General features: G+C 39.7%; 1 protein-coding gene across 1 annotated transcript; it reads right to left on the minus strand.

Moving 5' to 3' along the window:
* Window positions 1–7,940: 7,940 nt before the first annotated feature.
* Window positions 7,941–45,460, minus strand: TTK (TTK protein kinase). Its single transcript, XM_063125793.1, has 21 exons — window positions 45,319–45,460; window positions 43,617–43,842; window positions 43,034–43,140; window positions 41,308–41,451; window positions 39,171–39,246; window positions 39,003–39,084; window positions 38,206–38,315; window positions 37,651–37,738; window positions 35,445–35,568; window positions 34,817–34,995; window positions 30,405–30,574; window positions 29,443–29,569; window positions 28,526–28,618; window positions 22,140–22,297; window positions 21,883–22,034; window positions 17,954–18,078; window positions 16,799–16,879; window positions 13,401–13,577; window positions 11,246–11,336; window positions 10,912–11,009; window positions 7,941–8,395 (listed from the first exon to the last, which is right to left on the minus strand). Exons 1-21 carry the CDS (start codon window positions 45,458–45,460, stop codon window positions 8,327–8,329), a joined length of 2,619 nt encoding a protein of 872 aa, XP_062981863.1. The 3' UTR covers window positions 7,941–8,326.
* Between the last annotated feature and the right edge of the window lie 8,147 nt (window positions 45,461–53,607).

The following is a 53,607-nucleotide window of genomic DNA, read 5'->3' on the forward strand; positions in this document are numbered from 1 at the left end:
TCTTTATGCACCAGTTCCAGATCCTGAGTGCAGAACGGTTCAGGGGGTGCGATCTTGTTCCACCCTGCCTGTTGATGTAAGCCACTACGGTGGTATTGTCCGTCGCGATCAAGACATTTTGGCCCTTGATCATCTGTGCAAATGTCTTTACTGCATTTTCTACTGCCAAGAGTTCGAGATGGTTGATGTGATGTTCTCTCTGTGATCGAGGCCAGCGACCTTGAGCGGTAAGGGAGTTGCAATGAGCTCCCCATCCTTCTAGGGATGCATCCGTTGTGATCGTTACCGAGGGCGCCTGTTGTTGGAATGGAACGCACTCCAGAAGCGTCGACATCGAGAACCACCATTTCAGAGATGCCCTCACTTGCTTAGGTATCGAAAGGTAAGTTCGTCGAGCATCGTGCCGGAGATCGTAAGTTCTCAAAAACCAGGCCTGCAATATCCTCATTCTGAGTCTTGCAAATCTGATGACTGCCGTAGTAGCCGCCATCAGGCCTAATAGTCTCTGAATTGTCCATGCCGAAACTTTTCGGCGGCTCTCGGTATCGATGGCTAACTGCTGTAAGGTGTTCGCCCTGGTCGACGGTAAGTAAGCTCTCCCATCTCGAGACGACAGAGTTACCCCTATGAAGTCCAACCTCTGTTGTGGGATCAAGATGGACTTTTCCTCGTTGACCCACAGACCCAACGAGTTCAACAGGTTGAGGGTGGTTAGAATATCTGACTGGAGCGTCTCGCTGTTGTCCGCCACCAGAAGCCAGTCGTCGAGGTATGGATAAATGAATATTCCTTTCTGTCTTAGGTGGGCGCACACCACCGCCATGACTTTCGTGAAAACCCTCGGTGCCGTGGCCAACCCGAACAGAAGAACGGTGAATTGGTACTGGGCTGTACCGATCGAAAACCGAAGGTAAGCTTGATGCGACTTCCTGATGGAGATATGGAAGTACGCATCCTTCAGATCCACCACTGCGAACCAAACCCCTTTGTGTAGGAGCTGCAAAATCGAAGTAACCGTTGTCATACGGAACTTCCTCGGGGTGATGAATTTGTTCAATTGTCTTAAGTCCATGATCAGTCGAAGACCTCCATCTTTCTTCGGGACCGTGAAGTATCGGGAGAAAAATCCCTGGTTGAGTTCCTCTGCGGGTACGGGAGAGATGGCTCCCTTCGATAGTAAGGTCTGTACCTCGAGCAGCAGAGGAGGGGATGGCGCCGTTACTTTCACCCCCGAAAAAGGAGGAAGGACATCGAGCTCGATGGCATACCCCGAGTTGATGATAGTGAGCACCCAGGAGTCTGTTGTTATTGACTCCCATTGATGGTAATGGGGTGCTAGGCGGTTCGCAAAGGGAGGTGGATCTGGTACTGAAGAGTCAAACCCGCTGCTTCTTAGAGAAGTCGGGCTGACGTTTTTCCTGCTGGAATCGGCTCTGGTAAGGCCGCTTCCTCTGAAGTTGTTGCTGCTGCCTCGGCTGCTGGTATTGAGGCCGTTGCTGATATTGATGTTGTATAGGTGGCCTTGTCCATCTTCTGGGTTTGTACTGTACAGGAGGAGCAGAGAAACCCATTTTTTTTAGCAGTCGTACGAGCCTTATAGATGGAATCGAAGGTCTCGTCGGTATTTGAATTAAACAAGCCTTCGCCATCGAAGGGCATGTTTTCAATTCTAGCCTTTGTCTCGGTTGGAAGGTTGGCTGATCGTAGCCAGGCATGCCTCCTCAAAGATATGGCCCCCATCATATTCTTTGAGTGGCAATCGACTTGGTGTCTTGCCGTCGATAATTGTTGCCTTGCAATTGCCGAAGCCTCCGATTGGAAGACCCTCGCTAAATCTCTTTTATCCTCTGGGAGGTAGTCACATAGTGACCCCACTTTCTCCCAGAGGAAGAGCTGGTATCTTGCCATCGTTGCTTCATAAGTTGAGGCTTTGATACCGAGGGACGCTGCAGAGTAGATCTTTCTTCCTGCTAAATCTAGCTTCCTGCCCTCTTTATCTACGGGAGCGGAATGGGCTCTCTGTGATTGACCCTGAGCTGACTCCACCACGATCGAATTTGGTTTTGGGTGCTTGATTAAGAATCCCGCATCCCGCTCCTGAATACGATAAAGGGTCTCCAATCTCTTTGAAGTCAATTGTGTCATAGCCGGTGTCTCCCATGATAGTTGCGCTGTCTGCTTGAGTCCTGGAGGGAATGGGATCGCAATTGTAGAATTGGTTTTTGTTTGAAAAACATCGTAGATGGGGTCGATCACCGGCTCGTCTGCTTGTTCAAGATCTAAGCCTAGTGCCCTGGCCATTCTGGTGATGAGGGATCTTCTCCATGCACAGCATCATTTGGCGATGGTACGGATGCTGCTACTGACTGTACCGAGTCGGAGTCAGATGAGTAGTTACCCTCCGGCGACGAGACAGTAACCAGTTGCATTTGATGTTGTGCTGGTTGAACTAGCTCCTGCTCTGTCGGTACCGTGACAGTTGCAGCAGCTGGTGTTGAAGAGCGGCTTTGGCGTCGAGACGGAGATTGGTATGCTGATGGAGGCCGTAGCGGCAATTGGCAGACCCTAGTAGTAGGTGGAGGTTGGGCAAAACATTCCTCCTGTGGATATTGATAACCCTGATCGGAATGGTAATATCTTTGGGGTCGGTAACGATCCCAATCGTAGAAGCTCTGTCTGCCTTGGGGCTCAGAATACTGGGAGACCCTGTCCCAATCACGCCTCGGTGTTCGTCTGGGCGACACCTGCAAGGGGATTATATCCTGGGACGCTTGCAGTCTTACAGGCTCCCGTGCCGAGGCTGCTGATGCCGAGTCTTGTAACTCACCCTCCGATAAACTGGGAGGGTGTGTCGGTACCGTGTTCCTCGGTATCGACTGGGGTCTCGGCGTCGAGACATGCCTCGATACCGAAACGGCGGCAGGAGGAGTTGTCTGCCTTCAAGGGGGCTCGGATGGTCGAGGAGAGCCATGAGAGGGTTTCTCCGTAGTTGTCTTCTTCTTTTTCTTTTTCTTCTCCATTTCAATGGAGGATTTTGGCGTTCTGGCCTTTTTAGAAATTTTCTTGGCTGCAGAACTTGCCAAAGACCGGCCAGGCGTCAGGGGTATCTGTGCCCTATCAATTGCTCTGGCTTGCACACTCGGCTCTGTGCTTCGGTCAGAAACGGTCTTCGATGCCGTTTTATCCATCGGTGGTTCTGTAGCCCTGAGGGCTTTTTCCCACAGTATTGAGCGAAGGCGATCTGCCCTGTTCTTTCTGGTCTGCTTTGTAAAGGACATGCAATGGTGGCACGCCTCTACAATATGGCCTTCTCCTAATCAAAGGACACAAAGGGAGTGTCCGTCCGTTGGAGGTAGTTTGGCCCCGCACTTGACGCACTTGCGGAACGGAGCCTTTACTGCCATGCGACAGTTGCGACCGTAGTCGCTGAGAGGAAAAACTATCTACAAAAGAAGATATAATAATTATATATATATATATATATATGAGAGAGAGAAAGGACGAAAAAGAAGAAAGCTGAGGAAAGAGGTAAGCTAGAAAATCTTTTAAGAGTAATAATAGAAGAAAACGCTAGAGGTTCAGTTTTTCGGTCTAGGCACAATGGCGGACGACGAAGAACTGAGGTAAGGGCGGGAACCCCATGGACATGCACGGTAGCGTGGGGGGAGGGGTTCCCGCCAAAAACGTTCCACTCAGCTAGAGAAGGTTCCGGTCTGGTCTCTGCGCAGGCGCAAAGCCCATATGTGTGATGCATAGAGACCACGAAGAAGAGCCAGGAATTCCCTGAAACTTAAATTAAAATCATGGCAGAGTTCACAGCATTTTCAAGTACTATCCAAGATTCAGTCACGATGCCATGAGACTGCCGCAATTGGTTTTCTTAAAAAATTAAAATGCTGATTGCAGCATTCAGTATTTTTCAACAATGCTTTCTGAATTTTGTGTCAGTAGGAGAGTTCTTGGTGGTATGGGGATACCAAGTCATCTTGTCTGCCTCCTGAGGAATCTATATAACGAACAAGTAGCAACGGTAAGAACAGACCACGGAACAACGGACTGGTTTAAGATTGGAAAAGGAGTACGGCAGGGTTGTATACTCTCACCTTACCTATTCAACTTGTATGCAGAACACATCATGCGACGTGCTGGGCTTGACGAATCCAAGGCTGGAGTTAAAATCGCAGGAAGAAACATTAACAATCTCAGATATACAGATGACACCACTTTGATGGCTGAAAGCGAGGAGGAGCTGAGGAGCCTTATGATGAAGGTGAAAGAAGAAAGTGCAAAAGCTGGGTTGCAGTTAAACCTCAAAAAAACCAAGATTATGGCAACCAGCTTGATTGATAACTGGCAAATAGAGGGAGAAAACGTGGGGGCAGTGACAGACTTTGTATTTCTGGGCGCAAAGATTACTGCAGATGCTGACTGCAGCCAGGAAATAAGAAGACGGTTACTTCTTGGGAGGAGAGCAATGACAAATCTTGATAAAATATAGTTAAGAGCAGAGACACCACACTGACAACAAAAGTCCGCATAGTTAAAGCAATGGTATTCCCCGTAGTAACCTATGGCTGCGAGAGCTGGACCATAAGGAAAGCTGAGCGAAGGAAGATAGATGCTTTTGAACTGTGGTGTTGGAGGAAAATTCTGAGAGTGCCTTGGACTGCAAGAAGATCAAACCAGTCCATACTCCAGGAAATAAAGCCAGACTGCTCACTTGAGGGAATGGTATTAAAGGCAAAACTGAAGTACTTTGGTCACATAATGAGAAGACAGGATACCCTGGAGAATATGCTGATGCTAGGGAAAGTGGAAGGCAAAAGGAAGAGGGGCCGACCAAGGGCAAGATGGATGGATGATATTCTGGAGGTGACAGACTTGACCTTGGGGGAGCTAGGGGTGGCAACGGCCGACAGAAAGCTGGTCCATGAAGTCACGAAGAGTTGGAAGCGACTGAACGAATAAACAACAAGGAGAGAAGAAAGCATTCAGGGCTGACTAAAAGAGGAACTCATCTGTGGTTGAGCTATCATATTGGACTAGGGATGCTGGAGAAATCTGAGAGAGACTAAATGAGTTCAGACTGCTAAGAATTCGACCTTTGGAATCTGCTGCAGATCGTCCTGCCCAGGCCATACAGAATCCATGGACTTTCGGGTTTAACTTTCCCTAAATTTACACAAATTTATTAACAGGAAAATACGTACATTTCTCCTGAGGCATATGCTATGCTGGAAAATATATGCAGGGAAAGTTGAATGGAATGGGGGACAATATGCTAAAGGTTATGTACTAACATAAATTATGTACATTTTTGCAAACTTTCTTATGGAATTATTTACATATTTTTCCACATAATGGGGGGCAAATTGAGTCTGTCTATGAACAAATGACACCCCACAATCTACAAAACATATATGGGTCAGATTTCACAAAATCCCGACATCCCTAGTATATAGAAATGAAATAAACCATACTGAAATGGGTGGAAGGACTTTCTGGTGTTGAGCAGCAAACAAATGTTTTATTATTATTTTAAAGAGGAATTTTGACACTCAATTAGGTATGGTTATTATTGTGAGGAGGAACCTGATTTCTACCTTTAGTTAAACCATCTTTTCCTCTGCTAGAATTTGCTCAGTCTCCATATATTAAATCATTAAGGATGCAGTCCTGTGCACATCTGGACAAAAAACGTCCTACAGTTCCCAGCACTTCCCAGTCAGCACAGGAACGCACCTTAAATTATTCATTTATTACATCTCAGTGGCTGTGGTAAGAAGAAAAGCTAGGATAGCCATTTGTTATACTACCAAATAGCCAAAGCTCTCTGGACAGTTCAAAAAAAGGAAAGGTGAAAGGTTTTATGCTGTGTTGCAGTGACCTAAAATACAAATCATAACATAAAACCTTTAACATACAAGGAAGGGCTACTGCTGAATAGGCCCGAAGAAAGGAAAGGAACAAGGGTCAGATAAGGCAGTGAACAGAAGAAAAAGAAGAAATAAATATAAAGAAAATGGAGTTCACCTGAAATCAACTATAGTGTAACTTCATGGCCACATTTCCCTATTTTGGTAGGCAAGAGAGTTGTAGGTAATGAAGTATCTGGGAGAACATCCAACATTTTATATGGGAGAAAGCCCCTACCCCATATCCCTCCCATAAAAATTATATGGGGGAAATGGGAATTTCTCTGCCTTAGTGGGGAAGGGTAACCCTTGGTGATCTCAGCCACCATTACAGCAGTCCCCAACTCTCTGTTCTGTAACTAACATAACGATGGATATCAGGAAAAACTTCCTGTTAGAGCAGTACGACAATTGAATCAGTTACCTAGGGATGTTGTGGGCACTCCCACACTAGAGGCATTCAAGAGGCAGCTGGACAACCATCTGTCAGGGATGCTTTAGGGTGGATTCCTGCATTGAGCAGGGGGTTGGACTCGATGGCCTTGTAGGCCCCTTCCAACTCTGCTGTTCTATGATTCTATGATTCTATGAAAGGAATGAAGCAGTCTGAGACAACCATAGACACATTGCTGACATGGCTGCTTTGTGAGCTACTTTACAGAGGACAATTCTATATTTGAAGAGCTGCCAGTCCAAGTCCAATTTAAAGATAAAGAACCGTAAGAAAGGAGAGCAGAGGCCGCAAAGTTGCCCAACAGTTAATGCTTGACAACAAATTGAGCAGCAGGCACACAAGTAACCTGGCCACAGTCTTCTCCACTAGGATGAGATGTACTGGATTTCTGTTGAAATTATAGTAATTATCTCTAAATGTGCATCTATACATATAAATATGTATAGATATCTATGGCTCCACATATATCCATCCTCCGATTGGAATCCACCAGGGGAAGAGCCTTCAGCATGGTGGCGCCCCTCCTGTGGAATTCCCTGCCTCTGGAGGTCAGGCAGGCTCCAACCTTGTACTCCTTTCGGCGCCTCCTGAAAACATCTTTATTCCAAAAAGCCTTTCCTTAATATGCAGCCTTGAATTTTGTTTTTGCTTCTTTTAAATTTTGGTTTAACTGTTTTATTCTGTTTTTATTTTCATTTTATCTTTAAATTTTTCAATGGGGAGCGGTATATAAATATTCTAAATAAATAAATAAGAACATGCAAATGTTATGGAAATCCATGTCCTCTTTTTTTGGTTGCATATTTCCTCTTCATTGGCAATGCTTAAATGGCTATCCTAGCTTTTCTTCTTACCACCATCACTGGGATGGGTTATAGCACAACATAACTGAAGAAAGGGGAGGCAGAATTTGGTGCCTAAAGCAAGAGTGAAGGGATATGGTCAGGACTACAGGGGAAAGAGAGGGAAGAACCCAAGGGAAATGGTGAAGCTTCCAGAGTTTGAGAAGTTGAGAGCTGGCAATCCACCTACTAAGCAGCAGCTCCTGTTTACAGGCCTAGTTTCATACACATTCCCACTGTTTGATGGGCATTGTGGTAAACAAATGATTAAACCAGTGCTTAAAATAACAAAACTTGGTGGCTCACCATCTAAACACAGCTATACCAGCCCCCAAGAACTGCACGGAGAAATAAGTGCAGCTACATTAAAGCAAGTCACATGGCATTTAAAAATAAAATGTTTCTGTTCCACAAATGGCAATGGAAACAGCTGATAATTTATGAGCTAAATTATTCAGCTACAATGCAGGCTCAATGCGCACAGAACATTCTCTTTGCTTGAGTGATGTCATCATTATGAGCAAACATCTACCAACTTACCAGTAACGAGAAACAATTAATAGAATTGAAATAGTGAAATACAAGATTTCAAGTACAGTATTATTATTTTGGTTAATTTTCCAAATCAGAAAGTGTGAGGTGTATTTTTTGTTTTTGTTTCTAGGATAGTCTGTCTATTTATTTTAAAAAACACACAATAAGTACATCAACACAGTCATTTTATTTTATTTTTATTTACAAGATTCATTTGTTGTTTGTCAGCACACCTGCTGTCACTTATAAATCAAAATGTTTCCATGAGAGTATGTACTGAACAACACAAGTGGGAGTAAAAGCAGCTAAAATGCAGTGCTATCTTACACAGTGCTCCCCCACCAGCAAAAACTGAAAAACAATATGCCAACTAGACCTGATGGAAAAGGAAATAATGAATTCAACCTTCAGGATAAACACTGACAAATATTAGACGCTCCCAATGGTGAAAAGAATTCAGCTGAAACCACAGATATTAAAACATTTTAAGTGGCAAGACAAATCGATTTAAACAGGACCATCCCTTGCCTTTTGTAATACATTTTTAAACTAAACTTTATGTATCACGTTGTGTTCCATGTTTACCAATCAGAGTTTGCAAAAGCAGACACATCTAAACCTTCGCCTTTGTTGCACTGTTCATATAAAGTCTGAAATTTTAAAAAGAGCAAAACAAATTATCAGAAATTATCTTTTCTTTCAAAACTCACAATCTGACATGGAGCTTTTGACTTAAATCCTTTTGACTTCATCCCAGCTGAAACAAAGCCCAAGTAAATATATTTACCTGCATTTTCTCACATTAACCTTCTCTCTCTTTCCTTCACTCACCACATTGACCCCAATTTGTTTCTCTTTGCCTTTCATTCCTTTTGCTCTCTAAGCCACTGTTGAAATTTAGGGTTGAAACCAATGTTGTGTGAGTGGAAATCTGCTCGCACAATGGCACTTTGCCATCCTTGCTTTCCCCTTGTGGTTCCTATGCTTCCCCAAATCTGCTCCAGAGGGTCCCCAATCCTCCGGACCTAACCTGGGAAAGCCACACCAGTGATTTCACTTCCACTGGTAGAACTTCACCATTGGATCCAACCCTCAGATTCCAAGTGTATTGGGACAGGATCTGCTTATTTTTTCTTTTCTTTTTTTGATTATGAAACTTCTAAAAATGTCACGTACAGGTGGCAATCTATAAATAATAATATCATAAATGAAAGCACCATATACATAAAATGTCAGCTCCATTTGCCTCTTGCTCACATTGGACACTCAGTGAACACTCTTTTCCAAGTTGGGATTAAATGTACACACTGGAAGTCCAGTGTCACAGGGTGTATGTGGAGTATAGACCCAGCAGCAGAATTCTGTGCAGAATCCCATTCCTTACTTTTCTCCTCCAGATACCCCTTGATTTTTCCACTAGAGGGGGAAAAAAGTAAATTTAGCACTGATGTATCTTGGTATAAAGAGTTTTAGATTTGCAGTGTCTGATGTTAGCAAGGCAGTTCCAAAATTAGTGTAATAATATTCTAACTGGGGGCGGGGGGAAGAGACAAGCATTGGGAAAGCTGTTTTTGAGATTTGACTGAAGGACAATTTGCCCAAACTTGCTGAAATTCAACAAACCAATCTCATTAATTCACGTTTCTCTGGAAAAAAATCAAGTACTATAATTAGGAGGACTTGAAATTTATGGACAACATCCAGTATCATGCAAGCAGACGCCCATTCGCACAATGGGATTTCAGCTTCCTCTCCAGTGCCCTGCACTTCCCCAAATCTGCTTCCCCAAATCTGCAGTAGCAGATTTGGATACACAAGGGAATGGGAAATCCATTCCCCCAAATGAGTCGATGCCACATTCATGGACAGACACTGTTGGAATTTCACCCTATATTTCTACTTTTGAATTACACATTATAAAGCAATTTATCTTCATTATTTCACATAAGCCTGTGTGTGTAACTTTACTCCTTGTGCATTTTAAGTCAAAATTTCATCTTTTAATTTAACCTTGTATGTGGCTTTTAAATAATCACAGCAATTTTCATTACTTCACCTAAAACAGTATAGCTGGAAGATGGAAATGTTGGGGGAAATATGTCATGTCAAGAAGCAAAACACAGACCAGAATTCCCTGTACTATCCAACAGAAAAGTGAGCATACATTTACAATGCAATTTTACCTCCCTTTAAGTCAAGGTTAAATCTGATTTGACTGAAGGGTGAGAATTTTTTTTGAAGGCAGGCCCAAAGGAAATCTGATTAGATATTTCCACATTTAAGAGCTTAGTAATTTAAGATAGCTTTCTTCAAGCCACCACTGCCCAGGCTTGTTTACACAGGCAAGATTTAAGGATATTTTAACTGCATATCTATGCTTACAATTCGCTACAAGGTTAGTGTTCCTACTGTGTATTTTGACAACTTCCTAGGGTAAAATGAAGGCATGTCTCCCCAATTATCCCACAGGTGTTTTCCCTTGGCTTTTAATTTACCATTTTATAGATTGTAAGCCTATGCGGCAGGGTCTTGCTATTTACTGTTTTACTCTGTACAGCACCATGTACACTGATGGTGCTATATAAATAAATAAATAATAATAATAATAATAATAATTTTAATTCCTTAACTAGCTGTGCCCTTGGATTTTTATTGTGGGATGACTTATTGTTTAAACAAGACTCCTTGAGGGAAAAGTGACATATAAAATCAAATATAGTAATTCCTAGGAATAGATGACAGGCTGGGGTTTGGCAGCTATTTTCATATTGTAAGTTGGAAAATGTGCATGACAGAGAAATAGAGGTTTTCCCCTCTGGCTAAAACCATGAAGTAGTTTCTACTTGTGTCCTGTCTTAGTGAAAGTGCTGCGAAGTAGCTAATATATACAACGTTAATGACGAGAGCTAGCAAAACTAGTTTTTCTGCCTTTCAAGGCCCCCAGCTTCATCAGCAATACATTTCTTGATCCATTATTTCTTACATCGTCCAGTACCATCCAACTCTTAATACCATTCCTCACTACACATTTGCTACACCCAGAGCCCACATATTCTCTGGGTTGACTGCAAGCAGGAACTGCTTCACTTCCATATTCTCTTAGTGCTAAGTGTTACAAATATCAAATTACTAAAGCAATACCACTATGTAAAATACATTTACTTACTCTAGCAGCTCTAGAAATCGAGTTGGGAGAATTCAAGCCAATCAGTTGACCAAGGATACGTTTCATATCCTCTGTTGTTCCTTTTGCAGCCAAATGCCCTAGAAGAATTTAAAATTTGGTTAAGGCTTTATACATATGGCCAATGCTTTCAGTTAAAGTGTGTGAAAATTTGGATACCATGGCACTGGGCGACAAACCTTAAACTAAAAGATATACTTTAGTCTATGAAAGTATTAGCCAAAGGAATGAACACAGAGGATCACTTTTACATAAAAGAACTCTGGTGAAATTAAATAAAATGCAACAGTAAGATTTATTATAAGGCTAAAATTACCTGTTTGTGATTTGGTTTGGATATGCACATAAGGATGAATCAACAATTCAGAGATAGATATTCTTTGTTTACGATTCCTTATCAAACAGCGCTGAAAGAAATTGGCATTAATTTGAAAATTAATCTTCAAAAATACACACTGTTTTCTGAAGATTATATTTACAGGTAACTTAGTTTTTCACATTTTACATAGGATTGTATCTACTGTTGTACTCCATTTGTGACTTGTAGCACAGGACTTAAGCCTGCAGTTTTAAAATAGAATAGATTCTGTGAACATTCCATGTGACAGAGTAGAGTGGGCGCACACTAAATGAATGTTGCTGCTATTTCAAAGAGGTTGGTCACATTTGAATAATCATACCTCAGTTTAGTAAACTGAAATACGCATGAGCCTTTTGTCCATGCATGCAGGCCCTCCACATAAATTGCAATTAAACTAGGAACTCTCTAATTAATCCTAATCTCCTGTTTTGTCCAAACCGAGAAGCTTTGTTACCAGCTTTGGAAAAAGCTGAACTTCTTAAACTGCTGTTTAAGGTCCTGGCTTGTTCCAAAGAAGGTAACCACAGTTTCCCAGTTCAACCAAGGCAGGGAAATATAGTTAAATGTAGACTTTTAGGATTAATGACAGCTCACACAAAAAGGCACTGCAGGCACAGGTAAAAGGCTCACCCAAACCAGGCCAATGTGTTCATAAAATAAATAGTTACTTCAAGTTCCCTACTTCTTGTATGTTTTCCTATACAGCATCTAACGTATCTACTGCTCTCAAAGTGATAAGAAGCTAGACAGAAAACTAGTTTTGAGTATTTATGAGCTACATTCATTTGGTTTATGATGATATGAAAACATTCTTAGCAATAAAAAAAATCTTAACTACAGCTGTACAGAACCATGGTTTAATACACACAGTCCATTACTAACATGCTTATAACATATTTCACATCATTCCCTCATTTACAACATTTACAATGTTCCAGCTATGAGTGTTGCTTATGTAGCCAAAATGGTGTGACGTGGCTACAAGTCAGAAATACTAGAAGGATCAGTCAAACCCTAAGGTTTGCACAAATAACATAAAACTGGTCTAAAACCCCTACACATTTCATTAAAATGCGTAATATTTAATATATCTTTAAAGAAAAGGTGAGAGAACATATTTTGGGGAGGTGTGATGAACTCGTTTCCTGGTTTTCATCAACATTTCATGCAGTTAACCCTGACACACCAGTCCACAGCCCGCTCCTATGGCTATTGGGTTTATTGGTTTTTAAAGACACATTCAATGTAATCAAATATTTGACATGAATAATTTTACTGTAAGATCTAGTTCTCACTAAGATGTAATCCATGTGTTTAGACTGTTACTTCGGACTGCAAATGAGGGCTCACATGACTGTGCTTTTATTTATGAAGTTTCCCTATACAAACTTGATTTTGAAGATCAAAAGTTCTAGGCACTCTTCTCCCATACTGGCTAGTTATCTATATACAGGCAGATTATTCAGCCCTTTGAGCTCCCACTGGTAGTTTTAATTTGCAGCCAAGATGCAGGTTTAGCCTTACAAATCAGCTACTAAGAAGAGGTTGTTGTGTTTGTGTTTTGGGGATTTCAAATTGGAGCTAGCAGATGACAACCAGAAGGAAAATAAAGCTTTTCACAGAAGCATTTCTATGATGATGCTTGCTATTCAACTCTTTAAGCAAAATCAAAACAAACCACATACATTTTGTGATTTTTAATTTTTAACAACTGAATAGTTTGGGAAAAACCAATTCAAGCAAAAGTATATGAGCTTGGTTCCCAAGAACCATGTGTCAAATGAAGCTTACAGAACATTTATTTTTAAAATAGCAACTCCCAAAAACCTCTCTGTAGGAGAGATGTCCCCCTTCCAGATTTTGGGCCAATTCCTCTCTTCCCCCAGCAGCCCTTTGGCACCCATCCCATGCTGTTAAGGCAGCTTTTCAGGAGGTTGCAAGAGAGAGAAGAAGAACAGGAAGCACCCCTTCCACTCATGACCTCAACGCTATGGCGGACTTTTTCCTTACTAAAAACATTAACGTCAGAAATGGCTTCCTAAATACAAGTCATTTAACACTTAATGTGGCAAGGGAAAAGGTATTATTAAAAAGTGATACAAAAGGATACCTTTAGGACATCCTGGAGATCTTTTTCCGCAATATCAGGAAACGCTATTTCATAATTAGGGTCAATTATGGCATGAAGTTTTGTGAACTGATTTGTTATGTGCTGAAATGGAGTTCTTCCATAAGTCATACAATATAAAATGCAGCCCAAAGACCAGACATCACTTTTGGGGCTGATCTAAAAGCAAAAGCCAGGAGGAAGAAAAAAAAAATCCCCCTATGAGTGAGAAGTTCTTGCCATGAATGACACAACCAATCTGGTGCAACAGAGTATCAATTAAGCAATAAAGACATTACAAAACGTGATCAGTAACACACTTTGTGAAGATGCGTATTGCCAAAGGCAATGCATTAAACTGTCAGGTTAATCCATTTTTTCAAAGTTATATCACACAAAGAAATAAACAACAACTTTAATAACGTAAGAGCCATGCTAATCCAGGATTCTGTTCACACAGCGACCAATCTGCTGCCCATGGGAAATCCACAAGCAGGTCATGAGTACAAAAGCACCTTCCAGCTAACAGGTGTACATAAGTTTATTACTTCAGATAATGGAGGTAGCATATAGCTATCAGGACTAGCAGCCATTGATAGCCTTCTTCTCCAGGAATTTCTCCAGCCCTCTTTTAAATGGTGTCCATCACCACATCTTGTGGTAATGAACTAAATGAATAAGTTCCAAAGTTTAACTAACTACATTTTATAGAATCGTTGTTTCAAATGAGTAATTGGTATATAAAATTGTTCAAGAAACCGATGTACTGATAAAGCATCCAATGGGGTACAATGTTAAAGATTCCTTAATAGGAGCATTCCATTGTCACGTATGGGACATTTATACTCAAGTTCAGGACAAAGAATCTTTTGCATATACTACTAATGTTTAAAGTGAAACGATTTATTTTGCAGCATATGAATACAATGGTCATTACTAGCAGAACAGGGTTAGTAACTTTAAATTCAGCAAGAAACAATTATCTTAGATACTATTAATATTGTGTCACGTATGGGACACAAGAATTTCCATCTTCGTGCACATGGTTATCTGCAATTAAATATTTCTGTGAACTTGAAACTAATTCAACTTTTTTCTGATAATTCCTGAGATATCAGCTCACATTTATATCCATGTCAGACTCAATTTTTACATTTTAGCTCAGTCAAAAAAATGTTTTTTGATGTCACGTATGGGACATTCTCTGTCACGTATGGGACACTGTCTGCACTACAATGTAAAAAACTCACTTAGGACTACTAAATATGAGTTATTAATTGATTTAAGACACTAGCATCAACAAATAATGCAGTTAGAGCATTTAAGCATTGATATTTGAAAAGTTCCTTTACATTAGAATAATTCTGAAAATTTATACGTGGTGCAGCGACGAGAGTTCAAAGCCACAGATGGTGGGTCCTTAAAGGAGTATGTAATACAATCAGGAGTGTGGGACACTTATAATGATGTTTGTTGGCAGGAACCATTACACTCACTTTAACTCCATCCATGCCACAGACTTCCATAACACTGCCTGGGTAGGCCACCTTATTATAACTAAAGAAGCACCAAGCACTCTCCAGGGCATGGTGTTTGAAGGAAATTAGACCGTTTGGTTTAGCCTGCACAATATGATATGATGCTATCCCAGGCACAGTGATAGTTCCTTCCCAAGGCTTGTCTTTCTCTACTTGGGAATGTATTTCACTCTGGGAAATGTACAGAGTGCATGTTGAGGGAGCAAGTTCATTTGCTAACTGTGCAAACTCCACTGCATTCTGTACAACACTGACATTGCCTTGGCTCATGGCCTTTTCACATTGCCTCCCACACCATCAACTATTCCTTTGCCATGTGAGGTGGCAAAATATTTCCAACTGAATTTTCTTTGGTATTTTTTTTGCTAGAAGCTTCAGCACGTGCACCATGTATTTGTTCTTGAACTCGGATGCAGGTCCATCGCTCCAATTGATGTCCTGAGTAACACCAGTTTCTTCACTCATTATCTCATAGAGTTTCTTCAGTATTACATACACAGTGTGTTTGTCCTTCTGTGTTATATCTGAGTACAAGAGGAAGGTTCTACAAGATCCATTTAAGAAGACAGCTGCAGTGAAAAGCGTTACACTTGCTCGAGACCAAAGGGCACTCTGAATCTCGTTCCGATACTCACAGCTATAAGACATAGCAAAATCAATTTGCAGCACTCTTACATTTTCCAGTTTTTGATCACTTAAGAAAGCATTTGCTTGTATTCTTTTTATGTGAACATGACCCAGAAAGTTTTCATAACTTGAAACAATATCTTCGTGTAATTCACCAGCACAACCATCTTTCATGCTTAACACTAGTCTTCCATCAGCATCCTTTCCCCACTGCTTCCATGTGACGTGCTTTGCTGGCTCTTCAGAAAATGGAATATTTTTTCCACTGGAACATTTTTCACATGTATTTAGTTTTTTTCTTGCATGTTCTCTGCAACCTCTTTCGAACTCTTTCATACTTCTTCCTCTGCAACTTCTCTCTGCTACTCATAGACATATTTTTCTTTCTTCTCAGTTTTTTTAACCTTTCATTTTCCTTTTTTTGAAATTCTGGATCCTCCATCTTCTTCTTTAGTCTCATTTTCTTCATTCTTTCAGCACTACTGCTCTTTTTATTTTCAGTTGACACATTCATTGTGCATTATCTGCATAATAAGTGTCACGTATGGGACAATAAATAAAGGGACATGTAAACTGTTTAAAATACAAAATTAACATTAAGAAAGTATTTCATTGTGGACAACATTATCTTTGTTTTAAATCTGCTTTACTACATTTTAAATGCTACAAATAACATATAACCTAAAAAGTGCACTTTTTCATGTCACGTATGGAACAGCAAAACTATATGCATAATTAGCTATATATCTGCTAATAAACACACAGTTTCTAATGTTTTAACATGTAGGCCGCTACTTTAGGACCTTACCTTTGCTATCAGAATGAAAACAACACTTAATTCACTGTACAATACAATGCTAACACTTAATCAAATGTAACCTCATTTAGCATGTGACTGATCTTGACAATGGTAGCCATTTTGAAAACCAAGTTGTGCAATAATAATAGCAAAAAAATTATCTTTCATCATCAAAATACCCTCTTTCCACTATATATAACTAATACAATACAAAATATTAACTAATTTTTCATTCTGAAATTTCATGTTTTGTCCCTGTTTCAGTGGAATGCTCCAATAACAGAAATCAAACAATTTTTTTGAAAAAGCTCATACTCCTATATATTTGTGACTGCTTTATTTTCATCACAAACAATAACTCTGTGCCAGATTTGCACAAATTCAAAAAGCAAGATATAAAGCATTTCCCCTTTTCAATTATAGGGAAATTATATTACCTTTGACCTTGACTTGCCATTTTCTCCGCAAGAAGACATGTCTTTGATTGCCTCTGGTGGCATATAATTAACTGTACCAACCTAGAAGCATTAAAAATAGGAATATATTTAAATGACAATTATATTTAAAAATACTGTCTCTGACTTGCTCAATTTTTCTTTGAAAGCTCGCTCTAAAAATGCCTTGAGAAACAATGCTCTTAAAAACCACAATTTTAAAATAAGTGGGTTTCAGCAAAGCAAACAAGAAATAGAATTCTGGTATATATCATTAGAAACATTAGTACAAAACTAAAAGTTTGTCTAGAGATTAGTGCTGAGATAAAAGTTTATCCATAATAAGAAACCTGGTAAAATGGGAAGCCTGGTTGTTTTTAACCTCAGTTAATGTCTGTGCCAATACATCTGTTAACTGCTGTTACAATCAAAGGGAGAAATCCACACTACGGAGTGAATGTGCAATCACACAGTCCACTTCTGATAGCTTAACCTGAACTTGTAACCTTAGTTAAGAGAGAGGACTACTGTACACATCACAAGCCCAATTTGAACTGGATTCTGTTTTTACTATTTTGTAATCTGAAAAATGCAAAGGATTTCTTCAACTCTGTAGAACTCCATGCCAGTCCACCCTTTAAAATGGAGTTAGGAAACCTGAAGATTTCCAGTTGTTGGATTTCAGTTTCCTTCAGCCTCAGGCAGCCTGGCCAATTTCCAGGGATGATGATTGGGAGTTGTAGACAACATCTGGAGGGCTACAGGTTTCCACCACTGCTTTAAGCTGTATGGGCTGTATCTATCTGGTTCACTTCCGATGAGATTCAGTCTCTGCCCCACACCTTCATCCCTCCCCTTGCACACTTCAGAAGCAGAAGCCTAATATAACTGGAGCTCCAACACTGAAAGAATCAAATCTCACCAGAGACAGTTGTGAAGTCTGTAACCTGCGCCCTGAGCAATATGAGCCTTGACTAGGTTGACTTATCATTAAGTCAGACAAAACATGCAAACACATGCAAAATTCTTTACAATTCGCCTGGTGACCACATGCTCTCCTCTCCTACATTACAAAAACACTGATACTAAGAACTCACTCAATGCAACTGTAACTTTTGTTTTTATCAATATAGCACAGGGATACCCCAACAGTCTCACCTGTGAATCTTTAACAATGCTAGTTGCATCCGACTGCATTTGATTTGCAATACCAAAATCTATTAGTTTTAACATTCCGTCTACTAGTAGAAAGTTTGCTGGTTTCAAATCACTATGAACAATACCTGCAAAATAAGATTGTTTTTCAATTAGCCCAAATTAAAATGCAATTTCAGAGTGTAATGGCTAATAAGGCATGTACTTACTCTATTCTCATTCACCACCACAATACGGGAGGGGAGGATTTCAAATCCTAGGCACCTCCAATCCAAGCAATTAAACATGGTTTTTTTCCCAGCCCTGATATGAGATTGCGATTTGGCTCTGGCATCCATTCTTCTCCCAGGGGAAGGTCTTTTTTGTATCTTTTAAAATTAGAGAACCCAGCTAGGAGACTCTATGGAACCACCTTACAGCTTTGAAATATATACATTTGCCAAGCTTTGGCTGGTGGTCCAGCTGCATTCATTCCTAGTATGGTTAGATTTAGCCATGGTCCTATATACATTAGTTAAATCTCGAAGGACTTACTGTTACATGCTCTACATTGGGCTGCTCCCAAAAACTACTTAGAAAGTTGAACTAATGCTGCTGCTAAAGTTTTTGTCTGGGGCAAAGTGCTGGGATTATGTGATCTTTAATAGTTGCACTGGCTACCAATTTGTTTCCAAATTCAAGGTGCTGGTTCTTACCTTTAAAACTCTAAATGCCTTGGGACCTGGCTATTTGAAGGACTATCTCCTCCCATGTAAACATGCCTGAATTTTAAGATCAGCCTTTGTGCCTCGCCTTGTGTGTAACGTCACAGTGTCTTGGATGTTTAGGAAATAGCTAATTTTGCTTTATTGGTCTTGCTGGAAAGACTATTGAGAAAATACTAAGCCACCTATCTTAAAACAACATAAGATGTCTTATTATGAAATACAAATACCAAAAGTTAGTGAGAAATAATTAAGCATTTAAAACGTAGATAAATAAAAAGTAGCAATTGTATTAAAGGGAAGACAATGCAGAGACATAAGCATGTTCACAATTTCTGGATAAGTGGCATAAAAAAATAATGGCGAAGTTGACTTAAATGGTATTCAAAGAAAAAATGCTGAGTTAAAGCCCTATCACTTGGGCCAAAAAGTTCTTTGAGTAATGAAAAGGTGTGAGACTATTATTCCAGATCAAAAATGTAAAATTTTTGCTTTTCACTTAATGAGCAAAATGAGCAAAAAGGTATATACTTCAAAAAGCTTGATATACAGATGTCAAAAACATAATTCAAAATTAAACTTATCTAGCCTGAAAGGTATATGCATAAGTCTTTTTTAATGTTCTAATTTCTTTGGAATGTTTAATAACAGTGAGATAATTAAGACTGTGAGCCGTAATTTATGGGACAGTAGATATTAGCAATGAAGTAATTTCCTAGACAAAAAAAGAAATAAATATGTGATTTTAGAATGCAGGAGTTTCTTAGTAGAAACTCACCAAGCTTGTGTGCTTAGAATGAGATCTCTCTTTTTAAGCTAATAGGCTATTGGGCGGTATAAAAATGCAATAAATAAATAAATAAAATAGAAGACTGGATTAGATTTTTTTAAAAATCCACAATGGCTTATTTGGCCAAAATAACACACTCAAATAACCCACACTCTGCAGAGTGGGTTGTTTAAGCCATCGTCAGTTATCGTGTTGTCTTGGGGTCACCATGGGTTAATTCACTTGCCTCCACAGTCACTCAGCAAGAGTGGCAGAAACCCCTGCCACTCTTGCCCAGTGGATTGCCATCACCATTTGCCAGTGTGCCCAAGCCACTACCCGTACCCCCCATCCTGGCTCTGAACATGACTGGTTCCCCTCCCCGCATTTTTTAATAGTCCTGTCCCATTTATGCACAGAAACAGGACTAGAAACCTCACCATCACTTCCATGCAATTTCCACATGTGTGCAAATGTATGCAATTTGGTTTTCTAGGCTTCCCTATCCTTGAACCCCTGCAAGTTGGCCAAACATGCAAGGGTACAAGAGGGGGAAAGCTGGTATTCGTTTTCCTTAAATGAAAGTGGGAAAAATCCCCCTGTGCAAGTCAATGGAGCTGATCTTGAGTTGCTTAGGGGATTTAAAGGTGCACCATCAGGAAAATCAGGGGGTGGGGTCAAAAATGAACCCCTTGCCAAGAACTGTATGCAATTATTTTTTATTTGCCTGCATATGATAGGCACATGCTCCTGCCTTGACTATTTTATTAACATGTGAGCTTCTAATTATGACTATAGGAGGCTCAAATATTTTTCATTGACTTAGGAGAGCTGACTAATATGTTCTGACACTATGAATTATATCAATGATCACAGCAATTAAATAAAAATAATGCATCTATTAATTATTATTACTGGTTTTTTTAGCAGCAGCACCTCTTTGGACACATCTGCTGTATAGTTTATCATATGGTATTCTATACTTCATCTGAATACAGCAAGCCTTATTATGGTTTGCCTGCTTCTAGCTCTTGAATTCAAATTTTTAGAACACAAACAGATGTAAATTGTTTTGCAGGCCAAACTGGACTCTTAATTGGCACACAGACTGTGAAGATGGAGGGAGAAACATGCAAGCTGGCACACTGAACTACTTAGAAGCTGCCTAGGAAATAGGTTTTGAAGACATTTCAGTGCAAGCCCCCAGCTCTGTTTTCTCTCATTTTAACTTCGTCCATGTGACGTGGGGTTTTCTTTTAGCTCTTCTGCCAGATGATTGTTTTAGCCTTTTATAATTTGCATTACACTTTATTATCTTATGCTGGAATGTTGATCTGTCATGTTTTTGTATTATTTAAACTGTATAATGCCTGGAGAACTTACTTATTTTATCAGAGAATTTTCTTTAATAAAAATGTATGTATTCAAATTTATTTTAGGATTTACCTTTACTAGTTTGACAATAACAATGAAGCCAAAAATTAAAGAAAAATTGCCTTGACGTTCCATCCTCAAATTTTCAGGATTTTCAGCTAAAAACAAAACAAAACAAAAACCACTCACATGTGCTCCTACAGCCAAAACAAGGAACTATAGCTAGAATCCAAAGTGACCTGGCAGAAGGACCGATTACTGATTTTCTTTTCCAACGGGAGCTCTTCATGCCAGTGTGTGTGTGTGTGTGTGTGTGTGTGATAGGAATAGCTCCTTTGATACAATTAGATATAATTGTATCAAAAGGAAACAAAAGTTGTAACAACAGCAGCTCTTGCAAGCTTTTAGCATTAGAGTTACATAGATAGAACACAAAAAAGAAAGAAGGACTGGGCCAGTGTTGGGAAGAGAAATACATGATAGAATGAGAGCATTGAGCAAACTGCAAATGGCTTGATGGGCTTTAAAATCGGGCATATGGAAACCCACAAGACAATGAGCTCTCGCTTCCATTGCCACTAACTGGAATTATATGCATCTCTGCAGCATCTAATTGCTGGCCAAACTATAAACTCTCCAAACTGAATTTATTACATTTATATCACATATTTCCCCCACAATTCAAAGGCATGCATAAGGTTCCCAAAGCAGGCTTTCACTAATCAGACCCAGAACTGCTTACCATCAGCAAGGTTTCTGAACCACTCTTCTTCAGACCGTGCCCTGGAACCACTCAAAAGACTAAAATAAAGCCTGCAACCTGGCTTTGAAGTGCCCTCCCCATAAGAAGCTCATTTGGGACCAACTCTTAAGTCTTTTCAGCACCAGACAAATACCTTTTTATTTTCCCAAGCCTTTTAAAACCTTACTTACTCTGATTTCATTCTACACTTGCTGTGTTGCGCTTTTATTCTCCTACGGTTTTGTTATCATCTTGCTGTTCGATTGCATTGTCTTAATTGTTTATGTTTTTGTTAGCTGCAGGGCAGTAATCTTCCACATAAACAAACAGCTTTTATAAATACCGTGTTGGTGGATTGTATGGACAGCTTCCAACATATTTTTCCAATAGCTCTTCCGTTCCCATGGGTTAATCGTCTTTTTCTTTTTAAGCCAACTATTAAGATCAATATTTCCACACTCCATCACCATGTAGATACTCTTCTCACCAATTTCACTGAAACAAGATAGTTACAAAAAGGAAGTTATAAAAATGAAGCTCTATTTCATAAAACATTTTTTGGGGGCAGGATTAGGCTGATTTGTAAAAACCTTTACTCACTAGTCATAAAGTCGGATGATCTTATCACTATGTTGCTGAAGTTTATTTAAATGAGCAATCTCATTTTTATAGCTCTCTATTGTCTGTTGATCTGCCTCTTCTAGACTCACATATTTGATGGCATAAAGCTGCTTCTTTTCATCAAGTACTTGGAATACCTGGAGGTGGTGGGAAGGATGACAGAAACAGTAGGCTTGCTTGTTTTAAAATACATTCTCAACTTTTACTTAAGATACTTCTATGGATTTCAAAGTGTGATGTAGATGAAGATAGTGGTCCACGGTTGTATGCATGTGTCTTAAGTAAGTCTGCCACTACCAGGCAAGTAGAATGCTGATCTCTCTCTGTCCTGATAAATACAGAACACATGGCTGCATTTCATGCCCCCTTTAGTTAAACGATAACTCTGCAAACAATAGACCTTTTTTAAAAAAACTTCACCAATATCATTTAGCTGTTTGCTTGTTTTGGAACCCTCTTTTAAAGAACTTTAACATATGCAATTATTTTTGATTTGCCTACATATGATAGGCACATGCTCCTGCCTTGACTATTTTATTAACACATGAGCTTCTAATTATGACTATAGGAGGCTCAAATATTTTTCATTGTCTTAGGAAAGCTAATTAATATGTTCTGACACTCTACGAATTATCTCAATGATCACAGCAATTAAATAAAAATAATGAATCTATTAATTATTATTACTGTTTTTATTAGCAGCAGCACCTCTTTGGACACATTTGCTGAAAAAACAGATGTGATGGTAACAACTTTAATTAAAACATTCATGAATAGACGTATTCTAGCCACAAAACACTAGTAGCTTCATTTTATAAATTTTTTCACAGTAGTTCAATCTTTAAAATAAGACAAATAGTCATACTCTAGACTGAATTAATCCACTAAAGGAAATCCTTTTACTGAGCATATTACACACCAAGTTCAGTGCTCCTATGAGGAACATTATATAAATATATTTTGTACAAAGCCTAACAGCTCTTTAAGAAATGGGAGATGTGGGCTATAGAGACAGAGTCCTCACATCTACCTTATTAAGTTCTACTATTTGCCTCTCATTTCACTGTCACAAAAGGAATCAAGATTGTTTTAACAATAAATTCCCATAACTGTCACTATAAGACTTTCTTGCTTTTTAAAGGATTTCTGATCAGATACGGAAATATTTAAATTAACACAAAACAGTGTTTGAAAATCTGGCACGCAGCAAAATCTAAAAACTTTTTTAAGGCAGCAGCCCTAGGCACACTTACTTAGTAGGAAGCACATTAAACCCAATAGGACTGTCCTGAATAGGACTGGCTTCTGAGCAAACATACACAGGATTGTGCTACAAGCGGTTAAGAATCACGACGATGAATCATTCTGTGAAAACTGCACTCATTTTTTAAAAAATAATTAATAACATAAAACAGAAGTTGAAAAACGAGTGTGTAATGGAAATGGGCTTTTCTTCCTCCAGAGGAAGATATAGACCCCTGCATTCTGCCTTGATCATTTGGTAAGGAAGAATCTTACTGAACACACTTGGTTGTAATTAGTTCTGGCAGGATGAAACTGAACATATTCACTCCTCAGGGATACCTGGGATATCAATTTCTCAGTTCCATCAAAGTGAACTCATGGAGAGTCCATATTGCATAGTTTGGTACTGATCCTGAAACAGGGAGAAGCTGGGTTCAAATTAGACTTACAAGATAACCTTGAGCCACCTACTATTTCTCAGGGTTGATGTGAAGGGGGGAGAAAGGGCTAATGTGTAAATCAATTCTTAAATGTATTTTCGTTTATCATTTAGGAATAGTGGTATCTTCCCCTGAACTCTTTGAAAGAAGGTTGAGATACTACAACTAGACAGTAATACAAAAATACAAAATACAAAAATAACTGATTCTTTTTGTTTAAGAATTGTGAAACGATGAAATAAATATCTATTAGCCGATTAACCTTTAATTTAAGAAGCTTTAATGGTGCACCAATCAGTTTTGTTAGACAGTCTATATGCTACATGGTACTAAATTTAGCAAAGGTTCCGTATTTTATTTCTGGGATACTTTCACATAAATATAATCATTTACCTATAGTGAACTTATGACAACTAAACAGCAGCAAACAGAAAGACAAGGTACCAAATGGAAATATGCAAAACTAATTGTCTAGCCCTATGTACATTTACTCAAAAGTAAATCCCACTAATTCAATGGCACTTATTCCAGGTAAGTGTGCATAGGATTCTGGCCCAACATTACAATCCTTTGCATGTCTATGCAGAAATAATTCTCACTGAGTTAAGTCGGACTCTCAAGTAAGATTGCACAGGATTGCAGCTTAAGTTTTCTATCCACATGTTTAATTATGTTTACCTATGCTGTAGAAATATTTATTCAGCACTGATTTTTACAACAGCAATAGGCTAGATCAATTAGGGAGCAATCCTATGGCCCCTAGACAGCACCAGGGGCAGTGAGGGCATAGGATACTTTGGATTCCTGAATGCAAGGTCGGAAACAGTGCTCTGACCTCAGGTGTGGGAATCCACACTCCACCCCGTCCTTTCCCCTTGCAGCCTGCATGGAAGAACCGTGGCAGCTGCCACTCCAAAGTCAGAAACTCAATCTAAGAGAGGGTATAAAGGGGGTGTACCAGTGGGCGGGAAGGAGAAGAGATAGGAGAGGCTGGGCTACAAGCTATCCTGAGGCCTCTTCAGCCTCCTTCCTCCAGAATGCCCCAGCTAGGTAGCAAAAAGCCCATCTAGCAAAAAAGTAGAATGGGAAAAGTAGCAGAAGAGAAGGCTGCCTCCTCTGCTCTGGATGGTAGTTAGCCTCTGAGTTTGGAGGCTTACAATTATTTGGAACGGAAGTCATAGGACTGCACCCTTATTTAGATTCAAACATCACATGACCTGATTTGTTTGTTCTATATTTTATTTTTTGCACACTGTCTTATAGCTGGCAAATAGTTTATAAAATGTAACTGCCACTCCACAAAAGCATAAGTAAGCATTGTTCCTGTGCCACATAATTTGTTAATTTAATGAAATATTAAGTAAATTGGTGCCAGATGACAGAAATAGGGAAAAAGCTAGAGCAGAGCTTTCCAAACTTTTCATGTTGGTGACACACTTTTTAGACATGCATCACTTCACGACACAGTAATTCAGTTTTACTAGCAAGCCGGAGGTTAAACTAACCCCTTATAAGAGATACGGACACATACATAAATTGTAATAATGAAATGTATGGGGACACAACATATCTTATGAAAACCTTTCATTTATATTTTTTAAAATATATGATTTGCAAGATAATAACATACATTTCCAAGACTTTTCATATTGAAACAATTTTGTCGAGCTGCGATCGAGCGGCGGTTGAGACGGTGTTCTATCAAAAAACTGGACCCATGGAATTTCTTGAATGCGTCACTTCAGGTGCAGCTGCGTTACTGGAAGTGATGCGGAATCAGCTGTTTCGACCCGATTATGCATACTGCGCAACGTTTACCAGCATAAGCCTAAACAAATTCTGTTGTATTCAAAACAGGCCTACTCTGGGTAAGCTGCTTGAATTATTCAACTGTTTGTTCCATTTTAATTAACCCATAGCCATAGCTTATATTTATGTTCTTCTTCTCTACATCCTGAGATTTTATCTATGTGGCTGTTCTATATTTGAAATATCACTGTGCAGGAATAATTGAGCAACATTCTAGGTATTCTGTGAAGTGATATTAATTGCCAGTATCTGCATATTGCCTTTTAAGAATTTCTCAAACAATCGACAAATCAAATAGTTTATTCCATCCAAAATAAATGCAGTAACACAATATAATACTAATTCAGACTAATAGTCAAATGCAGATACTTCTAATTTACTCCAGTTAATTCCCAAAGGACGGCTGGAATATTTAAAAAATTCCTTGTCTCTGAAAAGACATGAATAAGGAACATAAATGAATCACTGGAGAAAGAATATTCCACAACTGAAAAGGCTCTACTCCTCAGGGAAACCAATCTGGACAGAAACTCATCAGCTGATCTTCAAGTCTGGGGGCTCCACATGGGAGAAGTCAAGGCCCAGAACATGTAGCAGTCTAAAAGTCAAAGGCTGCACTTTGAATTGGATCTGGAAGCAAACTATCAGCGAAGAGTAGCACTAAAATATGAAACTTCTCCTACGGGGAGGGACTGATCCCATCTAGAACAGGGAATTTCACTAATCGGTCCACTAAGTTCCACACTATTTTCAACACAATCTTGTCTGAGCTGAGCTCCAGTTTAAGCCCCTTCAACCAACCCATCATGATTCCAAACACTAGTTCAAGGTAACAGTAGCATTCTTGCATCTTAACAGAGAGGAGAAGAAAGATGTCACTACAGTATTGTAGTGGAATCGTTCCATCTGACTCAGCGATTCCCCAGCCGGAGAAGGGGGGGGGGGTCTGGCTCAGCCAGCCCAGACTCACACCCCTTCACTGCCGCCTGTTATCCCTTTCTAGTCTAGGTTCTCAAGGAAACATGCCACACTCAAGAAATAGGGACCAAACACCTTTATTATTCACATCACACACTCCCATAAGGGTCCACACACAAAGGTAAACGCATAAGAGGTTTTGGGGGGAAACACGGACAAAGGAATGACACACTTAGGACAGCAGGGACTAGTACTTTATCCTCCCCCTTTACACACTCAAGCCTAATAGAATTCGCACTCACTCCCCACTATTACCTCCCCCCAGCCGTAACTCCAGCAAGGTCCCTTGCCCAATTGTACCCAAACCTGGACTTAAAACAAAACAAACATATAACTCTGCAACTCAACCTCTTGTTGCTCACTCCGACTTGACTTTACGTCACTCGAATTAGGACTCCTTCCCTCAGTGGCCGCGTGGAGCCTCCACCATCCAGCTGGCCTGGCCCGGATGCTCTGACTCACCACACACACGCTGGACTCCTAACACCCACAGGAAAGAGACCCTTAGGTGCCTAAGCATTTTATCCCTTTCTAGGACCCCCTAGAATCCTACCCTGACCAATAGACCCCATAGCAACCCATACCTCTCCCGAAGGGAGGGGGGAATGCTCCCAGACATTGCACAGCTGCAACTTGTTACTTTCCACCCCTGGTACCAGCCCGGGGAGGCGTTAACAGACGCCAGGCGCTTCTCGCCCAGCGCGGCCTTGGCATTTCGCTTGCTACTCCCTTTTCAGACACAAAGAAACCCCTCTCCCTGGGATGAAGCAAAAAGATGTTCTCTTAAAGGGACCATGGGCACAGCCCATGACAAGTATATTGGTAAACACTTCATTTCATACACAACACAACAAATTCACCCAGCAGTTCCATGTTGATGTTAAAAAGACCTCTTGGAATTATAGGGAAACTCCCATGGGGAGGAACAATAGTATCTTATGGAGCCGTGCAAAGGGTGTGCAGTTGGCCCCGTCAACCATGTCATTTTAAAAGCCTTTGAAAACCCACCTGTTTCAAATAGCTTTTAACTGATCACTTGTTTTCTGTCATTTTGCTATTTTATGGGTGATTTATTGTTGTGATTCTGGAAATGGGTGAATAATGCTTGCTGAATTCTTTTTTTAATGTATTGGGTTGGAGAATTGGTATTTTAAAGTTTTATTATATTACTGTATTTTTATTCTTGTTTGCCAACTTTGGTGGTCTTGATCTAGAATGGCAGCTTATAAATATTTAAATGAATGAATAAAACACCTCAGCATCACCATCTAAAATCCAGCATCCAGGAAGGAACCAACCACCACAAAATGATTCCCCACTTCCAATCCAGAAAGGCAGACTAAGATACCATCCTGGATGGCTTTTCATACAATCAACAGGTCTAGGAGAACTAACAGGGCTTCACATTTCCAACCCAGCCTCTTCTCTCACTCCCTTTCTCTCTTTTAAAGTTATCAGTCAGGGCAACTATGGCAGTCCCTAGCCTAGCCCTATCATTACAGCTCTTGACCATCCACTCCGCAGTCCAATCATACTTCATGAAATGGCAGGAGGCCCTGGCAAAGATGCATAGAGCTTGCCACACCATTCCTTCCAGGCTCCATTATCTCTATATCTATGTATTCCTCTACCTCCAGAAACAAGAGAACTCTACCCAAAATGTCTTGGGCTTATAATAGTGACCTGATTATAAACATATTACTAAATGAATGGTACTACTTACAATACTAAAAAAAAAGGTATGCGGACATGAACAGAAATATTCTCTTACATCTTGTCTGTGATTATTAGCAGAGTTTTAAGACCTAAATGGCTAGCAAGCATTATTTTCACATCATGTCCCACATGCAGCAGCTGCCACCAAATCAGACTATCTTACATTTAAAACCTTACCTTACTCGATCCTCCACTGCCGATTTGTTTCAACACAGTGTACCATTTCCCTTTAATAGCAATGCATTCATTTGACTGTGCAGAAGCTGAAATCTGAACAGAGTAAAATATATTATGGAATGCTCTCCCTAAGGAAAATCACCCGACACCGACACTGGAATGCTCTTTGGCGCCAGAAAAAGATATACTTATTTTCTCAGGTATATAGACATTAATTATGCCCCAATCATCATGGGTTGCTTTGGTGGTGTTAATTCTAGGCTGTGAAGCGGGAAGGGCACCTTTGGATACAACCTGATATGTGTTTGGACAATGGCATGCATAGAACTGCCGAGTGCTCCATAGATTCCTACCTATGCTAATACAGCACACAGATACAATTTAAAGGGGAGATGCTGTTCATATCAGAGGATTTAGAAATATATTTAATATATGTCAATTGCACATATGCAACTGATCATTTAAACAAAGGTTTGACATGAGTTCTCTACACAACAGCCGATGAAAGAAAACCCAGGAATACATAGATAAAAATGCTAATATACATATGATGGGCCTTTTAATACTTACATTCCTACTATGTAAAGCAAAACCCATGTTCTCCTCTGCTAAGGTATTTTCCTTCCCAGCAAATAACTGAAAAGTAAGTCATGTCCTTATATTGATTACTTAAATATTCTTTCCTTCTACTGCTCCAAACAATTTAGCAGTGGTTGAGCCAAGTATGTCACTACGATTCCTTTCAGATCTGTTGGATTACTTCTCAATTAAAAGCTAAACATAGTTCTGAAGCAAGCATAGATTTAACCAACTCTATTCTTAACTGCATGCTTGTCCAGATTAATGAGTTGTTATGCTCACTATTTGTGAATCAATTCTTTTTGTTACCAGAATCTTATTTTTTGAAAGATTCTTACCTGCGATCCAGTCTGGACTTGGAATGGAGTTGTTGGGGTACAAGGTTGTAAATATGAAAACTGGTTATATGGTGTGATTGCCTTTCCCGTGAGAAGAAAATTATTTTTTTCAACTGGAGTACTGAAACTGTCAGAAACAATCAGTCGTTACAATCCTTGCACACAAGTTACTACACTCTCTGCCAATCCAACACATCTTCATTTACTGCTTTTGTTCTGCGCACAAATATTTGAAGTTGGATTCTTAGTTTTAAAGTTAGCTTAAAATATTTTACTACTTGTGGTCCGCTAAGAAAATAATCTACCTTGTTCTAGCATTTTTTTAAAAAAACTGTCCATACAATACCATACCATTTTATGGGGTTGTAACCAATAGTGGCATTGCCTTAACAGAAAGCATTTTGACTAATGTAAGTGCAGGGGCGGGGAGATATTTGGCAACTTCTCTTGCTAATTGCACCGGTCTGTATCATACCCCATTCTGTGCCAGAGTGTCTCCCAACCCTCAGGAGCAGCTTTTATGCTCCGGAGAGAGGCATGAGTATTAAGTGGATGGGGATGGCCAAAAATCAACTGCCCTGATTTGCGCAAGCAGAAGAGCTTTCTGCCAAGCAAAGCCAGCAGTGGTTACAACCCTTAATCTGCAGAATCTTAATTTAGCTAGAGTTGAATCAATAAGGTGAAGCATACATATTCCTAGTTCTTTTTTCTTACATCACATAGGATTACTGTTGATTGGATGGCATTTCAATAATTTAAAGAATACTTTTAGACCCAAATGCAACAAGTGAATTTTTTCAACTTAAGCTGCATACTAAGTTCTCCGAACATATTTAAGCCAACTGTTAAAATAATATATCTCTTTTCTGGTATATAAACAGCTAATAACTTTCTTAAAGAAAATTCTAACATATATCCATAAATAAAAACATTTTTTTAAAAAAAACACAGACACACTTTACCAGGCCATATAATCATGCAGTGTGCTGTTGTCAGGTATTGCACCAACGAATGCCTGGCTGTTTCTCTTTGAAGCAGTCTCTGGCGGAGAACATTTTTGCAAAGATGGCTGTGGCGGTGAAAATCTTTTAGAAACTGGAAATTCTGGATGTTGAAAACTTGAGGATTTTCCCTACAAAATGGAGAAAGCCCTTATGCCACCAGTTCTCAAGAGAGCATACGCAATATAAAATACATTTACTTCCACTGATCCATATTTGCTAAAATAAGTGGAAATCAAAGGTGAACAATTTCACTTGACCTCTTGACTGCATACTGCTCTCCTAAAGTTCACTGCATATATGTTTAACAATTGCATGAGGCCATCATGTGTACTAGTATGTAAGCAACACTAGGCAAGCTCAAAGTTAGCCTGGGAGCTTGTCACAGCTGTTTGGCAAGCAGTACTATCTCTAAGATCGTAAGAAGTGCCATGCTGGATGAGACTGAGGGTCCATCTAGTCCAGCACCCTGTTAGTCAGTGGCCAACCAGCTTTGGACCAAGAACCCACAAGCAGGACTTGGTGCAACAGCACCCTCCCACCCATGCTCCCCAGCAACTGGTGCACATAGGCTTACTACCTCAGATACTGGAGGTAGCACATAACCATCAAGACTAGTAGCCATTGATAGCCTCTTCCTACAGGAATTTATCAACCCCCTTTGAAAGCCATCCAAATTGGTGGCAATCACTACATCTTGTGGTAGTGAATTCCATAATTTCACTATGTGCTGTGTGAGGAAGTACTTCCTTTTACTCAGTCCTAGCATGCTAGAGAAGGGAATACTGATAGGACCATACTGTTAAGACAGCTACTGTCTTCACACAGCACATAGTTAAACTATTAGTCCAAGAGCCAGGAAGGTTTTATTTACCTGAAGAGTGCAAAAGCTTAGTGAATTTTTTTGCTTACATATGACATAAGTGTCTCAGAAAAGTGAGTTTTATACATTCAAATGAAATTATCTACAAAACTAATGGAGTTAACAAAAATGTGTAATCACAAAAAATATTTGTCATCGAATTTGAAACATTTCAGAAATAAAATCAGGTCTGTAATATAAACAGGTGAGAAGTTATGCATATTCAAATGTGGCAACTACATAATAGCGTGGCAGCCATGCTGATGTCATCACGCAGCCCCCCTACCACTGGAATTTTGTAAGACTCACTTTTCTGAGACACTTATGTCATATATAAACAAAAAATACTCACTAAGCTTTTGCACTCTTCGGGTAAATAAATCTTGCTCTGGCTCCTGGAATTCACTACCACAAGTTGTGGTGATAGCCCCCCTTTAAAAGGGGGTTAGGCAAATTCCTGGAGAAGCCTATCAATGGCTAACAGCCCTGATGGCTAAATGCTACTTCCAAGAGTCAGTATGCCAATGTCCACCAGTTACTATGGAAAATGGGCAGGAGGTTGCTATTGCATTCATGTCTTGCTTGTGGGTCTCCTGTTGACAGTTGACTGGCCACTGTGTGAACAGAATGACGGAGTAAATGGAACCTTGGACTAATCCAGCATGGCTCTTATGTTCTTGCTGGCTCATCATATTTGCCAATACCAAGTTTCAGTAACACATTTTACAGATTTATTTATGATTTATTTATTGCATTTTTATACCGCCCAATAGCTGAAGCTCCCTGGGCAGGTCAAAAAAATTAAAAACCACTCAAAGTATAAAACAAACAGTATAAAAACATGATATAAAATACAATATAAAAGCACAACCAAGATAAAATCAGCAGCGGTGCAGAAATACAAATTTAAAATACAATTTTAAAACAGCAAAGTTAAAATTAAATTTACAGACTGTTAAAATGCTGAGAGAATAAAAAGGTCTTTACCTGGCATCTGAAAGAATATAGTGTAGGTGCCAGGCGAACCCCCTTAGGAAGCTCATTCCACAGCTGGGGTGTCACAACAGAGAAGGCCCTCCTCCTGGTAGCCACCTGCCTCACTTCCTTTGGCAGGGGCTCACAGAGAAGGACCCCTGAGGATGACCTTAGGGTCCAGGCAAGTACATAAGGGAGGAGGCATTCCTTTGTTAATACTAGCAGTTTGAATTGGGCCCGGACCTGGACTGGCACTTGGAAATGGACTGGCGTGATGTGGTCTCGTTGGCCAGTCCCTGTTAGTAAACTGTTTTGTACCGTTTTCAAAGGCAGCCCTACATATAATGCATTGCAGTAATCCAAACGAGAGGTTATGAGAGCACGGATAACTGTAGCTAGGATATCTCTGTCCAAATAAGGACGCAGTTGGTATTATCAGCCTAAGATGATAAAAGGTGGTCTTTTATCAGATGTCCCACAACTAGTGTAAATTCAAAAACAGCAGACATATAGTTACGTATGAACTGAATCCTGGGCAATGAAAAGTTGGCTGCAGGAGATGTGATACACCACACCACACCACCACTCTCTTGGAGAAAATGAACAATTCTAACAAGTATGTAGCAGCCACATCAACCTGAAGATTCCAATGGCTCAACACAGAATTTTACATTCCACAATTATTGACAATGGCTGGTTTCACAACATCAGCAGAGGAAACTACCCAGTATGGATAGTTTCCCCCATGCATGCCAGTTGTGCACCCAGAATTTCCTTAATTATCTACGCTGGGTCACCGGTTGCTGTGTCATCCAAACTCATCATCCAACACAATGTGGGTAGCTTCTAATTCACCCCACAACCTTCTACTACAAGCTATTGCTTAGTGGGTGATCTTGAGCTCTGACAGATGTGGACTGAGGTGTCATCAATATGCGGATGATACCCAGCTCTATCTTTCCTTTTCATCAAACCCAGGTGAGGCAGTGGCTGTTCTGAACCAGTGCCTGGGCACGGTAATGGACTGGATGAGGGCTAACAAACTGAGACTCAATCCAGACAAGACGGAGGTACTGTTAGCGGGTGGTTCATCTGTCCGGCGAGATGATGTTTGCCCTGTCCTGGACGGGGTTGCACTCTCCCTAAAGGATCGGGTCCGTAGTTTGAGAGTGCTCTTGGATCCAGAACTGTCACTTGAGGCACAGGTAAACTCAGTGGCAAAGAGCACCTTTTGTCAGTTTAGGCTGATATACCAACTGCGCCCTAATCTGGACAGAGATAGCCTAGCTACAGTTATCCATGCTCTGATAACCTCTCGTTTGGATGACTGCAATGCGTTATAAGTGGGGCTGCCTTTGAAAACGGTCCGGAAACTTCAACTGGTACAAAACAGGGCAGCATGGTTACTAACAGGGAGTGGCCAACGAGACCACATCATGCCAGTCCTTTCCCAGCTTCACTGGCTGCCAGTCCAGGTCCGAGCCTGATTCAAAGTGCTGGTATTAACATTTAAAGCCCTAAACAGCTTGGGGCCAGGCTATCTGAAGGAATGCCTCCTCCCATATGTACCTGCCCGGACTCTAAGGTCATCCTCAGGGGTCCTTCTCCGTGAGCCCCTGCCAAAGGTAGGCAGGTGGCTACCAGGAGGAGGGCCTTCTCTGCTGTGGCACCCCGGCTGTGGAATGAGCTCCCTAAGGAGGTTCGCTTGACACCTACATTATATGCTTTTAGACGCCAGGTGAAGGCCTTTTTATTCTCACAGCATTTTAACAGTCTATAAATAAATTTTAACTTGGTGTTTTAAATTCGTAATTTTGCATTGCTGCTGTTTTTATCTGGTTGAGCTTTTATATTGTATTTTATATTATGGTTTTATACTTTGAATGTTTTTAATTTTTGTGAACCGCCCAGAGAGCTCCGGCTATTGGGCGGTATAGAAATGTAATAAATAAATAAATAATAAAAAGCAGGTCACTCCCAAGCATGAGGCCAAATCTTTGAACCCTGGGGGATAAGGGGGTGATCCACAAAGGCTGCCAAACCAGCCTCTATACAAGTCTAGCCTTGCCTGTTATTTTATATGTTTGACAGCTCAGTTTGACAGCTACAGTTGTGCAATTGTGAATAACTGCGTTAAAAAAAAGGCCATGGGGCTGGGAAAAATTCCTGACCTTATTTTTGCACAAAAAAAGAAAAATATAAACTTCAAAAATGGGCTTCGCCTATTATCTGAGTGGAGACAGGGGACTTGGAAGCAGACAGGTTGGTTCTGCTGCTGTCCCCTCGGACACCAGGCGAAGCCGGCTGGAGGACCTAGGGGAAAGGAGAGGGAAACAACTTATGCCAACCCAGATTGTCTGTTGGGTTCACCAGCCACGCACTGTGGGTTGTTTGCAAAAAAAAACCAAACACCACAGTGCATAGCTTGTCACTCATCGTGGGTTGGCATGTCATGCAGATGCACCAAATCTAAACAACTTAACAAAATTAAAAAGGATTAAAATTTCACTTAAGAGTTTAAAGCAAACAAAATTACCTCAGAGTTTCTCTTATGCATTGCTTCAAGATGGGGCCATTTATTGCCAGATGCAGGACAATTTAATCTTAATTGCTCCTTTTCCTTTTGGTTGTTTCCAAGCGAAACTAAATGCTGCTGTTGTCTCTCCAGATAGTTCGACTCAATGGTCCTTGGCTCTTCATGCTGTTCTTCAGTTTCTGAAACAAATTTACTTGTCATCCAAAGAGGCATAGGGTATGATCCTGATCCTGGTGACAGAGTTAGGTTTATAGTCAGAAGACTGTGAAGGGGGGTAAAGGAATCACTTGTGGTAGGAGCTGAAATCATCCTTAAGAGAAGGGGAGTGGATATTTGGATGAAATGAACTTTAAAAGAGGCCCTAAGTTACAGCAGAGGCAGAAGGCCTAAAATTTGGGGCTTTGGGGCAGTTAACAAGAACCTGTACTGAGGACCTTGTTTTTGTTTAGCTGAAGGAATAGCGTTCACTTCCTGCCCTGTCACCCCATCACTTTGTTTCATTTTCAGGTAGGTTGACTATACTGTAGTTACTTTCATGCTCCACTAGAGAAAATATTCTATTGCACCAAATTAAAAGTCCACTGAGAACAGATACCTTTATCACCCCAACCCCAAAGCTAAAGCTTACCTTTTCCTTTAACGGTATAACTGGAATAATATTTATTCTTTAAGGTTAGAGTTGAATTGGTAGCTACTTCTGAGCTTTCTTCATCTGACAGCTTTAATTCTGTAAGCTGTCTGTTTGGTAAAGGCTAAATAAAAGTATAAAAAATGTAAAAATGAAACCAAGGAAAAATCCCAAACACAGATCTGAACCTGGTTTATGCATTAACATTAATTCAGTTGGTTATTCATGTCAGTATCATGCATTCAGATTTATAGCTTGCTGTCTTTTAAATGCTGAGGACCAGGCAACAGTATTTCCTTTAAAAAAGCCTCGACGTAGAATACTATTATAACAAGTTGGCTTCTTTCATTACACTATAGATAAGGCTAACTAGAGTTTGCACAGGTTCAGACATAATATGGAACTGCTGTTATTTCAAAATTGAAACAGGAACGTCCAGTGTTCTCATGTCTGCCTGAAGGAGGAAAGGGGAGACTGCAAGCCCAAAGCTCAACCAAGCTTATTCACATAATGCTAAAAAAACATAGGTTAGTATTACGTCTGAACAAGGCCAGCATCTGTAGCTAAGAACTTAAGAAGATAAATAGAACCATTCTGGATAACAACAAGGGTCCATCTAGTTCGGCACTCTGTTCATGTAATGGCCAACCAGCTGTCAACCAGGAACCTATCAGGAGGACACAAGTGCAACAACAACCTCCTGCCCATATCCCCCAGCAACTGCTGTACATAGGCTTACTGCCTCTGATACTGGAAGTAGTACATAGCCATCCAGGAATTTATTTAACCCCCTTCTAAAGCCATCCAAAATGGTGGCCATCACTACATCTTGTGGTAGCAGATTCCATAGTTTTACTTTGTGCTATGTGAAGGAGTACTTTCTTTTATCTGTCCTGAATCTTCCACCAATCAGCTTCATGATATGATCCTGGGTTCTAGTATTTTGAGAGATGGAGAAAAATGTCTCCCTTTCCACATTCCTCACACCATGCATAATTTTGTACACCTCAATCATGTCATTTTGCGTTGTAACATGTATGAGGAATGCAGAAAAAAGTTAATCTTTCCTTTATGAACTTTTATGAACTTATAATCTTTCCTTTTTCTGGATGTAACCCCACAACGTTGGTATTAATCTGTTTAAGGGATGTGTCCTCCCATATTACTGAAAGGGTCTCTAAGTTTCTCATGACCTCAATGCAAATTAGAAAAATAGCGTTGCAATCCTTCTGAGAAGCAACTCACCAAGCTGTATTTTGTTTTTATGTCACTTTTTATCTATCCTTTGTATGTTTTGGTGTTGATTTTGCTGGTCTGCGACAGTAATAAATAACAATTATTATTATGTCTCCCCTGACATTCCTTTTTTCCAAGCTAACAGCCCATTGACCATTTTAGTTGCCCTTTTCTGCATCTTTGCCAGTTCTACAATATCTTTTTTAAGTAGTGACCAGAACTGCAGACAATATTCTAAATGTGGTCACACCATAGATTTGTATGAAGACAGTATGATACTGACATTTTTATTCCCAATTCCTTTTCTAACTATGCCAAACAAGGAGTTTGCCTGATTTACAGCAGCCACACACTGGGTTAACATTTTCATTGAACTGTCCACAATAACCCCAAGATCTCTTTCTTCATTGGTCACTATAGCTCAGATCCTATCAGGCTATACTTGAAGTTGGGATTTTTTGCCCCAATGTGAATCACTTTACACTTGCTTACATTGAACCACATCTGCCATTTGGATGCCCACTCTCCCAGTTTGGAGAGATCCTTTTGGAGCTCCTCACAATTCCTTTTTGTTTAACCACCCTAAATAATTTGGTGTCACTGGCAAACTTGCCCACTTTACGGCTCACTCCTAATTCTAGATCATTTATGAACAAGTTGAAAAACTTTGGTCCCAATACAAATCCCTATGGGACCCCACTATTTACTTCCTTCCTTGGGAGAATTTACCATTTATTCCTACTCTCTGTTCTTTAACTGTTACTGATCCATAACAGGACCTGTGCAGTTTTAAAACGCTGAAAGAAGCCATCTGCAATTCAGTGCCATAATGAATTATCAAGAACTTGTAGGAAATGGAACAGATTCAATTACTTTGTGAGTACAGATCTTATCTGTTTTTGCTCATTTGATTACCACCTACAATCTTACCAAGCACAACTATTAATAAGAAACAAAACATTCAAATTACCTTCAAGTCCTCTGGCAAATTTGAATCATTCCCATTAGGTTTTGATTCATGCACTGGCAAGTGCATCAAACTGCTACCAGGTATTTGCCTAAGTTATCAAAACATTAATAATCAGTTAAAATAAAACCCCAAATTTATAAGTAACTGTACTTGAATATTTATTTATTTATATTTTATTTATTACATTTCTATACCGCCCAATAGCCAGAGCTCTCTGGGCGGTTCATATTATCATGCAGAACAAGCTAAACGCAACTGCATACCCTTTTAAAAATTAAGACTGCAGTTGACACAATAATATGGAGCCCCCACAATAAATATTGCCCATAGTAGTAAGAATAAATCCAATTAGCTCACGACAAATGAGAAGATACCACTAGGAATATAAAAACAAAGCTAGTGAAATTCCTCAATCACTTGTAGTATGAGGAAAAGGGCATGTGTCAAGTTAATGGAATGGACACTTAGTCTCTCAACATATATTCATATATAAGTACACACTCTATATATTCATACATAAGTACACACTCCATAGCAAGTTTACTATAACCATACCTCTTCGGAACACAGGTCACATGTGGAATATCCATCTTCACAGAATCATCTGTATCATCACTCTCACTGTCACTTACTAATCTGATGGGAACTCTCCCAAAGGTACACATCTAAATATTGAAACATAAGTTATCAGATGCAAAAAATAAAATAAAATATACACAACGTGAAAATACTAACAGGGACTGGCCAGCGAGATCATATCACGCCAGTCTTTCTACAACTTCATTGGCTGCCAGTCCAGGTCCGGGCCCAATTCAAAGTGCTGGCATTAACTTTCAAAGCCCTAAATGATTTGGGGCCAGGTTATTTGAAGGAACGCCTCCTCCCATATGTGCCTGCTCAGACCTTAAGATCATCCACAGGGGTCCTTCTCCACGAGCCCCTGCTGAAGGAAGTGAGGCAGGTGGCTACTATGAGGAGGGCTTTCTCTGCTGTGGCACCTCGGTTGTGGAATGAGCTCCCTAAGGAGGTTTGCTTGGCACCTACATTGTTTTCTTTCCGTTGCCGCTGAAGACTTTTTATTTTCTCAGTATTTTAATACCTAATTTAACTTAAATTTAAATTTTGTTGTTTTAATCTCATATTTTAACCTATATTAATTTTTGCTGTGTGGTTTTAGTCTGATTGTGCTTTTTATATTGTATTTTGTATGTGTGTTTTAAATTTGTGGGTTGTTTTTATGCTCTTCATGGTTTTAATTTTTGTGAACCGCCCAGAGAGCTTCAGCTATTGGGCGATATAAAAATGTAATTAATAAATAAATAAATAAATAAATAAAATACACATATAACTACCTGGTTAGATTTGTTTAATTGCTTCAAGGGCTTGCGTCCACCCAAGACCAATTCAGGCTCTTGAGAGAAATCATTTTTCTCCCTGAAATGAGGTCAGACATTCCATTTGTAACAAGACAATTGAAACCAGAATAAAAATAATTCTATGGAATATTTTACGTTACTCACCCAGGGAAAAAGCTGGAAGCAATGGCTGTATCCTCACTAGAATCAACATTTTTTTTCCTGTTCAAGAAACTTCCAACTATGTTATATGAAGCTGTAAATACATAATTTATCAAGGCACAAATTTTAAAAGTTTTAACCATGATATTTTTTACCAAAAGCTGAATATTTAAAAAATAAAAAATATATATCAAGTTCACTACATTTCTCAATCCATGCTTTAAGATACCTTTTGCCATAATATTGTGAAGACTGGTAATAAATGTAGTCTCCCTATTTAGCAACAAATAAATTTTAGACAATTGTTGGATCTGAATCCCAAACTAAGGTAGGATGTGAATTTTTACCTTTTCCCCCTACTCTTCCTCCTAAAAATCATGTTTTGTGCTACACCCAGGTCTCCGTGTTTCTTGTGGTTCCATAAGAAAAGGTGTTGTGTATGGTAATAAACACAGAATTCAGCTTCCTGAGAATCTCAGGTTTCTTTAAAGCCCAACTGGAGACTTGTGGGTGATGCCAGCAGAATATCAAAACCCAGAGTGCTGGCTGAATAAGATATCCACTGATTAGGAGTAGGTCTTCAGTGCCCTGCATAGATTCTTGCCCTTGCCATGAGTAGCATAACTAAAAGTTATGCAGAACAATAAAACTTCTCAGAACTATGCAAATAAAAGAAATTAAGCAAGTTCGCAGGTTTTACATAAAATTTAGCTTCTCTCAGCACACATTGTATTATCTAGGTCCCAAATTTTTTGTCTGATTTTTCCCCATGAGTTATATACAGCCTGAATAAAAGTGAATAGAAGAAAAATTGAGCTAAAGCCTTTTATTCTTTGTTAAGAAGTAGTTCAGAGAACTGCATTTTTATCCGTCCTGAATTTTCGATCATTCAGCTTAATTGGATTTGCCCTGACTCTAGTGCTATGAGGGAGGCAGAAAAATGTTCCGTTTTGTGGTTTATGCAGGCCTCTTCTCCCCTGCCTCCTTCAGCCATTTCATGCAGACTGGGTGACGCAGAGTTAACTTACATTAAGATAAAATGACCCATGCTGGATCACACCAAAAGGCCTGTCCAGCTTTCTATTCACACAGTGGCTGACAAGATGCTTATGGGAAGCCCACAAGTAGGACCTGAGTGCAACAGCACCTTCTATTTATTTATTTAATAAATTTATTTATTTACTTATTACCTTCTGCTCGTATTCCCCAGCAACAGGTATACAGAGGCATACTGCCTCCAGTACTGGAGGTAGCAAAGAGCCATCATGACTAGTATCAATTGATAAACCAAAAACAAAAGGAGATAAGCACCCAAAGCTGGTTAAAAAGAAGAGAAACAGGATTTCAAGATGCAATCTATTTATTTTCAAGAAGTCCAGCACATTTTGGCCTGTTCTTTATTCTAGGCTTTCTTCAGTCCATTCATGTGGACGCTGCTGCTACTGCAAATTTACGAATCCCTCTAACCAGCAGACATATTTTTGAGACACTTCACCACCTGTAGCAGTGCTTCTGACATTTACACTATCCAGTGTAAACGCCCTAAGATTTACATGGGAAAAACAACCAGACCCCTAAAAAAGATGCATAGGAGAGCACCTGAGCAATATAAAAAAAAACAGACCAAGTGCTCCATTAGTAAACCATTTCATAGAACAGCGGCATTCCTATGCAGATTTAAAATGTTGGGCACTGGATAGACTTAATATACAGGATGACAAACATCTATATGTTTTTGTCACATAGCACAAAGTTGTACAAAGTTTAACTGTGGGATTTGCTACCACAATACGCAGTGATGACCTCCAAAGTAGATTTGACCAATTCCTGGATGCGTTATGTGAAGTACTTCTTTTGTCTGTCCTAATTTTTGGATCATTCAGATTCATTAGATCTTCAACTGGTGGGTCATAACCCAAAAGTGGGTCATGTGAACAGTCCAGAGAGGTCACAGCAGAAGTGTAGCTGCCATGTTAGGCATGAAGAAAATTTAGAAATTTGGTCTCATGTTGCAGGTGGGGTGTCCAAGGTGGGTCTCGGGTCTAGACCAGTTGAGGACCACTGGATTAGATGACCTTGGGTTCTAGTATTACAGGAAAGAGACAAAAACATATAGATGCCAGAGCAGTTTAAGACTCACCTGTCAAATTCTCTTTTTCTTCAATAGAAAGTAGATGCTTTTTTTGTAAATTCAAGTTCCTTAGAGCAATTTCCAACAACTCTTGGGGAACTGCTCTAGATTCTGCAGCTTTTTCAAGCAGCTGCTTCGACTTTTTTACATTTCCTAGTAAAAAACAAGAGAATCAGCTTTGCTTTCCAGGGAGAAAAAACAGAACACAATGCATTTTTTTTTTAAAAAAAGCATGTTTTTCCAAGATGTTAAGATTTTCTTCCCCAACCAGTGCTCTGCCAATTTATCTTCCCTTTTTGAGAATACCCAACCTTTGTTTCTCTAAAGTGAAGCTAATTTGGGGCATGAAAATTCATGCAGAATCCTTCAGCTTGCTTAAGTAAAACCTAGTAAATCAGAGGACCTAAAATTAGGCAAACAAATTGCGTAATTAACTCCAACAGCAAAATTTGGCAATGTTCATAAAAACCTGCACAGTCAACAGGTGCTCAGATGCATGTGGATCCTTGAGAGACAAAAGATGCACGTGTTTTCTCCATTTACAGCTTACATCTTTAAGTGTCAGGTAGGGAAAACAACATTGGATGCAGACTTCATGTCACCGCCGCCTTCTCCCACCCCCCAAAAAATTATCCGTAAGTCACAGCACACAAAAAAAGAAAACAAAAAAGGACCATATCAATTAAAAAATGGCTACTTGTGATCAACAAACTAAGGTTTTAATTATTCCTCAATTACGCCATTTAAAGCTTACAGTGTACCTCTGTTTCATTATTCTGTAACATGGGTGGAAGAAGTTTAAGAATGTAAAGTGAGGGAGGGCCAATGGGACTGAAAAGGAAGGAGAGCAAGACTAAGCTGGCTGTTCCAAACACACTCAGTCTGCTTCAGTATCATAATTGCTGGAAGCAGTTAGCTCTAAATAATGACAGAAAAAGTCCATTTAACCTTCTGTTATCGAAGAGGAACAATGAAATACATTTGAGTTATAGATGTGGAAAAACATCTGTTTAAAAAAAATCAGATTTTCTTCTAACTGACCTGGAAGAAAAGAACTGCATTTCACCCATCGAGCTGAATATTACTTGCAGAGTAAGAATCTCTCTAGCATTTATATTAGGGAGGTATAACCTGCAGCACCATGGGGACACTACTCACTTTCCCCACAACCCAGCTAGTCATAGGAATTGCAGCCCCGGGGGGGGGGGGGGGGGGATTCGGTATTACTGTTAGTTGGGGTCACTGCTATATCTTCCAACCCCAGGAACTCTAGGTGCCAGAAGGATGTTTTCCTGCTCTGCTAGTGATGGAGAAACAGTGTTCCAGCTGGAGATCACTGAGGACTATAGGATGTAGGATAGATGAATGTGCGTGCGCATGGGGGAGAAGTGTGTGTTGTGTGTGGGAAGGCTATGTGCAGCCCCTGGCCCAACATCCCACAGGAGATATGCACTCAGGGCAAAAATGTTGTGTTCCACTGCTTTACAAAGGCAGGACAGGACAAACTAAGTTTTACAAATTTTCTGTGAAAATTTCAAACATCTTCTAAGCACAAGACATGTTGAGATTTCTGCCTGGTGGGCGAGAATTAGGGCCACAGAGCCTGATCAACACTTTGCTTTCTATCATACCCACACAACTCTTATTCCAGGGAAGTAAGGATGATCAGTAACAATTTTATAGTTAAAGACTGGCAAGCTGTGCTATATTTAATAGAGAACCTGTTCCTACAAACCTTGTGAAAGTTCAAATTGTGCAAAGGCTACATGGACAAAAGCAAATTTCTTGCAATTCAGTCTCGCAAGATGGAACTGATCACGTGCCTCTTCCGGTTCTTCAATGCTGAAAAGAAATAGATTTATGCAGCAAAAAGTGTCAGTTCTTTTAAAAACTAATGGCACAGCAGAAGCGAAAGAATTTAGCACAAAATTGTATCTCAGAAAGGAGGAGTATAGGCAACTGAAAAGGCTGTCATCTACTAACATTGCCTTTCTGACCTCTGACACCTCTCAAAATGCCTGTAAAAATCCTTAAATACAAAGGCATACCAAGAAAGCTACCTTCCAGACATGGTGCAGATACTTATAATGAAAACAACCAAAAATTTGCAATATAATCTAATTTCCGTCATGCACAAACAACTACAATACCAAAGAACAGTAATTTATCTATGAATAGATGCTGACTGGGCCCTCATTCTACAAAGATATCAAGAACCATATTGTGTGTTCTGTTAAGCCCATCAGAGGCATGCTGTTAAAGGGCAACAGCTATTAAATAATTATCTTTGAAAGTTTTTGCCAGATTTCAATACTTACGCTTTCAGTTCTGCAAATCTAACCAGAATGTGAGCGTAACTTTCATTCTGGCTGTATTTCTCTGCGGAAAGTGCTCCAACGGCTTGACTATAACGACCAATCAATCTATTCAGTAAGCTAGTATCGGTCTGAGGAGTGCCCTTTTTCTCCAATTTAAGTAAAAAGCTCAACCAATCTTCAGGATTATTTGTAGACATTATAATCTGATTAACAGTTCCAGAGTTATCTACAAAAATGAAGAGAAAAACAGAGAAAGATGCTGAAATTCTGTCCAACATTGGTGTAGGAGAAACTTCTTTTTACTAGCAATCTATTCTACCAACAACTACAAGTACAATTAGAAAAGCAATCCACATCTTAATGTTTCTATTGCTTGTAATATTATACAGAACCCCAAATGCAATTGCATTCCATTTACAAACATAAATTTACTGTTTACATGCCATGGCACATCTCACCAAGTAGCAGAACCTTAAAGTGGCTTCACAGTACTGGGTTGCAAGAAGGATTTTTGAAGTTAGCAAAACAAAAATTCTTTAGTTTTATACAAGCACCAAGCATGCTTGCATGTAAAATGTATCACTGGACATTGAGATGTAAATGTGTGCCTCAGCAGACACACTACAGTACAATCCCATGGGTTCAATGGAGTTTATTCCTAAGAAAATGGGCACACAGTTATAACCTAAATGAATCTCCCAAAGTGAAAGAAACTTGATAAATACACAGGCTAAAAATATGAGTGAAGAATCTGAAGTGCCATGAATTATAGAGGTATGCTGAACATTGTTAGCTAATTCTAACAAGATTTTCAGTCCAATACGTCTAAGAAGTTCAGTTGTTTCATGCATATGTTCTTTATAAAATACATATTTTATTGAAGATGCACCCTACCGAACTAATGAACCACTATATTTTCCTATGAAGCTTTCAGGGTCTAGAAATTGTCCATATAAGTCTCAATTAAAATAAAATATGATTAGACCAATTAATCTACTCCATTCTACAGGTGCTTTGATTTTAATGAGAACTATCTTGCCTGAGAGAACTTGCCCTGCCAACTGGGAATTCAGCATTTGGTGAGGGGGGTGGGGTTTACAAACTTTGTATGCAACGAGATCTGGAGGTTTCCTCAGTAAACGAAGATTGGCTCAACAGAGCAAGAGCTGAACAGATGATATTGATTTATTGCTTTCTGCATGCAGAAACCTCAATAGCAAAGTGAGATATGAAAAGCTCTCAGTCAGCCTACTCTAGAGCACAGCTCTGCCATAATGGCATACAGAGCTGGTGCTGAAAAGAGAGCCATAATCTGACAAAAGTAAAAACATTTTCTATCGTTTTTTCCTGTTCAGGAAAATGAAATTATTGACTAATATTTTATCTTTTAATGTTCATGAGTCAAGTGGAGCCAGAAAAGTCACAATGCAAGAGGGAATTCTTCCCTAGAAAAGGCAAAGGAAAATATAGAAAACAGTCTTACAAAAATGAAGGTAGATTTATTTTTTGTTTATGCAATTGAAGAAATTTAGCAAGAGAAAATATACTTTTCCCTTGAAATTTTAGTCAATCCAACATTTTATTTCAGAACATGCATAGTTAATAGAAAAGCACTTAAAATAAAAAACTGAACAGGAATTATTTGGATGAAGCAATTCTAAATATTTAGTTGGTCATTAAGTTGATTAAAAATATTACATACCTGTTGTATCAGCTGATACCTTAGCCAAGTTAAACTCATCTGTAATGTTGTCCTCATTTTTGTATTTGCTTTTTAGGTCTCTTACTCTACTCAGAATAGAAGCGACAACCAGTCCCGTTTCACTTAGATCTTCTTCCTGCATCACTACGAAAGAAAAAGTCAAAGTTAAAAGAGATCTGCAAAAATCATTTGTATCTAATGATTCTTTGAGAGAAAAGAAACATAGGCCCTGTTCAAACATAACTTGAGAAGGGTAATTAGGCTAACCACGATGAATGATGGCTATCACTAACTGTTGGATCCTGGAACGAATCTGGTTTTACTTTATTCCACTGTTTTAGAAGTGCCTGGTAGCATGAAGAAATATGAAGAAATCAGCAGAAATGTATTTTCTAAATGTCAAGGCCTCAGCTGGACGATTATTGAATTATTGGCTTGAGATGTTTTTCAATTAGTCAATTAGTGATTGCAATGACTGCTCTATATAAGTGCCTGTGTTTTGTATGTCCTTTCTCTCCATCTTTACCTCATCTGTAATGCTGCTGCTGTATAATATGATACCCTATTTCTTCAATTCTAAGACACACTTTTTCCCCCATATAAACATCTCTAAAAATGGGGTGCATCTTAGAATCGTGGGTGTGTCTTAAGGTTTTTTTTTCTGTTGGTGGTACTGAAATTAGTGTGCGTATTACAATCGATAGTGTCTTACAATCGAAGAAATACGGTATGTGAACGTTTGTGAGTATAACTTGCGATGCTGTAACTGAACTCCTATGCCAGTAAAAGGCTTTGTTTAACTAAGCAAAGAATCCTGAACCTCATTTGTGTCTTTGTGGTGTTCTACACTGAGAGACGCTTCTAACTCTGCTTGTCTCCGGAAAGAGAATTTAATTCCCAACAGGTTATGGGCCCAGAGCCCAGAGATTCTCTCAGAAAGGAGCAGTGAGACCAGTGGACAGAACCATGACTGACCATACCCTGGAGCAGCTAGTGGAGTCGTTGGGAAGGCAAGAGAAGGCTATTTCGCATAGACGTTTGTCTTGAAGGTCAGACGGCAGTCTGGAGGCTGGCGGAAGGAGAAGTTGTTGATTTTCAGGGCTCTGAGGAATCCACGGAGGATAACCGGTCAGACCCAAAGAATCAGACAAGAAAGGGGTTGAAGAACAACCAGTAATTATGGCACAGCCTAATTTTGGCAGTAATGTCCCAATGGAATTGCTCACAGACTCAAATTATCTTTCATGGTTGTTTAAGATTGAAATGTGCCTGAAGAAAGATGATTTGTGGGACGTGGTGGCTAATGAACCACCGGAAGATTTAAATGCAGCACAGCTCCGGGAGTGCGGTCGCTGTGCCGAAAGGGCAAAGGCACAAATTGTTTTGTGCATGAGAAATGACCAGTTGTCTAATATTAACCGTGAAGACACAGTGAATGTCATATGGACAAAACTCAGAGAAGTCTATGTCAGAGACACTGCTGGTTCTGGAATAAATTTAACTAGAAGAATGTATCACACTCACCTGAAAGAAGGGGGTGATGTCTCAAAGCATTTGCAAGAACTCTGTGTATGCTTTGAAAATTTGGCAGCCGCAGGTCTACCTTTGACGGAGGAAAATAAAGTATATATTGTGCTTTCTAGCTTGCCTCCTTCCTGGGATGTATTAGTTACGACACTTGAAGGAATGCTAGTGCGGGCTTTAATCCTAAACTTTCTCTCCGGAAGGCTGTTAGAGGAACAGCAAAAGAGATGTGTGAGAAAGGAAGCCGTAAGTTCAGACGGCAAGCCAAACACATTTGTAAAGTGGTCTGGAAATGAAGGGGTTGAGCCAGTAAAGCAGGAAGCCGAAAGCGCATATTCAACTTTGAAAAAAGTCAAGCCGCTTCACTGTTTTCGCTGTGGTCGCGTCAGGCATTTCAAAAGAGATTGCAGAGCCCAACTACAATCGGACCCGGCTGATGCCCATGGAAAGGAACGGCGCTGGAAAGCAAAGGCGGGAAAAGCCGAAGAAGCTCAGCTCGTCGCGGCTGGTGTCAGAACACAGGATTCCCGAGAGAAGAGTGGAAAAAGCGATCGGTGGCTGATTGATTCTGCCTGCAGTACATTTATTTGCAACCAACAAACGTTTTTCCAGAATTCCAGAGAGCCTACGCTGAGAAACGTTGCAATGGCTGATGGGAGCTCAGCACAAGTGATCGCAGAAGGAAGCTGTTTTCTACCTTTTTTGAAAGAAAGTTTTGATCCAATGTTATTTGTCCCAAGCTTAAGTTATTCCCTTCTAGGCGTTTCTACACTGACTGAAAAAGGATGGAGCAAAATGCTTTATTGAAAAGCAGGGGAAATTGCATGGGACTGCCTATATGGAAAATGGCTTGTTTTTCATGGACAACAAAATGGAAGAGGAGAAATCCGGGACAATTCCAACAGGTTGCATGACTAACAATTTACCTCCCCATGAGAATCATAGAATAGCAGAGTTGGAAGGGGCCTACAAGGCCATCGAGTCCAACCCCCTGCTCAATGCAGGATTGTATTCATCTTTTCCACAGGAGGCTCGGGCATGCAAATTTTAAGTCCTTAACTAAGACTTTGAATGTCACAGAAGGAGTAAAAGTCCAGAGCTGCAGCAAGTACCTAGATTGTGCAGTATGCAAACTCTCCAAGTTTCGTGTGGCTAACATTCCACGTGTAAGAGAATGGAGAGATAAAGAGAGCCTGGGATTGATCCACATGGACTTAGCTGGTTCGTTTCCAGAAAGCATTGGAAAGGCAAAATATGCTTTAATTCTCCTGGATGACAAAACCAGATATTCATGGGTTTACATGTTAAAAACCACAGCTGATTGTTTGGACACTGTGAAAAATTGGGTTACTTGGATAGAAAGGTTTTTCCAGAAACAGGTCCAGAAATTTCAGACGGATCGTGGAGGAGAGTTTCAGAGCTTGGAATTTAAGCGTTACTGTACAAAAACAGGGATTACGCATAAATTAATTGATCCCAAGAGTCCGTGGCAAAACGGATCGGTTGAGCACTGGATTGGCATATTAAAATCCAAAATGGAATGCCTAATGCAGGACACAAAAGCCGAGCAACAGCTGTGGGGGGAAGCGTTTGCCACAGCAAATTACTTGTGTAACAGGACATGGTCAAGCGACTTTAATAACACCCCTTTTTCCTTACTGTATGGTAGAAGCTCTAATCTCAAGCATTTGAGGACTTGGGGTAGTTATGCAATTGTTAACATTCCTTTGTCCCAGAGAGAAGGCAAGGGGGGCCGAAAGGTGTCAGACTGCATTTTGTGGGCTATCAAAATGGCAGTTGGCGATTTTTGATGCAGAATGGAAAAATTCTAGTTTCAAAATCAGCTCAATTCGAGGAACAAAACTCGGCAGAAATCCACACTAACCCAGAAGTTCTAATTGAGCTAAGTAGCAGGCCAGCAGAAGCTCCAGTACTGCAGGAGTTAACTGAGCCTGAAGCAGAAACAGCTCAAAAGGGGGAGGAAGTTTTTGTGCCATGCTGTTCACAGCGGGTGAACAAAGGAATTCCTCCTGAGCGGTTTCCAAAGTCTTCAATGTAAGCGAACCTGAGTCTTATGCAGATATCCAGATGTTAGGTCCTTTAGAAAAACAGAATTGGTGCTTAGCTATGGAAAGTGAAATGCAGAGTTTGAAAGACAATGATGTGTTTCAAGAAACTGATTTACCCACAGGACAAAAGGCCGTGTCTTGTTGCTGGGTCTTTAAGCAAAAGCGGCTAGAGCCTGGCGGAGAAAAGTTCAAAGCAAAGCTTGTGGCAAGGGGCTTTAACCAAATTAAGGATGTTGATTACAATCAGACCTTTGCATCCACATGTAAGGCTGAGACATTAAGGTTGCTTTTAACAATTTCTGCAAAGGAAAAATTAATAGTCAAACAATATGATTTCCAAACCGCCTACCTGAATGCTCCCCTCAGCGAATCTATTTACATGAGAAAGCCAGAAGGTTATGAATCAAAAACAAACAAGGTCTGGTTTCTTAAGAAGGCAAACTATGAACTTAAGCAGAGTGCCAGGTTTGAATTCCATTTTGAATTCTACCTTGGTTAATGAAATGGGATTTGTCAGGAGCCTGGCAGATCCTTGTCTGTATACAAAGGGAAGTGGAAAGAGTTATAAAGCCATTATTATTTATGTTGATTTTTTTATTGCATGTACTAACAATGAAGAGGTCCAGAAAGTTGCAAATCAACTTGGAAGTAGGTACAGTTTAAAAGCTTTAGGTCAAGTGAAAAATTATGTAGGTGTAGAGGTAAAAGTAGCAGAAGACTGAAGCTTTTTTGCTTAGCCAGAAGCAGAAGATTTTGAACTTGCTAGAGGCAAGTGGGATGCAAGATTGCAAAGGAGTCAAAAGCCCTTTGGAAATGGACGTTCGCAAGAATCTGCAAGGAGAAAGTTTTAGTGATCCAAGTCTGTACCATTCAGTGGTGGGCACTTTACTTTACTTGGTATCTTGGTCCAGGCCAGATCTTACTGCTGCAGTTGTCATTTTGAGCAGGTTCGTTGCTAAGCTGACAGTCCCAGCTTGGCAAGCAACAAAAAGGGTGTTAAGGTATCTGAAAGGAACCTTAAATTTCTGTCTAAAGGATAAAAAGGATTATGGACTATGTTGACTCAGAATAAAAGGTTTCTGGACTATGTTGACTCAGACTGGGCAGGCTGCCTGGAAGACCGAAAATCAACATCAGGGATTGTGTTAATGTTTGAAAAAGTATTAATCTCCTGGAAATCCAGAAAACAGGCTTACGGGTCCATTTCTTCCAGCGAGGCAGAATATGGAGCGTTGTCTGAATTATGTGGAGAAATCACATGGTTAGTGCAGTTACTGAAGGATTTCAAAAGCCAGTTTGAAATGCCAATTACTGTCTTTTGTGATTCTCAATCTTGTATAGCTTTAGCAAATGCAGACATGTTCAAGTCCAGGTCTAAACATATTGCAATTAAATATGAGAATGTCAAGGAACACATAAATAATAAAACTCTAAGGCTTGTTTATTGTGAGTCAAAGGAAAACATTGCTGACCTGTTCACAAAGCCGTTAGGGGTTACAAGACACAGAGAGATTTGTGAAATGTTAGGTTTCAGGCAGGAGCAAATGTAAATAACTGTACAAATGTTTTTGTATAAAACAGTTCCTTAAAGTTAAAGAAGGGGTGTGAATCTGGAATGAATCTGGTTTTACTTTATTCCACTGTTTTAGAAGTGCCTGGTGGCATGAAGAAATATGAAGAAATCAGCAGAAATGTATTTTCTAAATGTCAAGGCCTCAGCTGGACGATTATTGAATTATTGGCTTGAGATGTTTTTCAATTAGTCAATTAGTGATTGCAATGACTGTACAGTTTTGCCCTATATAAGTGCCTGTGTTTTATGTGTCCTTTCTCTCCATCTTTACCTCATTTGCAATGCTGCTGCTGCTGCTGTATAATATGATATGTGAACGTTTGTGAGTATAACTTGTGATGCTGTAACTGAACTCCTATGCCAGTAAAAGGCTTTGTTTAACTAAGCAAAGAATCCTGAACCTCATTTGTGTCTTTGCTGTGTTCTACGCTGAGAGACGCTTCTAACTCTGCTTGTCTCTGGAAAGAGAATTTAACTCCCAACACTAACCACTCTGCCTAACCACCCACACCCTAACCACCCTTTTCCTTGCACTGCTGTAGGATGCGGGAGTAGCCACTCTTCTGTAACTACTTGGAGAATCATTGGAAGAGGTTTTCGTGCCTCTTGGCCATTGGCAGAGTAGGCAGGTATGCTTTTGCTTTACATGGTGTCTGCAGGTTTTTGTGCCTGGGAGCGCGGAGCACTCCAAAGCCGCTGTGCTGATAATAGCGGCATGGTTTGAAAACATATTTGTTCCCTGCTAAGGATGTTGTGCGCGTCTGATATGGGGATGGACTCCCTCCGCCCATTCGGCCTGATGTCCATGAACCCTCACTGCATCACATGAGCTGCTGGACAACTTGGCAAGCAGCTGGGGAGCGCTGCATGGCCATCCATCCCCTTAGCAAGCCGCCATTATGCATAAAAATGGTGACTCACTTATGGAAATGGCGATTTTATGGCTAACATTTTGTTTTACACAAGACTATTCAGGCTTCTATTGGCAGCACTAACAGCAGCTCTACGGCAGTACTCGGTTACCCACGGAATCCTGACAGACAACACACTAAGCCATGACTAGGGCCGCTAACCTTTTTGCAGCGCGTGGTTAGTGAGGGTAGTTAAACTGTGGTTATGTAGCCACCATGGTTAGGAAAGCACCCTTACACATGACATGCTAAGCCATCGTGGTTGGCTCAAAAAGCTTAACGATCATGGTTTACCATGTTGTTTGAAGAGGGCCACTGATTCCTTTATTATCAATATTTTGCTTCAGTTGTAAAGCGCAAAGACATCTTAGGGTGCGATCCTATGCATGTTTACAAACATCCTACAACACCCAGCATTCCCAAGCTGAGATTTGTCAGACTTTTCTCTATCTAAACATGAATAGGATTACACTCTTAAGATAATTTTAGCAAAACTGATAAATTTGTTTCTTCTAGGCATAGATAATGATGGCACCTATCCTAATTGCACACATTGAAACAAACTTAAATGAAATCAATAGGACTTATATTTACTTTAAAGTATTAATTTTCACATTAAAACAAAAAATATGAAATATTTTAACAAAGAAAAACAGAAATTTGCTCTTTTCCTAGCTTTTTTAAAAAAGTAAAATTATAATCCAATACTTTGTATGTTCCCACAAATCCAGTCAAGCAACTTTTCTGAGGATGTGACACAATCATATATACATGTATGTGCCAGTCTGCTGGCAAAACAGTAAATTAACAAACTACTTATGACATACTGAGATGGCATCAAAAATTGCAACATCTACGTTCTGTTGAAACAGTGTAAGGTGAACCTAGAGAGTTGCCACATTTGTTTCTTCCAAATTCACCCCTCAATCCACGCTCATTCGTACCTCTGAAGTGAAGTCAAAGATTATAAAAAGAGTATGTCTTCATGTCTAGATGTGGAGCAGTATATTAATGATGTGAATAAATAAATAAATAAATGTTGAAGACATGGAACTCTTCAAAACTGCATTTACATTCATTAATTTTAGCTATATTTGGCTCGACACTTTCAATTCTACTCATGAACCTCAATATCTATCCCAACAAAAATATAATTATACACACCATTATATTCTTAAACATTTTTTTCTATAGATTGTAAATTAAACACTGAAGTGTGCACACTTTGATGCCTCTTTGCACCAGCATAAATAACTGAAGGGGCTATACAGATATGGTAATGTATGGGAGAACGTTTCCCAGAAAAACTGTTTCAATTTGGATATCTTGAAAACATTATTCTGTGATCTAATCTAAGATTCTAATAACGTAATTTATTCTAATAACATAATCAACAAACCAGAAATAAAAGCACTCAAAACATATTTACAAAACAAAATATAGCAACATAAATAACATTGTCTCAAACAGAACTGCACAAAAAACAGAAACAACCATTAAAAATCAGTCAGTAGTTGCTTCTTTGTTCTCATTGCCACTGACAAATTTGGTCACAACTAATGAAACTGACAGACATTTAGCATAAAACTGGGCTGATCTGCCTGGTAAAGGAGACAATAAAGGAACAATCATTTTCTGCCTAGCTCCAATGTAGAAATGATAAAACAAGAGAACATCTTCCACCAATTCTACCTCCTGGTCATTACTTCTACAAACCCTCAAGGGCAGGGGGGCAATCATATCATCTTCAAAGCATCTGAGAAGGCAAGCACATTAAACCCAGCCAAAATGAGAGCCCTATGATATTTAGCTACATGCAAATCATTCAAATACACAGCTGACTGAAGAAAATTGTCAGAAAAAATACCTGAAGAACGAAGGAAGCAAGTTGCACCATGAGCAAATAGAAAGATCTTGAAATGAAGTATCCCAAAGACTTTGCTTTATTAGAGCTATCACATAATCAAATTAATCCTGCTTTAAGAATAAAAAAGAGGATTACACCTGATGCTACAAACTCTTTGAGCCACACACTTCATCCAAACACTAATTATCCATTAGCAGCTATCATCAAAGAGATAGATTGCAGCCCCAAGCACCACTGCCCTCTCAAAGATGTAGATCAATTAGGGTTCTGCATTAGCTTTCAAAAAAGCTAGTTTCTCACAGCTTTAAAACTCCTGAAGCTTCAATTGGTTAAGAGTGTGGTGGC

The sequence above is a fragment of the Elgaria multicarinata genome, chromosome 4 (genome assembly GCF_023053635.1).
Source record: "Elgaria multicarinata webbii isolate HBS135686 ecotype San Diego chromosome 4, rElgMul1.1.pri, whole genome shotgun sequence".
NCBI lineage: Eukaryota > Metazoa > Chordata > Lepidosauria > Squamata > Anguidae > Elgaria > Elgaria multicarinata.

Excerpts from the sequence above, each read along its gene's own strand:
- TTK (XM_063125793.1), bottom strand. The coding sequence starts at position 45,460 with ATGCAGGAAGAAGATCTAAGTGAAACGGGACTGGTTGTCGCTTCTATT. Across the intron at positions 39,085-39,170 it reads GCTTCCAGCTTTTTCCCTGG|GGAGAAAAATGATTTCTCTC; the intron begins GTGAGTAACGTA and ends ACCTCATTTCAG. Across the intron at positions 28,619-29,442 it reads AAGTCCAGACTGGATCGCAG|ATTTCAGCTTCTGCACAGTC; the intron begins GTAAGAATCTTT and ends TACTCTGTTCAG.